We start from the raw sequence: 60,948 nt of genomic DNA on the forward strand, positions 1-60,948 counted from the left end.
TGCCCCATCACTGGGCCCATCTAGCAGGCACACTAGAGATTTCCACCAGCCAAGCTGGATACATCTGGTTTAGCGCTCTGCTAACTTGAATGGGGATAAAAAATTATGTGACCCCTCAAGACCTTTGAAATGTTATCAGATCAAACTGACCAAAATGAGTCACTTTGCAGGAGTTGTGATGCTTGAAAAATTGTCTCTTTCTCCATGTAAGTGTGTGGGGAAAATCTTTTGGGGCCCAATGGCATCACATGAGGGACGCAGAGGTTGTAATTCCACTGTTTGGCTACCACGAAAATTGGCTTCAAAGCCCGGGACACTTCCATAAACTAATTGCAGCACCATGTTTCTGTAGAAGCCCAGAACGGAAAACCCAACAGTGGGCTTTCTGCATTTTTATGTTACTTGAAGGCCATCGTAGGTTCTCTACAAGTTTGGAAAGTGAAGGTTATTCAGTTGAATGCAATCTGCAACCTCACTGCTAGATGGCACTAAATCCAACGTACTGCTCCTTTAAGACATACGTAAGATGTAAATGTGAATGCTGAACCTGTCTACATTTCCTTGGTATGGAAAATATCTCCACTTTTGTGTGTGAGTGTGTGTGTGTGTTTGTTTAGATTCCCCCAGTAACTTAAGACTTGCTGTGTGAGTGTCCAGCAGGTGATGCTTCCGTCCGACATGCTAAACATACTAAACATACGCGGGTCCATTCGATGTTTCGGTCAACTTAGTTTTCTTTAGTAGCAAAGTTTCTTGCGCTCACAGTTTGCATCGCCTTCGTCAACATACTTGAACATTAACAAAGACGTGTTGTCCCAGTTGTCAAGAATGAAAAAGCAGCTAAAACACACAAATTTATTGTTTTTAAAGGAACCTTAGTTTGTGTCAACACCTAGTTGTCGCTTAAAAATCCCCCAAGCTTCTTGTTTAACATGTGGACACACCAGAGATTTGAGAGAAAATAGAGTCTGTGTTTCATATGTGAGCTGAACTCAGAGCCCTGATCACACAGCTGTAAATGATTTCACTCTTGTGGTGTTGAGTAGCCTCAAAACGCTGATGTTGTGATAAAGGGAACATCCTCTCCTGTCTCTCTTTACTGATATAGAAGTGCCTGCATCCTTTCTCCGTTTCTTCTGGTAGAGCCACACTTACTATGACTGATACCGTTTATAGTTTACTGTGCATGGCCACAGAGATCACTTGTCCTCTCTGTGACCTGCCCGCATTTCACAAGCTGTCTGTCATTGTTGCAAGCTTTGCAGTTACAATAAAGCAAATGCTACAGTGTACATTTGTGGTTCATTTGGAGAATCATTGCCTAGGAGACTAAAGCTTTTACGAGAATCTCTATTTATTGACTCTGGTGTTTTACAACTTTGACCTCTCAGATTAGGATTGATTTTCAAAATAAAAGTCCAACGACTGACAATTCTTTCCACTGTGTATGCAATGATGCGTCTCTACAAGCTATAATATATCGTTTTTAGCCATTTTGGGGACATGTCAAAATTTGACGTTTTTGCCATACTATAGTATGCGATTTTTGGAATTTTTTTCAACATGCTAAAATATGACGTTTTTAGCCCTTTTTGGGAATTGTTTCCACTTTGTATACAATGATGAGTCTCTACAAGCTATAATATGTCGGTTTTTTAGCCATTTTTGGGACATGTAAAAATTTGACGTTTTTGCCATACTATAGTATGCGATTTTTGGCCATTTTTTCAACATGCTAAACGATGAAGGTTTTTTTTGTCCTTTTTTGTCAACTGTTTCCACTTTGAACACGATGAGTCTCTACAAGCTATAATATGTCGTTTTTAGCCATTTTTGGGACATGTCAAAATTTGACATTTGTGCGATTTTTGGCCATTTTTCAACATGCTAAAATATGACGTTTTGGGCCTTTTTGGCAATTGTTTCTACTTTGTATACAATGATGAGTCTTTACAAGTTATAATATGTTGTTTTTAGCCATTTTGGGGACATGTCAAAATTTGTCGTTTTTGCCATATTATAGTATGCGATTTTTGGCCATTTTTTCAACTTGCTAAAATATGACATTTTTGGCCTTTTTTGGCAATTGTTTCCACTTTGTAACCAATGATGCGTCTCCACAAGCTATAATATGTCATTTTTAGCCATTTTTGGGACATGTCAAAATGTAACGTTTTTGCAGTACTATAGTATGCGAATTTTGGCCATTTTTTTAACATGCTAAAATATGACATATTTGGCCTTTTTTGGCAATTGTTTCCACTTTGTATACTATAGCGCTTCTCTACAAGCTATAATATGTCGTTTTTAGCCATTTTTGGGACATGTCAACATTTGACATTTTTGCCACACTGTAGTATGCGATTTTTGGCCATTTTTTCAACATGCTAAAATATGACGTTTTTGGCCTTTTTTGGCAATTGTTTCCACTTTGTACACAATGATGCGTCTCTACAAGCTATAATATGTCATTTTTAGCCATTTTTGGGACATGTCAACATTTGACATTTTTGCCATACTATAGTATGTGATTTTTGGCCATTTTTTCAACTTGCTAAACAATGATGTTTTTGGCTTTTTTTGCAATTGTGTCTACTTTGTATACAATGATGAGTCTCTACAAGCTATAATATGTCGTTTTTAGCCATTTTTGGGACATGTCAAAATTTGAAATTTTTGCCATACTATAGTATGCGATTTTTGGCCATTTTTTCAACATGCTAAACCATGATGTTTTGGGGCTTTTCTGGGAATTGTTTCCACTTTGTATACAATGATGAGTCTCTACAAGTTATAATATGTCGTTTTTAGCCATTTTGGGGACATGTCAAAATTTGACATTTTTGCCATACTATAGTATGCGATTTTTGGCCATTTTTTCAATACGCTAAAATCTGACGTTTTTGGCCTTTTGCGGCATTTGTTTCCACTTTGTATAATATGACGCATCTCAACAAGCTATAATGTATTCTTTTTAAGGATTTTTAGGACATGTCAAAATTTGACATTTTTGCCATACTATAGTATAGGATTTTTGCCCATTTTTTCAACATGCTAAAATATGGCGTTTTCGGCCTTTTCTGGCAATTATTTTTGCTTTGTAAACAATGATACCTCTCTTCAAGCTATAATAATTCATTTTTAGCCATTTTTGGGCCATGTCAAAATTTGACATTTTTGTATGCGATTTTTGGCCATTTTTTCAACATGCTAAACAATTATGTTTTTGGCTTTTTTTGGCAATTATTTCCACTTTGTACACAATGATGAGTCTCTACAAGCTATAAAATGACTTTTTAGTCATTTTTGGGACATGTCAAAATTTGACATTTTTGCCATATGCGATTTTTGGCCATTTTTTCAACATGCTAAAATATTACATTTTTGGCCTTTTTTGGCAATTCTTTCCACTTTGAACACAATGATGCGTCTCTGCAAGTTATAATATGTCATTTTTAGCCATTTTTCGGACATGCAAAAATTTGACATTTTTGCCATACTATAGTATGCGATTTTTGGCCATTTTTGCAACAGGCTAAATTATGACATTTCTGGCCCTTTTTTAGCCTTTTTCCACTTTGTATCCTACTATCACACCATTTTTTAATCGGTTTTGACTACAAACTATATTATGAGTATTTTTGACGTTTTTTGATGATTTCAGAGGACATGCTATAGTATGATGTTTTTCCATGATTTAGACGACATACTATACTATGACATTTTTTCATGAGTTCGGACAACATACTATATTATGATGTTTTCCATGATTTTGGACGACATACTTCATCATGACTTTTATTCATGATTTTGGATAGCATACAATACCATGATGTTTTTTTCATGATTTCACAACATTCCATACTATGTTGGTTTATCATCATCATGTTGGACGACATAGTATAGTATAGCATGTCAAAAAACCCTATAAAAGTCACAATATAGTACATTGAAAAGTTATAAATAGCATGTCTAAAAAATAGCCTTGGTCTCGTATTTAGTATCTTGTGTAAAATCTGAAAAAAGTGATAATGCAGCATGAATTTCAGTTTAGCTTGTCGAGAAAAACTGCAAAAATCAATAAGTATATCATGTTGACAAAAGAAATAGTATAGCATGTCATATGTCAAATGTTGTATAATATGTCCAAAAAAGTCACAGTATAGCATGCCAATAAAATGGGGAAAAAAATCATAATACAGTAAGTTGGAAAAATACTGGAAAACATCATATGAGAATGTTGAAAAAATTAATATTATAGCATTTCAGATAAAACTCAATGGTAAAGCATGTCAAAAGATAAAAAAAAAAGATAAGTCAAAGTATAGCTTGTAAAAAAAAAATGTCATTTTATAATGTGTCGAAAATTGAATGGGAGAAATCCTAAAGGTTTTTCCAAACCCACTCAGCTGCAAGTAGGAGACATGCTCAGGGTGTTGCAGCAACCCCCACCCCAAGGACCAGAATAGTATTCAGCATAATCAATGACGCAATTCAAAGATTTTTCATTAGAATTACTTCTTGCTTTAGAAATGTTTCCTATTTCCATGTTGTTATTACACAAATGCCAGAAAAAAAATACCCACTGCTTCTTTTTCCTCGCTTTTATTAAACGAGTTACAATATACTTTTACATGTCAAGAGAAAAACCTCATTAAGGATAAAAGCACAGGTGAGACAATTATACAAATGTACACGCACAATGTTTGAGAAAACTACATGCTAATGTTAAACACTACCAAATAACTTATCACCTAGAAGGCTTCAAACAATCAATTTTACATTTAAAGTCAAAATCCAAATCAGAAGCAACAAAAATGGGAATGCCTTTGTTGTGTATGTGCAAGCTGGTAGAACTTAAACACATGATAGCAGGTGACTAGAATACCACACACACAACGCTACACAGCACTGCTCATGCCTGGCGATGGTGGTGAACTACTAACAGCTCTCGTCTCTCACAGCTGGAGTCCTGCTCATTCACAACAGAATCCATCTGACGACAGCACAATCTAGGCATAACAGCGTTTCCGTATGTAATACTGCAGTCAGAGTTCAAGTGTTACCGATCAAAGCAGTCAACATCCTCATAAAAGCTTCGGATACAGCTACTGTTAATGTCACATCAAGTTTTAAAGGAAAAGCATGCAGCTCTGTCTTTACAGAAAGAAAACCATCCACTGGGAGTACACAGGATATATTTACAATGGGGGAAACCACGGCAACAGGCTGTTGAGGATTCACAATGACGCTAACACCAGAGGAGGCTGGGCTGCAGTCAAAGCTGGGAGGTTTAAACAGCACTTTCTATCCATCATCCCTGCAGCTTCAACAGACTGCACAGACAGCCGCCAAACTGCACGGTCCTCAAACAGCCGCTCTGAGCGCAGCCCCGGCCCCTCCGGCGGTAACTGACGCGGGGTTAGCTACCTACTGTTTTACTGACTTTGCTGAAACAAAACACAGGTGAAGCAGAGCGTGGATGGATGCTTGTATGAGCGGCGGGACAGTGCGTGTATGTTTCAGTCAAAGTCTCTGTTGACCAGGACCAGCGGAGCCACCAGCGTCCACACGTAGAGGGCGATGCAGATCCAGCTGGAGGAGATCTTCACCCACACCGACGGCCACTTGCTGGTCATGGCCTCATAGTTGGCGTCAGGGCTGAAGGGAGAACAGAGATAATTATACTCTGCTGCCATCAGTCTGAGTTCCAAAAAATGTTAAATATTCCAGAAGTGTTTTCAAAAAAACAGAGAGAAAACAACTAAAGTTGTAGTAAAGCACAGCGTTAAACTGAATGAGATTTTGTTCAATCCTGTCAGTTCGTGAAGCCATTACTCTGAACTCAACTTTTATACTTTTGTATCACAATGAAATCTATTGTGTTCTGACGAAAAAGTGCCTCGTTTAAGGGAATACTTCACCCATGAAATGATCTTTTGTATATCAATTACTCAACCCGTGTTATACGTTGAATTCATGAAGAAAACGTGCGTGTCTCACAGGATTTAATTCTAGCATGGATTAGGAATGACAGTCGATCATCGCAAAAATGAAAACCGAGAAAAATCTCCATGAATTAAATTTTGAAAAACAAAAAAATTATGTCAAAACATTTGTTTACAAACTCTCACACAAACCATTCAGTATAATATAAGTCTAACTTATCCAGTCGGATGCCAGGACACATGCATTTTCCCTAAATCGTTACTATTTCAAACTGAGCTGAAAATTAAAGCCAGACTCCGGCTTCCGTGTTCAGTGAGGTAAAATTACTGTTTTTGTCAATGGAGTCTGGCTTGAGGAGAGCGTATACACTTTTTTTCAGCTCAGTTTTAAATAGTAATATTTTAATGAAAATGCATGTGTTCGGGAAGTACTGAGCATAGGGCTGCATAAATGAGACTTGGATAACGCTGCACAACTTGTGTGAGAGATCGTACACAAATGTTTTGACATTTTGTTTTGTTATTGTGAAACGCAGATCCCTATAACTTAAGATTCATCAAAACATTTCTTCATTTTTGGATTCTTTGTTTACTGTGGAAGCATGCGGAAAAAAACAATGTTTCCTTCAGGAAATCATTGAAACAGAGTGAGAAGCTGAGGGTTTAAGTAAAGGCAGCAAATCTATTCATCTGCTAACTTTTACACATATTTATGAGTGTTCAGTAAAAGTGCTTTTTTAAAGGTGAATATATCTTCTTCCTCTGCACCATAGAACTGTTGTCCAAAAATATTAAACAAACTCAATTATCCACACGGTTGCACTGGGTCACAGTGTGGCAGGACTGTGAGGCTTACCTGTACCAGTTGGTGAGCGTCATCATGATGTAGAGCGACGCCAGGAACAGCATGAAGTGGAAGAAAGAGTAGGAGTAGGTGACGCCGTCCCTCTCATTGTCCACAGCCCTGTTGACTCCGCCCTCCTCGAAGCCGTCAGTCTGAGGCCCGTCTTCGATCAGAGCCGACTCGTCACTGGTCAGAGTCAGCTTGTTCACCTGGGCGTTGGATGAGTTACGAATACTGCAGACGAACAGAGGAGAGAACACAGTGCGTTCAAACGTCTGCGCAGAGAAAAAGACAACCTGCAGGAAATAAAACTAATGTGTGAGTTTCTTCACAAGCTGAATGATAATCAAAAGGTCTTCCTCACCTGGAGTAGAGGACACACATAAGGAAAAGGATCAATCCCACAATGCCCTGGGCATCCCACCACTGAACCACATGGTCCTGACCTGCAGGGCTGGTGCTGTTCAGCCCGATAATACCCAGAAGGCTCGGGTTACATTTCCTGTCTGTTAGACACAAGAAAACATTTTCATGTTTAAGGATTGACAGATTACTGTAGGCTGCATGATCTGTGTCCACAACAACATTTATTTACAGTCTCTAGTAGATTAAAGGCAGCGCAGGAAGTTCAAATATTGCTCTATAAATAATAAAGATGCTGTCCTACCGGGCTCATTGGTCATGGCAGACCAGGTCAGGTACATGGTGTACAGGGTAACCAGGGAGGACTGCAGCAGGCCAGACCTGGGCTGGGACTCCTTCACAAACAGAACCGCGGACATTAGCAGGAAAATCGATCAGTGACCAACTCTAACGACCAAAAGCACTCAGCTCGGATGTGTCCCAGCATTACGGAGGAAATGGTCCCTAACTGCTGACGGCAGTCTGTATATCAGCACATTTGATATAATAATAGTCTTTCTCTAAAGCTTCTTTATCCCTCACACCTCTAAGTGATCTATTCGACATGCTGTTATCAACAGATGTGTTTGATTTCGGTCATGTTTGCCACTGCAATGCTGCACAACATCTTTTACAGCAGTCCAAAAGATTTAAGTGTCTTGGATTTGCGTTAAAGGTTCATTTCTACAATTTTCAGCCCGCACCCTATTTCCCATGTGTTTTTTTTGTCTGACTGATGGGGACAAAAATGTTTTAAAGTGGTCAAATACTGAGTAAGGGGGCTGCACATGAAAACAGTGAAACAGGCTGCAATGTAACTACTCAGAGCAACTGGCACAATCAATTTACGTCCACTTAAATGCCCCTGACTAGCTTAGATTGTTATTTTAACTGTCTGGCAACATTATGGAAAGGGTTCCTATAGAGATGGGCCTTTTGTTTGAGTTAAAATCCTTTTTATTTAACCAGAAGCAGCCCCAAAATCTCTGTCATAAAACCCACCAGACTCCAGTTAAACAAACAAATTTCATCATCATAAAACACACCTTATTCAAAGTCGACTGAAACAAAATAACACCTTGGTTTGTCTTTCCACTGTTCCCTTAATCTCCAACTCTCATTTATTTAAAATACACCCTTAATTTACCCGGTTTGATGTGAAAATATGCCGCTTCTATACACGCTAGAATTAGTTTATTTAAATGGAGTCTGTTGGGTTTGGCGATAGCAATTTTGAGTGAGTGTCGAAGAGAAAGAGAAGATTTTGCTCTTCAACAAAAATGCGCCTCTCTCTGTAGAGATCCTTCCCATAATGTTGCCAGACGCTGAAAACAATAATCTAGACTGTCAGTGGCAAAAACAAGCACTTTTACTTTATGTTATTTGATGATGCACATGACTGCAGCTCTGCTGCTCAATGCTGGACAAATTTCAAAAATGGTCATTCCCATTGATCACATAGTCATAATTAACATAGGAAAAAAGGGTCTATGTTAAGTATGTTAAGTTGACCATTTAAGCACAGTCCATATGCATCAAATGGAAATCCTCTTATAAAGCATTAGCACTATAATTTAATTGCTATTTACGACATCTATTTCACATCTGTCCTTCCTGGAAGAGGGATCTCTCCTCAGTCACTCTTCCTGAGGTTTCTACCATTTTTTCCCCATGTTACAGGACTTTTTTGGGGAGTTTTTCCTTAAACGATGTGAGGGTTTAAGGGCAGAGGGATGTCGTATGCTGTAAAGCCCTCTGAGGAAAACTGTGTTTTGTGCTAATGGTATTTATAAATAAAACTGAAATTGAAAACTGAGAAACGTGGTGAGAGAACTGATGCGAACCTGGATCTGAGGCAGGATGGACAGGACAGAGGCCGCCACACAGAGGAGCATGTTAATGCTGATGAAGACCTTGTTTTCAGTGCAGCCGTCAGAGTGGGTGTAGTAGATGTAGAACATGACCAGAGACACCAGAGACAACAAGTAGTTCACCGTGGTGACCGACAACAGAGCTGTGAACGCAAAACACAAATTCATCACATATATGCCTGGCAAAATGACACAACAGGTTTATAGACAGACTTTTCATTGAGATTTCAAAGGTAGCAAACGCCTGAAAGAGATATTATGATCCAATCTTTTACGTTTTTGCATGAATATATTCTTATTAGTTTAAATGGAAAGTCTTGGAGGTGTTCTCTTCCTGACAACAATAAATAAACTTCTTAGATAAATGCTGACCAAACAGACTCATTTTTGCATGATGTCATACTTTAAGACCTTTCTTGTCTCCATGAAAGATGTCACCACAAACTATTAATGAGTAGTTTATATCCATCAGTCATATAGAGCAGCCAAAACAACTGCAAATAACGCTTTTTTAAGGTTGTAATTGATAAAGTTCTTTATGCACATGTTAGCTTCATAATAAGACTGTCACCATACCTGCATACCAGCAGCGGGAGTTTCCCTCCTCCATCTTCTCCACCCAGGACTCATTCCAGGAGTGGGCAAAGTCAATGAGTAACACCAGCTGGATGAGGATGAAGCAGAAGGCTCCGGCCATGCCGACATAGAACCACACTGTGAGACACACAGAGCGAGAGTACGTTACTACGCCGGCACAGTATCTGCAGGTTCTTATACAGCCAGAATCTGAAACATTTCATTGCCTTCTTACCACTTTACACTGATTAAAAAAACAACATGACGACAAATTGATCTATACCTGTTCTGTGGCAACTAAGTTGGCCAGCGAAAGCTTACTCTGGGCTGCCAGGACAGGATTACGAAACGAGTGGCTATTTGCACCCGGTTGAAAATAGTCGCACTGTAGCTACTGGGCTATTTACACACAACAGTGTTATTAAGGATCCCGCTGCACGCTGTGATCGGCTAATACTTGTCGCATCAACACGTCCACACTTCAAGGTCGGAGGCAGTTAGAGTTAGGGCAAAGAGGGTCAGTACTAGCCACTCTCGCATATTCTCTGAGATTAAAGTGGGAAATTTGCAAAGGAAAAAAAATCACAAATGTAACGCCAGAGAATGAGGTGACGCAGTATAAAGAGAGACACAGTCTCAAAAATAATAAGACACTTGGGTAAGTGGATTAAGGACAGAATATTCCACACAACAGACAACAGTCTGAGTCCTGTGTGAGTCTATAGCCCCTTTGAAACTGACTGTTTAAAGCGGAAATATCGCGCCGTTAGCGACACCTGGTGTGTCAGGGCCTTAACGCTGTTCTCAGGATAAAAGCCATTAAAACCCCTCAATTAAGCATCTGATTTTATTGATTGATCTGAGTTCATTTCAAATGAAATGACATAAAACTCCCTTTGTTCAATTTTCGGTGATGCATGGTTTTGAACAGCATGCCAACAATATGAACATACCATACGTTGTTTTCTTTAAAATGTTCATGAGGGGCATTATAAATCAGTTATGATGCCATACTGTACGACGGTTAAACCCTGTGAGACCTGGTGTCCATTGTCTTTATGTCTTTTATTTAAGAGGAGAAAAATGAATGGACAAGAATACTTACCAACAGTGAAAGGACCCTCTGCGATGAAGAACGATCCGATAGTGATGGCCACAGCTGCAGCAAACTTAAAGAACCAAAACCTGCGAGTAAAATTCTGATATCAGTCGCTGGCAAAAACTGCAGGATTTAATTCTAGCATGGATTAGGAATGACAGTCGATCATCGCAAAAATGGATTGCTACCACTTTTGATAATGGATTGATCAAATGGGCTATGTCACAGGTGATAAATCCAGTAAAGTTTATGTCCTAGCAGACAGACGAGGTGGTGTTGGGACGGACGGGTGCTGACTCACCCGTTGTGCAGCGCAGCTCGGGGGTCCTGGCTGCTCTTGACTTTGATCATGAGCAGAGAGAAGAGCAGGAAGAACATGGCCATGCCGAAGCAAACGCGGTACACAGCCTTGTAGCCCACCAGCACATCGCAGTTCACGTGGCCCTCCACGCCGGGAATAGACGAACCCGTCCCTCCTTCGCAGAAACCTGGAATCTACGGCAGAAAACAGAGCAGAAGCTGTGAAGCAGAATCACAGACTTTCAGATCAGAAAGCTGGCATGCAGCACAGGGTGTCCTCCGCCCACTAACAGAGCTGCTGCGCTCTCCTTTCCAAATTTAATGATCTCTTTTGGGAAGTCTTCTCAAGGCCTTCAAGATCAAACAGAAGGACCAAGGAAATGAGCTCAACTCTTTGTCTTGTTAAAACTCAAAGTGAGAGTCTGTCTTAAAGCTGAGTTTGGATTGCTTTAAGAAACATTACATTTAACTTTTTAAAAAAAAATACCGATGTACAAATTTCAAATGTATAAGCACCACCTCACTCATCAGTGCCACCCGTACTATCAAATAAAACATCGACTAGAACAGCCATTCTCACATCACAGACCGTTTTATCATTCTAGTTTTTGGATTTGGGAGAGTTGTTCATTTTTACTAATATTTAAGGGCCATCTTCGAACCATAGACATAACATTTGAGTTTTGAAAGTGGACATAGTTCCCCTTCAAGTCAAAGAACCTCAGACAAAAGAGAAAATGTACACGCAGGAAAAGCTGAGCCCTATATCAGGAACTTGAGCACAACAGAGAGGATGTGGATGAATGGCTTTTGAAGTTATGCCAAAGGAGCTCTAAAATAAACCATGTTAACCTTCGTTATGGTGAACCGTTAAGACAGATGTGCACCATTTATGTGTGTGTGTGACACAGTATTGCAAATTTTGTACATACACTGAAATGTTCATATTTTCTATCATGTAAGGTTCTGGCTTCTTCAACAAAGTTACACGAACACAGATTCATTCAACTGAACACCTTTTTTAATTTTAGAAATGTTGGTCTTATATTTTCTCATGATTTTTGTTCAATTAATATCAGTTTAGGAGAGGTCTCCAATGTTTTTCAAGAGAATGAAGGGAGCCTTTCAGGGGAAATATAAGTTTCTCCGGTCTAATGGACAGTAAATTGTCTTTCAACAATCTATTGTGAGTAGAGAGTGAAAAAGCTTCCATTTAATAAGTATAAGTCGCCTCGTCAACAAGGTGATGAAGGTGAAGACACGTTGCACGCCTCAGGACAAATCTGGCTGTAGAGAAACTCTAAACAAGGGCACAGTGTTGTATGAAGTGTTTTAAGTACTCATTTTTTTGTTGTTTTTATTATGGGAATGCCTTTATTTCAACAGACTGCATATGTTATTATTTTCTTGTTTGTTTGTTTTATAGTTTTAATGTATTCTGTGAAGCACTTGGTGAATTTTATTTCTGTGAATGGCGACATCTCAAATAAATTATTATTATTATTATGTGTCATAAAAAAGAATATGTACTGACTGCACCATTTGCTGCTACCACCTCACCACAAACGCTCCTTCACAATAAAAGTCTTCTAACCACCACATTTTGCAGTAAAAAAAAAAAGGGGTAGGTTTCAAGTGCTGATGATTTTTGATCTAATAGCATAATGTGTTTAATAGTGAGAAACTCTGCCTGCGTACCTTCTTGAGCTGCCCCTCCATGCCGGGCATCAGCATGATGCAGGCGATGCCCACTCCCAGCAGCAGGAAGAAGGCGTAGATGAGGCGAGTCACCGTGGAGTTATTTCCACTGGGGCAGCATCGACACAGCAGGCAGGGGGCGCTGCCGCACAGGCACGGGATCTGCACGTAAACCAGAACAGTTAATCATAAATGACAGACCGACAGATAGATGGATAGATAGATAAATAGATAGACGGATAGACTGATAGGCAGAGAGACAGGTGGGCTGGCAGGCAGCCAGACAGTCGGACAGACAGATAGCTCTAACATTAGGCATCATTAAGGAAAGTAAACCGCCTCCTTCCTGCAGTCAGAGCCCGTGTATGTGCCCCTCTCTTCGGCTAAATGTGTAGCTGTTTGCCTCCACATGTCGCAACGAGCCCACCGTGCTGCTGACTGCAGCTGATACCTGACCTGTTTACACGCTGCGGTGTCGCAACAGCTAACAGCTAACGTTACACCCCGGCTGCTTTGTTGACATCTTCCACAGCCGCGTGTTTACAATCTTCACACACAAAAAAACCACCAAAAGACGTCAAAAATGCTGTAACGTAACATTAATACTTATCACAGTTAGCAAAAACAGGACGTTTAGCCGAGCGGAAGCGTCGAGGCTAGGCTTGTTTATGGGTTGTTGTTTTTTTAGGTTAGCTAGTTTCCAAACAAAGGCAGACGTAATGTAGCCCTACAATTAGCTTCCGAGACTACAGGAGACAGTAACTCGTCCACATTACTAACTAAAACTTTTATATCAGTGTCATAAATGAGCAGTTAGTGATCTCTAATTAGCTTTATTGTGTTTATTTATGTCCGCCTGCGTCACAGTTAATCACCCTGACGGCCTCCTGCCGTTTGTATTATTGCGCAGTCATTACAGGCTCCAAGTCGAATAATGACACAGCGATAATAAAACATCCACTGCTTTCAGTGTCAGCCACAAAACATGCGTGTCACTCACCCAGCTCGCCATGGAGCACAGTCCCAGCACGGCTCCCATGATGGCTGATGTTTGCTGTTTTCTGGTCGGTCGTTAGATGGCTGGAGCTGCTTTGCTTTCCCAGAAGATGGATGATGCGCTGCCCCGCTTCTTCTTCTTCTCACACAATGTTCGGCAGTGTGGGTGCGCATACGCGTTTTACTGCCCTCTACAGGACGACTGCAGCACTACCCCCTCAGTCTTTATGCACATACACAAAATTAAATATATATTTGGGGACTGTTTCTTTTTTTAATGGGAGGGGGAGGCGAAAAATAGAGAGGCACGTCAAAAGAAGCACTGGGGAGGGACTTTTTTTAAAAAAAAAATCTTGGTTTAGAAGAAGGGCATAACGTTTTAAATGGCTGTATTTTGTATTTATTCAACATTTGCAAATTCAAGTGCTCATTTCCAACACATCAACTGAACTGAGTACGTTTTAAAATCTGACACTGTGGTCACAGACTTTGTGCTTCTGGGTGTTCTGACAAAGATGCTTTATTTTACTATAAGTAACATCATTGTAAGCACATTGTTGACAGCAACTCCAATGCACTACATCAAACAGGATACAAAAGCCAGTTAAAAGAAGAGAATAATGAAAGTCCTTTGTAAATAATCCAGACAGGAGATTATATACAGTCATAAAGTGAACAAAGACCCGGACAAAAACTAACTGTACAGCTATATCTTCAGTCCAGTCAGTAACCCTGTGATGTCGCTCCTGTATATCCACAGGAAAATATATTGCTTCCAACACAACGTATCAACAGAAGCAGGACTAAAATAGAAAGAACAAACAATACGTCAAACCGAATAATGCTTTTAGGTGTGGAGCGCACTGTTCCTCTCATTAAACAACAGTCTTGTGTCTCCCATCTCTTTCATCAGTGTGTTCTCGGACTGGCCGTCCACAGTGAAATGGCAAAACTATAAGAAAATAACTACCTCTCTTTCTTCTTCGGTTGGAAAACAGCAGTTTTTGGTCAGTATTAGGATTGAATACAAAGTATTTGACAGACAGCAACATATCAAACCTCCATTCTTTATCTTCCTGACTGCATTTCATCATATTTAAACCAACAAAACAACAGTTTGTTGTGTTTCTATTGTCAGGCAACTCTCCTGAGTGCAGAACAATAATTGGATCAACAGTCATAGATGCCTGATAACAAAGGACATTCATCAGGATTGGTTAGCTCTGTTCTTCTCTATTGTTGTTCATCCTCTGCGGCCCTGAAGGAGCTTAAAGTCTGAGAAAATGACATCATAGTGATGTCATCAGGGTCATTTCAGCATGTGATTTGAGACCAAACAGGAGGTGGGAATTTTTGAAAGACTTTGGTGTTTAACAAGTGGGGAGGGTCTAATATAAGTGATGAAGTGGGAGGAGGCGTTCATAATGATTTCCTCAGTGTTATTTAATCCATTCAGATCAAGCGTCCATTCCAATGGACAGAACTTTTCTAGGACGTCTAGCCCTATCACTACTGTAAATCAGCTCCACCAAATGCAGAGATTTATTTGATGGTGATGTCTGCGAGCCAATCACAGTGCTCCGCATCATCTAAAGTGGACTGCAGCGGAGCCACGCCCCCTCTTTTGACAAGCGTTGCCGACCGTGGGGAAAGGAGGCAGCGCAAGGCACGTTTCAGTCTTTTGGTGATACAGTCAACCCTTTGAAACCTGACCAAATTAGCTTCCTTCCTTTAAAAAAACTTCACAGGACGGCAAGCAACTTAATAAGAAATGGCCCAAAAATTAGCAAGAATTTAATATTATGTAACAAGAAAAGTACTGGAAAATAGGGGGGAAAAGAAAAATGTAATAAAAAAACATTAAAAAAAAAACATAAAAGCGCCAAAAAATATTATTTTCTTCCTTTTTTTCTGTAACATAAATTTAAATATATAATATTCTTGCACTTCTTGCCAAGTTGCCCAATATGTTTTTCTGTTTTGAAAGAAATCAAACCAATTTTCCCAGGTGAAAAGCATCTAGATGCAGCACAACAAAACTGATGATGGTACAGGCGTTAAAGGGTTAAAATACATAATTTTGTCTTTAAAAAGCCTTTGAAATAAACATCAGCTCCTGGAATGCTAATACATGTCAAAAAAAGATTTACAGCTTTGATTCAGGATCTTTTTAAAAAAACACCCATCCATTGGAAAGGGCGGTGGTTCTGAATGTCAATGAAAAATGTTCTCATTTAAATTCTAATGAAACAAACAGCTTTTAATGCTTTTACTGCAACTTATTGATTATGTTCACAGAATATTCATCTACGGAGGTTTCCCACATACTATTTTCAGGAGATACACCAGAAATCATTTATATTTTGAGTAACAGTGAAAAAATGAAAAAAAAAAAAAAAATATATATATTATATATATATATAATATATAATGATATATATATATATATATAATATATATATATATATATAAACTCACTTTGAACCAATAGTGAGACACTTCATTAGTTATATGAGTTATATGGTGTCTTTGTTGTTGGGCAAGATGTAAACCTACAGCTCCTACATTATGAAAAATCTGAAGATATGGGTGATTTAATAAGGAGAAGAATACAGGGATTAATCTAACATGATGAGATTACAGCATAGATTATCTTCTTCTGGTCCAAGAAAAATCAAGTGTCTGAAAATCCTCCTGTAAAGCCTTTTTTTTTTCCTCAAGAAGTAATACGGGGCCGTAGCCAGCATTCCAGAAAAACTGAGGACATTAATCCAAATCCATCAAATGATAGCTCCCACCCCACCACCTGAACACCCCCCCAAAAATCACAAATTATTATTACTCAGATTTTTCAACAATTCAGCTATTTATCGTCCATTCTATTTCTAAAATTAAATGCCTAAATGTTGTTTTAAAGCCTTTTCACCCTGTTGTTTTGAAAGCAGTGAAAGCAGTCAAATTTAGATATGTTACGAGTGTATATATTTGTTCCAGCCTATAAGGCATCCATCATGTGAGCGGGTGGATTTAGAAACGCGGTAGATTCCGATCAGATAATAAGATATGAAATCAGATGTTAGCATATACACAGGTATTAAGCACAAACCTTCTTGACAGATATAAAAAAAAGAAAGCAGGAGATTAAATACAGTAAAATTACAATACCATCTATTTACATGAATGATCGTTTTCAGTCACTATTGTCTACTCGCAGTCTTTGATCACAGTGAAATCGACAGTTTCACTTTGCTATTTGCTTAAATGACATTCTTTCAGGTTTTTCAGGTACAAATTTTGGATACATGAATTGAACTTGGTCACTGGGCGGGTGGAGACTCCATCCCCCAACACAGGCCATAAAATGAAAACCTGGACATACCTGGGTGATGGCCCAGCCGTCCTGCTGCCCTGCCGCTCTGTATACAACTATGGGCAGAACCTGGAGGCTGCAGCCGACTCACTGATGCGCCAGGCTGACAGATCAATCTCCCTCCCAGAGCTTAGGCTACGCGTACAGGAAGCTCGTCCGTCGCCTCGGGGCCCAGACTGGTGTAGGTGACGGAGGGCTCCAGGACTCCGGCGCTGAGCGGAGGCTGGTCGGTGATCGGCTGACCGCCCGCGTTTCTGAACTGCTTATAGACTCGCGGGTCCTGGGCCACATAGGTAGATGAGGTGGAGTAAAGGACCAAGCCCAAGATGATGATGAAGAACGACAACAGATAAAGGCCCGAGAACTGCAACACAGAGACAGACAGACAGACTTAAAGGGACAGTTCAACCAAAAATCAAAAATACATTTTTTTTTAATTACCTTTAGCGCTGTTTATCAGTCTAGATTGTTTTGGTGTGAGTTGCCGTGTTGGAGATATCGGCTGTAGAGATGTCTGATTTCTCTCCAATATAATGGAACTAGATGGCACTCGGGTTGTGGTGCCAAAATAATTATTTTTAAAAACTCAACAGTGATGTCTCTTTCCACAGATTTTGATCCAGTTACTCAAGAGAATCCACAAACCTTGTTGTTAGCAGTTTCACGCAGGAACTATTTTCTTTCTACCAAATTAAACCTGGCAACCAAATCACTGCACAGGGGGAAGCACGCATCTGCTGCTAGCTCAACTAGCACCACTGAGCTTGATTTCTTTCAAACATATAGGAAAAGGGTAATAAGGAGAAAACAAAAAACAAAAACAAACAAGAAAAAAAAACAAAAGTAGTGGAAATTAACTAAGAATTAGAGAAAAAAAATAAAGAAAAAAAAGTTAAAACAGCAACCACTACCTAACAAACAAGGAAACAACCTAAAAAACTGCTTAAAGATAATTAAAATAATTCTGTAAAATATTTCAAACATTAAATTCTAATAATTAGATTATTCCCTATATTAAAAAAGTCCAAAACTATTATTTACTTGCAATTTGCTCTGCTTTTACTATGTGAAGCACTTACTTTGTTTTACAGTTTGTTTGTTTGTTTGTATGAAAAGTGCTATATAAATAGTCTGACTGATTGATTGATTGATTGATTGATTGATTGATCTTCCTTGTCCAAACCGCCTACATTACCCACAATGCAACCCTACATGTCTGGATATCTCTTGACCTGCGTATCCCTGCATGCATACTTCCATGCAGTGTGATACTACCTTGTAGTGAAAGAGGAAGAGGCCACAGAAGAAGCTGTACAGGTCAGCAGTGAGCAGGGAGAGATTGACTGAGGTGGCGCTCGTTCTCTTCATCACCACAGGCATGAAGCTGTACAGGCCGAACATGAAGGCACTGAAACCGATGTACAAAAGACCTGCAGACACACACACGAGCAAATGCTTTTACATTAAAGTAACACTGCTTTTTAAAACATCTAAATTAACTGTGAAAGCAACTGTGAGGACCTTTTACTTTGTGTTGATTTTGCTGGTTCCTGTGAACAAAAGTGGCTGTGTTTCTCAGAATGCATTTCCCATGAGCACCAAAGCCTCATGTCGTAAAGATGTGGATCTAGCTAGCTTTTGCATTTGTTTAGGAAGTGAGTGAACTCAAGACAGAACGTATTATTAATACTCTTTTTCTGTTTTGGACACAGCTTTTTGCAGGAGGCAACTGGTGGTATTGTATGTTTCTGCAAAGCAAGGATAGATTACATTTGCACATTATTTTATAAAATACACTGAAACTTTACACTACAACAATGCTGTGGTTAACGTGGTTAGTTTTAGGCACAAAAACCACCTAGTTATGGTTAGCGAAAGATTAAGTTTTGGTTTATAATGTCCACTTTTCATCCCACTATCCCTTCAGGAAACACAGCAGTGTCTCAGGTAAAGAATAATTGCTTTTTATGGCACTATCCCCACTAGAAAGAGAAAGAAGAGTCACTAAAAACACTCATGTTTGGGGATAAAAAAGTCTCTAAAACTACATCCATGGGTTGCTGATAAATACTTACATTTAGGGGCTAAAAAGCCACTAGAAAACGAGACACAGATTAAAACAGCCATGTTTAGGGGCTAAAAAGCAACTGTAAAAACAGACATGAGGTTAAAAAAAACACTAATGTTTGGGTGTCGAAACACTGCTAGAAAAAAAACAGCCACATGTCCCTAAAAACACCCACGATTGATGCCTAAAAAGCTGCAGTAAAAAGAGACATGAGTTACTAAAAAACACTCATGTTTAGAGGTCAAAAAGCAGCTAGAAAAACAGCCTTGGGTTTTAAACAACACCCATATTTGGTGCTTTAAAGCTGCTAGAAAAGACATGGGTCGCTAAATCCCTCCCATGTTTGGGGGGGTAAAAAGCAGAGAAATGAGACACTCGTTCCTTAAAAAACACCCACATTTGGTGCTTAAAAAGCTATATGAAAAGAGACATGGGTCGCTAAAAACTTGTTTGGGGGCTAAAAAGACACTGTAATAACAGCCGCATTTGATGCCTAAAAAGATGCTGTAAAAAGAGATAAGTCACTAATGAACACCCAGATTGGGGGCGCTAAAAAGCTGCTGTAAAGAAAAACATGAGTTGCTAAAAAAACATCCACATTTGGAGCTCAAAAAGCTGCCAGAAAAACAGTCACAGGTCCCTAAAAACACCCACATTTGGTGCCAAAAAAGCCACCTGAAAAAGAGATAAGGGTCACTAAAACAAAAAAGATATTTGTGGGCTAAAAAGCCATTGAAAAAAGTAACAGGTGACTTAAAATACCTACATTTGGTGCCTAAACACCTGCTGGAATTACAGACGAGCTGCTGAAAAACACACATTTAAAAGCTAAAAAGTTGCTGGAAACAGCTATGATTTGCTAAAAAAAAACACTGTAGAAACAAGTTAACATGACAGATAAGAAACATGCACATGTAACATACTCATGGTTTTCAGAAACGTACATTGTCTTTTGGTGACTGGGTTGTAATATTACTAGTGTGTGTGAATCCAAGTTGTTTCTGTGTGTGTGTGTGTGTGTGTGTGTGTGTTCTCACCTATTTGCCAGTCCCAGGGCACCTTCAGCAGCTCCTTATGTTCCATGATGGCCCTGAAACAGAGTACAAACACAGATTAAAAGACTCCTGTTCCACATTCTCTGCAAACGCACAATAAGAACCACACGGCATCACCTGGGATAGTTGTCCCACTGAGCAGAACACAGCCATTTGCATTCAACATATTTCTATAGTTCTAGAAAAGTGTTGGTTCAAAGCTTCTCGCTTATTTGTACAGATTGTTTCTCTGTGAAATCCCTCTGAAGAATGCAAGACACGTTCAGAAAATGTTCCAGTAACTTTCTGATTGAAGTAATAGGCAAGGAATTAGTAAAAAGTATAAGAAAATGACCCGAAAAGTAGTAAAAAGAAAAGAAAATTACTTGATAAAAAATAGACCAAAACACAGCAAACAAAAATGTTATAAAAAAAAAAAGAAACAAAAAACAAACAATCAAGGCAAACAAGACTTGGAAAAAAAGTTCTTAAAGATTACAATAATTCTGTAACATAATTTTAAATATGTAATTGCGATAATGAAAAATATGTTTGTTTGTTTTTTATTTATTTATTTTTTAAAATTTTAAATCTACTAATTTCTTGCAATTTGTGGAACATTTTTACCAAAGGGCTCTTTGCCTTTTTCTCTATGTTTCTGAGAGAAATCGCACCAATTCGCTCCAGGCCACAGCTTTAAATTGCGGTGAAAGGTGTTTGACTGCCCAGCCTCACGTGAGGTATGTCACCTCCAATCAAACAAACTCACAGCTGGATGCCGCTGAAAAAGGATCCGAAGAGTCCCATCATGCCGAGGAACTCCACGCGGCTCAGGTTCTTCACGATGAACTCCTCGCAGACGTTGGAGATCCCGTATAATGTTGCTCCTCCCAGAACCAAAAGATCCCCAAACAGCTTCTGCTCTCCTGACAGATGTGAGAGAACGAAGAGGGACGACTGCTTTGAGCAAATGAGCGAGAGATTTACTGCAAGTTTAACATACGTACGTACCTGCACCCTGAGCCTGAACACGTGTCCAACGTACTCACCGAGGCCCTGCTGTCGACCGAGCAGGATGTCCGCTCCCACCATGCAGCCGACGCCCAGCAGACACAGCCCCGCCCCGACAAAATGCACCGCCTTGTACCTCACCAAAAGAAAGAACCAGGACAGCAGCAGGACCACGGGGATGACAAAACAGTCCAACAGCTGAGGGGACGGACAAAGACAAACACATACAGACAATATGAGTTCTTCAGTCAGACGTTTCCTTCTCTTCCTCCTCAGAAAATCACCACGACTCCGATTCGAACCACAGACTCTCAGCCGTAGCATCCCCAACATAAGCCCATTTCACACTTGCACCGCACACCTGAAATGACATTACCCAGAGGAGCTGAATGTGAGAACGCAAATGTCCGAATCAGTAAGATCGGACATTAAATGGACTTAACCCTGCCAGCTCACTCGCACAAAGTCGGTGTAATGTCCGATTGAGCCCATGTGTGAATAGAGCAGGTCATTGAGATGGTGCACTGACGTTTCTAGGACGTTTCAAGGTCACCATGAAACTGTAAAAAAACAATTATCCAAGGGAGGAAGGGTCAGTTACACGACAATGGCAAACTTAGGAACTTTTGGGAACTCGTCGGAAAAATTTGAGGTACGGCGAGAGATTCCGCTGTTAAATCACCAAATTATGAACTGCCGCCATTCGCTAAAACTAAACAGAGTATTTCCAGTAAGTGAGAACGCGTCTGACACATCGGTGTCCTGTTGTGTCCTACATGTGTTAAAGAGAAATGCCGAACAGTGTCTGGACCTGATTCTCCAAACATTGTCCAAAATTTAACAAGCCATAAAACAGGAGAGTGCCTTAAAACTAGTGATAGTACAAAAAAGGACGATGGTCTTTGGTGAAGGGCATGAACAAATCTAGAAAAAAAACAGATAGGAACTAAGGCACTCATCTTTAGAAAATGAGTTAAAATGCCTTTAGTGCACAGGCAGGTTCTAAAGGTAGAACATGATTAAAAAGTACTACTCCTTCGACGTGTTTCGGCGTCCAGCTTTCCTCAGGAAGTAATTGTCCAATTTGAGAAAATGGCTCTTGAGGACTGCACAGAAGGAGATTTAAAGCCAAACTGGATCCTGATCATAGAGATTTGTCTGATTTTTTAAGTGTGTAGATTAAGGGTTTTAGGCAGCGTCTTTGTGGTCGGGCCCAAACATCCAGCCTGGAAGAAAAGTGTCCACAAACATGTGAATCTCATATCTGCCAGCAGCTAAAGAGCCATCTGGCTGCTTTGGGAGAAACGTCACTAAACTGTGGCTTGTGTTGACTCCTGTTAAGCAGGTATTAAAAAAAGTCTCAGAGGGTGGAACAAGTCTGCTAAAAGACACTTTAAGCCTCATATGTGCAGCAAGGAGAGCGCTGCGCACAGTGAGAGGTGATGAAGATCTGACATCATCATTTGGACTGTCTCGAACAGTGAAGAGTGAGTTCATTTGGCATTTTATTTTAAGAAATGTGAAATTCTAGTGGGTGATGGTGTTTAGAAGTTGCTCAGTGGGCTTTTAAAAGTCACTCATCTGAGTGAGTGAGCCACTGTGTGCATAATGACTCCAGTATTTTGTGATAATGTAATGGGTACAGTAATAGACACACAAAAGTGTGTGTGTGTGTTTGTGTTGTTGCTTGTGTGCATTGTTGTGTTGTTGCGTGCGTGTCGGTGTGCAGCAGTATCATCTTCCTGTGTTTCTGAGCCAGACAGTCACGTTAAAAGCCACTCCAGGGGCTCTGTGCCCGTCTGTCCTGCAGGGATGCTGCCAGATCAACTCTATGGTCCTGGCTATTTTCAGTGCCATTGATTTCTTGTTATTTTGATCCAGGAATGTAAGCCGATTCCTTCATTTCTAACAGATAAGTGCCTCACTGCCTACATACAGCCTGAATGTCAAACATTGAATTTGCAATAAGGATTAATCACATTGCTTACAGGAAATGTATTAGATGCTGGGAAAAAAAATACATCTAATGTGTGGTAACATGAGCCAGATAAAGGTTCATTTTAGTCATTTAGTAGTCTGCCTCATCAGGGTCAAGAGACTCACAAAAGACAATTACACACAATAATACTAGTGATACAGTACTCATGTCGTTCAAACTCTACCCCCAAAAGTTTGTAAGGCAGACATCATCAGGTTTGTCAGACTTGATAAAGCTTCTCGAGTACCACAGAAGACTTTCCGCGACAGGCTTAGTCGTACTAACCGCACACAAACCCACCTGCACACTGGAGAGCGTAGTGTACTGGTAAGCTTTAAGCACCAGGTAGTTGGCCTCGATGTCTATCAAACCCAGAATCATGTATTTCCACCAGCGCTGCTTCAGAATGGCGAGCAGGTTCCCTTCCCCTGGGAAGACAGAGAAAGAAAAACAGGGCACATAATGAAGATACTAAAGCCAATCAGTGTAGTAAATATATTCGACATCGACACAACAGAATGGCCACACAATACAGCTGATTGCAGTTTGTCTTTACAGCATGTAAAGTCTTTCACCGCTTCCAAATCTGGGCCTCGAATCAACTGCATCTGCAGTCATCTCATCCACAGCTGCCACATCAACAATAAAACAAAGACCGCGAATCACCGCAGCGCTTTCGTGAAGAGGACCCAGTCCATTACAGAGGAAGACTGTAACGAATCCCCCACAAGCGTGTTTGTGCTGCCTGTTTCCTGATTGTCAGGCTGAAGATAAATAGTAATATTTTTAGCTTTTTTGTACTATGTGTGTTATTATTTTAGGATGGTGGTGGCTGTAACTGCAATATTTTGGCTTCACTTTTGTGCAGTAGGGGAAAGTGGACACGTGTTGTCCATCTTTATATACAGTCTATGGATCTGATCTGCATTGTAATGATAAGTTATATTCTGTATTATGCAGTTTACATACATGAGTATAATCTTACAAAACACACACAAGTGCATCAGTGTTACTAATGTCATGAATATCGTTCCCACGGTGCAACCTTTTGCACTCGTCACATACATACTCCCTAGTTTTCTGTAATGCGCAGTACAATGAAATATTGCCTTTGAAGGCCTCACGATTCAGTGACCTGACAAGACATGTCCCACAAATTGCAAGGAATCAGCAGATTTAGAATTTTTTTTTTAAGCTATGGAAAAATATTCATAATACAATAATTATAATTTTCATAATTATTTATAATTATGTTACAGAATTATTATTAGTAGTAGTAGTAGTGGTAAGCCCTTTTTCAGATAATTTCCTTATTTTTGTTTTGTATGTTTCCTTTCCTTTATTTCTGCTAGTTTTGGGGTAACTGTCCTTTTTCTTTTTTTTTTTTTTTCCTTTTTTTACTGATTTTGTGCTTATTTTTCAGGTCATTTTCTCTGATGTTGCTGATTTCCTTCTTCCGTCATTTTTGACAGAAATCGAGCTGATTTGCTCGGGTTTAAAAGGGTTACATGCTTTAATTGCTGCTATGTGATTTTGCAACTTAAAAGTTGTGAAAAGAAAATGCTGCATAGCAGAAGACCAGGTGACATCCTCCAAGTGGCTTTTATAATGAATATTGTACAAATGAGAGCTAGAGTGATATGTAATGTGTTCTTGTTTTCTGCTTTGCATTACTCAGTTTGAACCAGACTGGATATTCTATGTGTGTAATTGAAGCAGCTAAAAATACAAACTAAACTGTGCAGAACTTGGTTGAACTGGTCATTAAAATATCATATTCTGACCTGTAATTGTAACTCTCATTGTACCAGTGTACCAGTTATTTTGGGTACATGCATAAAGCACATGAAAAACAGGATGGTGTATACAACATTAGTGTTTCAGCTGGTGGCACATGAACATTCCTCTTACTGCACGCTTATACTTTCTGCTGTCATTGTGTACATGTGCATACACACACATTGACCATTTTACTCATGGAATTCACATTACATTTTGTTAAGTGCAATTTAAAAATAAATGAAATAAAGAAAGCCTTTGGCGACCAAGAAGGATCTATTAAACAACTCTTTTTAAACCACATTTTAAAGAAAAGACTAATAAATCCACCCTGTTCCTTATTAATGGTGAATTTGCCTCATAAATCAGCTTTTAATAAAAATCAGTATTGATATTGGTGATAGTAGCACAGGTTTTTTAGATCAAAACCACATGTTGTGGTGTTGCCTATTCTTTCAGTATACACAATCTCGTAACCTATCGGGTATCGGTCTGAGGACGATAAGCCTTTAGAGGCCACGGCCAATATTTCAAGACATCCAGTGAATAACTGTGCAATGTGTTTCACTTTGTCTTATGCTCTTCACACAGACTGTGTACCCGCAGCTAAAATGTGATTAGTCAAAGCTACTTGGACTACAAATGAAAGTCAAAACACTTCTGATAACAAAATCTTGTCCAATTGCCTACAAATTCTCCATCTGTATGCAGAAATCTGTTTGTAGAGAGTACAGCAAACTTATTCCATTTACATTACACACACACACACACACACACACACACACACACACACACACACACACGAGCTCTGTACCTTGCCTGACTGCCAGTGTGGTGGTGTAGACCAGAAACAGAAGGATGTAGTTGAGAAAGCTCTGGAACACCGGCGTGTTAGCGTGGAAGTCATCAGCCAAGTACTTGCTGGTCAGACTGATGGCACAGATCAACAGGGACAGGACCTGACCCAGGGCCAGGGTCACCAACAGGTCCCTGCAGGGGGACAGGAGTCATGGACGAAAGGTCAGCATTACATTGAGGACATCATGATCATAAGGCATTACGATAGTGGGAGTATTAGCCCCAGTGTTACTTCAGCGGTCACATATATTTCTGTCTGTCAAGTAACCATGAAATGATACTTAAACCTGTAACGTGGCCACTTGGGGGCAGTGGAAACATGTTGTGAACACAACATTAAAGGAACGCTTTACCCACAAAAAGATTATTTGTCTATCAATTACTCAACCCGTCTTATGTTGAATTTGGGATTGTTTTTTGACATTGTTTTTCTGGCGTGCCTCCACAGTGAACGAAGAATCCAAAAACTGAGAAAATTCTTGATGGATTACAGTAAATGGGGTCCACATTTAACAACAGCAAAACTATTTCAAAACATCTGTTTACAAACTCTCACACAACTCAGGCAGTATAATCCATGTCTCATTGATGCAGTCATATGCTCAATACTTCCTGAACACACACATTTTGGCAGAAACCTTAATATTTAAAACACTTTAAACACGACAATTTTAGGGACATTATCATGAAAAACTAAAATAATTCACTTTTATCTGAAAGTACATTATGTCTATTATGAGGCACAGTTCATTGTTTGGTACCAAAATAGTATTTTATATTTTATTAATTTAATTTCATAATAAAATTTTTTTAACTGATTTTTGACTGAAAAATTAATTCCTGTAATGCATTCTGAGAAAAAATTCAGGATTTTTCCCTCAATTTAGCATAATAAATATTCAAGTAAATCTATTAAAATTAATAAAACCTTGTTTGTTTAAAACTCTACAATTTAACAGATTATAATCCGAAATAATGGTTTCAAACAATATATCAAAAATTATTTGATATTTTATTTGTGTCCGAGAGGTCAGCCCAATATGGTGGCAGTATCTATCATTTGTAGTCTTTGTGGTGCAGGTTTTGTGTTTGCATTCTGGTCACTTTCCTGACGTGTGGCCTCCTTTGCTTGTTTGGAGCCTGCTTTCTTCAGTCTGCCTACTTTTAATAAAGACATATTACAATAACATTGCTCTGTGTCTGTGGCTGCAATATGAGCATCACAGTGTGCACACACACACACACTGTGACATAGACCTGATATGCTGGTCTTAAATTTGCAGCCAGGTTCCACACTCACAACAGAGGCCAGGGATAGAAGTACAAGCAGATGGCAGGAAAGGGTTGGGACAAAGTGTCTGTCTGTGTGTGTGTGTGTGTGTGTGTGTGTGTGTGTGTGTGTGTGTCCGTGACGAACACAGAGGGAGTTTGCAAGTTAACAGTGAGGAGAGTGAAGCATGTAGATAGAAATGCATGAGACAGGAGCAGGACAGCAGCCATTGTGCAGCAGCACCTCAGTACAGGCTGACAGACCTCAGCATGGCAGCCAGCAGGCACCGAACCAGCACACCGTGTCCAGGCTGTGCTCCAGTACCACGGGGTGCAGGAATGCCCCCAAGTCAAACGCTTCAACACACACACACACTCACACACACACACACACACACACACACACAATGTGATGTTCATGCAAAGGGCAGATGCTGCACGGGTGTTATGTTGACATCTGTTGCACAACATGCTTTCTGCAGCAGCAGCAGCGGCGGCAGCAGCAGACTGGATCTGATGTTACAGGTTGTGTATGAAACAAAAGGTGTCCGCAGTGATGAGCTGCCGCTGTGACTGAGCGTGGAGTGAATGCACAAGGCTGCTCGCCGTCATCTTACCTGGTTAAGACCCTCCTGATCCGCTGGTAAAGGCTCGGCGCCGGGGTGCCTGTACCTCTGGGAGCGCTCTCCACAGTGGAGACGACAGACATCATCCTTCCACAGACTGAGCGGAGATCAGCGCATTCCGCTCCGAGGAGGACCGGAGGAGGAGGAGGAGGAGGAGGAGGGGACGGGGAGCAGGCTCACCTCAGCGGCGGAGGAGCCTCCCGGTGTCCGTGTTGCAGGCGGCAGAGCGGGTCAGAGGGAGCACGCAGTGGCGTGTATAATCGGTGGCACTAACCTGCTGCAGGGATGTCCTCCCCTGAAGAGAAACTACCAGAGTCACATCCAGCTCCTGCATTTAACATGGAGAAGATGATCTCACCACAAGGCGGCGTCCTTTCACCCAGACACCCTCATGGGATGAGGACGTAATACATCAGGATGTATGAGCATGTCTTAGGGACTGTACTTTATTTATCAGCAGGGTTCGTACACATTTTTACTAATACATGACTTTGAGGCAATTTTAAAGACCGCACACACATGAACAAGCATTAATACACATTACTGGTTCTTTTTCATTACTATATAATAGCCTTTTTACATATAACTTAACTATTTTTTTTAATTTTGGCTTAGGGGAGGGGCATACACATTTAAATGGCTGTATTTGGTATTTATTTTACTGCTGATTTTTAAAGAAAACATACTATGGCAGGCTTTGGCTAACCTTGGCTTTTTTTTTTTTTTAACTCTATTTTCTTTAACAATTTTTGTGATTTTTAAAGACAAAATAAAGACAGTTTCTGGCTGTGATAAATTGTGTGATTTTTTAAATGTATTTAATTATTTTTTAAAGAAAACATGTTTCAAACCCAGGATTGGGTTTCTGGGGGTATTTAAAATAGCCTAAATACAAAACATCACTATTTAAAGTTTAATGTCCCTCAAGTCAAATCAAAAAATACAATTCCTTCCGCAGTGCTTAAAGGGATACTTTGCCTATTTCCAACCAGCTTTGTATGAAAACAATCTGCATGCTTGTAGTTTTCTCTGAGCATGTAGCACCAGTTTCAAAAGTATTTGTGTCTTTCTACTGCAGAGACGGCCCTGTTTTCTTAAAAGATGATCTTTTCAGCAGTGAAATAATTGGTTTAAAAACCTTTTTTTTGAAGCATCTCCCCCATTTTGCACCACCCCTCCCCTCTCACAGGCCAAAATGACAAACAGTCCCTTACTCAAAGCCAGTGTAGTCTTGTGAAGTTTGTCTTTGCATGCCTGCAACTACAGGATTAATAAGTCCAAAAATAACTACCTTCAAATTATCTTACCGCGTGTGATTTAAAATTGGAATCATTTCATGGTCGGTAAAACAGGGCCATAGTCGCAATTTTAAAATTACATGAGGCCAAATTCCTCCCATGCTGTCCCTGCTCCGTGTCCCCTGTGTCCATCAACAGCAACGTCAAAAATCCAGAGCTGTCCAGTGTGTCTACTGGACAGAGCACTGGTCCTACTCATCATTCATGTCCTACTTGAAGTTAACTCTTACAGGCATTTAGCTAGCCTACTATTTAAACTGTAGAATTATTATTTGTAGATACTTTTTAACCCTTTAACAGCCACACTGAGAAATACCTTAGCAAAAATGATACATTATAGATCGTAGACTATGTTCACAAAATTCATCAGTATATTAAGGAAAAAACATTTTCCTAGCATAATGCAAGAAGTGCAAAAGTCAATGTAATATAATAGAAATCTAAAAATGAAATTAAGCTCATACAATAAACATATAAAAATAAGTAAGAGGAAATAAATAGATGCAAATGAAAATAAATCTAGTAAAAAAAAAATCTGTATAGTATTTACGGTTTTAAAAAAAGGCCAATGTTAAAAAAATAAAAAAATGGAGAAAAAAAATAAAGAAAATAAAGAAATAAAACGACATACATAGTAGGAAAAAAAATCTGTTTGAAATGTGCAATAGAAAATAGTCAGTTTAATGTAATAAAATAGAATTACAGTAAAAATAAAAATATTACAGTGGTTCATATCAAAACATTTGTATAAAATTAAATCGGGTTTTGCCAAGTCTTAAGTGAAGCAATTTGATTGCAAAAAATGTTTAGCATGTGGTAACAATGCCTGTTAAGGGGTTAAGGGGTAAGTATTTACAAATTAGCTTTAGCTAACTTGTTAATAAATTTCTTTTTACGCACTGTCACTTGCAACATTTTGTGTTAAAGCTACAACTGACTCAATGTAAAAAATGAATCATTTTTATTTTCTAATCAAGTTACAATTTGATGTTTTTATATTAGCTGAGCAGCACACTTTATCTCATGTATTATCAGTGTGAACAGACTTAAAACAAAGAATGAGTGGAGTATAAAGATTTGGGACATGGCTAAAGGACTTCCCCACAATGTTTGCATCAAACGTCATGGTAAGCTGGTGAGTAGTCGTCAGGTATGTTTCTCTGGGCGTAACGACACAGACATCCCATCTCAGAAGGACAGAAGGATTTCTATAGTCAAAGGATCCAATGCTTTACGAGAACGAAACAAAAATATAAAAGCAAGTGAAGTGTTCTGAAAATTCACATAATCTTGTAGCCTATGGCAAAAATATTCAGGATTGCCACCACGTGGAATAGTAGCTGTTTTTTGGGGGGGGGGGGGTTTTTTTGTCAAGAGTATACTAATACTTTGTTTTTGAAATCTGGAAACACTCAGTCAACTGCCAACTGTTTTAAACTGTAAAAGATCACTCTCAGAATTGTGATCCATCACTATGAGCGAGTTCATGGAGGTGCGCCTTATTTTGTGTTGGAGCTACTGCTGTTTGTTAATATAGAAAAGTAACATTGTGGGGATTTATGAGGGGAATGAATATGATTATAGTAAATTAAGAAAGGGCTTAGAGGACAGAAAAGCAAGAAATTTTAATGCATTCTTGCATCAGACACTGTGTACATAAATATAGAGTATGGAGGTCAGTGTGTAGCTGCAGAAGACAATGTCATGTGAAGGGTTAACACGTTGTAGCTTACCGTTATGTTGTCACAAGTTTGCCACGCCTGCCGGTCTGCAATGCCTGTTACTCAAAGAAAAACAGATTTTGTGTCTGCAGTGCATTCTGGTTTATTGAGTTTCTTTTTAATGCCTGTATGAATGCTGAAATCTGCAGCAGATACCTCAGTTCTTGAAATCTTTATCAACTCATAAGGTAAATTTCATTGATTCTCATCCTCTAGAACATGTTTCTTTTTTATCTCACTCATTAGTGTATGTTGTGCAAATTTAAAATGCAGTTCATTTTATAGTTCCTAAATGATTCAGATTCTTTTTCACAGCAAACATTTTGACTTGTGGTAGAAACCAACTTGTTTTTTTAATTTCATCCATTCGACAAGTAAAGATGTCTGCTGTAAAAAAAAAAAAAGGGTTATTTTCCCCCGTGTAGGGGCCCGGCCCTCAGTAAGGGAACCACTGTTCTGTCATGAGGACAGTTAGAGGATAACACAAGGTCTTTTTTTCATGAATATGATTTTTTTTTAAACATATCTGCCACTAGATGCCGCTAAATCCTTCAAACTGGACTTTTAAGACGGTTTTGTCACAGGGTAGTCCCTTAAAGAGAGGTGAGATGGACTTTCTGAGAGAGCCGTCAGTAGACACAGATAGACAGACAGTGCATTTCTTTATTTCAGAGCTCGGTCGGTCCAACGGGAGCCTTGAACAAACTTCTGTATGTGTCTGAAGCAACACTAAACATGAAAACATGACTGCAAGCTGGAGGCCACAGGGACAAACACAGAGCCACATGAATTTCTCATATTTACACATTATTAGTCACTCTGTCCCTAAGCTCAACTTCCGCTGGCCGGCTCACGTGTCGCTGGGAGTTGAGTTTCTCCCTGAAAAGCAGCTGTATTTCCCAGGGTGCCTCACGAGGACAGGCACAAAGCCCCATTTCTTCTTTGTTATCTGCTGAGTGAAGGCGAGTCATTTTTCGGCAGAAAACAGCAGCTGGAGACTGAATGACTAACAGTGAGCCGGAGGGTTTGGGAGGACAGAACGGGGTTGTCTGTGCAGACAGTCTCCTCATGTCAGCGTATGTGTGCTATTTTCTCTCGGCGTGGAGAGCACGTTCCAGAAGTCCTGGAATGTGAGTTTATTATAAGACAGGAGCTGGTGGCAGGAAGTGAGCTGGCTGGCTCTGTCTCCTGGTTTTCTCGTCTTTGAGCTGTCTTAGTCTGTTAGAGAACCTGGAGATGGACAGAGTTAGGGAGAGGAGTAGTGAGGGACATGGCGAAGCATGGAGGGGTCACCACCTGTCCAAACTCTCCTCTGACTGTGTGAACCCTGCACTTCTTCCTGTCTGAAGAGCCCGACGCCGGCCTACGCGTCACTGGCCGAGCCGCTGCTGACAGGCGCCGTACTGCTGCAGGACACCCAACAGGTCCTCGTAGGAGACGTTTTTGTGGGAGGGCAGGGAGCTGGGGACACAGAGCGGGACACACACTTCAACACAGGAAATGTCAAGCTGTACACAAGTGAATACATTCAGACAGAAAAACAACAGCGCTGGAAGTTCAACAGCGCCATCTGCTGTTCACATTCAGGCAATAAGAGCCCTAACTAATGATTCTCACTGCCTCCATCATTGAAATATTCCAATGAGACATGAGACAGACCCACAGACAGACAGGAGCTTACATGAATTCAGTGAGTCTGATGTGCCAGGGGAGGAAACCCAGTGTGCTGTTCACCGGACCAAACTTTACCACCAGCTCCGGGTCTGGGATGTTCTTAGACTCTGAAACAGGCACAGAGACAGGCAGCATGTCATCAGCACAACCTCATTCATCTGTATGATTTCTTTAGAGGAATACTTCAACTCCCCGACGACCGTTTGCACATCAGTTAATCACCCAGGGTTAAATTTGTCAACTTTGTTTTTCTCACATGCCTCCTCAGTGAAAGAAGAATCCAAAAACTGAGAAAATTGTTGACGAATTCAAGTCATGAGGGGGCCACGTAAAACGAGACTAAAGTATGTCAGAACACGTGCTCACAAACTCTCATACAAGCAGAGTCCAAGTCTCATTTATCCAGTCGTATGCTCAGTACCACCCGACAGGGAACTGTATGGAAAGTGAAACAAATCATTGCCGTCCTCAAAGCGAGACTCCATTGACGAGGTAATTTTACCTCACTGTACACAGGAGCTGCTGGTCTACCAATGACTTGTTTGTGTGACTTTAGTGTTTTGCAGGGTTAATTTGGATACAACCAAAGTCACACAATAACACAAACTCAGCGGTGGACCAGCAGCTCCTGCGCTCAGCCATGTAAAACGAGCGGAGATAAAGGCTGTCTTTTTGGGAAGCACTGAGCATACAGCTGGATTAATTAAAACTTGGATTATATTGCACAAATTGTGAGTTTGTTTATTTTGACATCGTCTTGTGGTTGTTAAACGCAGATCCTTATGACTGCAGTTCTTCTGCTTCTTCTACTGCAAGATGTGCTCTCTTTTAGTATTTATTTCTATAGTTTATTGCTCCTACCTGCCTGCCTGCACTATTGTATCTTGCATGTTGTACATTTTTAATGCTGCACTGCTTTGTGTGTTTGTATGTATCTTTAGTGTGTCTGAGCAAAGACAAATTTCCATTGAGGTGGACAATAAAGTCGGTCTGTCTATGAATGATCTCTGTTTTTGGATTCTTTGTTAATCACAGTCATGCCAGAAAAAAACAATGTTTGCTTCCAGATTTCAACGCAGAACGCGGTAGGTAACTGATATACAAATGGTTATTTGAGGAGTGAAGTATTCTTTTAATACTATGCATTCAAACACAGCCAAAAGTACACGTGAAACCTGCATATAAATAGAGCTAATCATGAGATGATGATGAGGGTTAAGAGCAGTGGCTGTTATTCATTAATATGTATAAAAAGATGAACTACAGCAGGATTTCCTCTGAGCCTGTTTTGGGCTTACACTTGCATATATTCGTGAATCGGGATGATTATTAATGTTAAGTGCTTCCCTGTGATGTGTCATCAGCACAGTACACATCCACAAAGAGCTGAATTTGTGTTTTTAATGGACTGCATAGACTGTGGCGACAAACTGAAAATCTAAATGATTTGCCTTGAGCGTTTCTTTTTGTCAGACTCTGAGGGCACAAAATTCATATGCATAATCCTAATATCAGACCTAACTGTTGGGTGTGATCAGCGGTCTGTTGCACACGTTTGTCGTTGACCCGAGAGGGGACGTCACAGTCTGAGGGCGCGTTAATGCCATCATATACAACCATAAGGCGTAGGCCTCCTCCTCTCTAATGAGATATAAAACTTTCTGCTTACAGGTGAGAATCATTCCTGATATGATGCTGCAAATAAATTCTTCAATATTTTTCGAACATTTCTAACATCAATCTGACAAATGATAAAACCGTGATATATGGGACACGTCATGTGGAGGCAGAGGTGATTCCTCCCTTCAGTCACTTAGTTTTGCTTTCTGCCAGTTCAGCTTCGATCAGTTTATGGTGTGTGTGTGTGTATAAAAGACTCTGTATCACTCTTTCATTACAACTGCACACAGAGGCCCTTTACAGTGAAGAAATATTCTCAGCTTGTAAAACAGAATCCTGCAGATCCGATCATTGCACACAGTGCAGCCTGACACACAGGTTTACCAATCAAAGAGGGAAATTTCTGGCACTTGTGCTCGATTTTCTTGGCAATTGGTGAATGTGAGATTAAATAAAGTCCTCTGCATGCTGCAAATAAAACATGGACCATCAGTCACTTCTTTTTTTAATCAACCCCGCTGTGAACAGACTGGTGTGTCACTCAGTCTATTTGTATGTAAAAATTCCAAATGTATTTTTATGCTCTAGGTCTGTGTGTGTTTCCGTTTTACACGTGTAACCACAGTGCAGTGACTGTGTGTTGGATCCTGAATGCTGCAAGAATGCAGGTGTCCTACACTCAAATACTGCTCTGAAACGCCTCCTGTGTAGACCCAAATGGAGCTGCTGATGCTGCTCTGCTCACGCGCTGCTCACGCTACTCCTCCAGTGTAGAAACGGTGTGAAAATGAAGAATAATGTCACAGCTGTGAAGCTTTGTGCAGCTTTGTGCTCTCTGCTGAGCTGTTGACAACATTTTCACTGACATATGATTGTGAGGATGTAGTTTGATTAGTGTGTAGGTTGCTGCAGTAAGACCTGCATCATATCAAGACTGTAACAGAAAATGTAAAGTTGAGACATATTTGACACGCTGCATCACAAACACAAGACACAATCACTGTGAGAGACACATGGCCGCCTGGTAAATGAAAGGAATGTCATTAACATCAGGGTCTTTTCTGCACACAGTCATAAAGTGGTACCTCTGAGCAGTATGTCCAGCATGGAGACGCTGATGTCTTTGGAGCTCCTCTCTTTGTTCTCCACAGAGCGACAGAGCTGCTGCGCTGCCTGGACGATGCTCTGCTTCCCGTCCTCTGGAGACAACACCTTCACCGTGGGCCTGCAGGACACCACTGACAAACACACACAAACACACACCAAACGCGATTACCTTCCACTGCCCGTGATCGAGTATTTGAGCATGATGAAACATTTCTGGTCCCGCATCTTTAAAGCGAGACTGTCACTGATCCTGCACTTCAGTCCCTGTTGCTGGGACGCAGCCGATGTTGAGGAAGCTACTTTTAAAGCTTTGCAAACTATCAGTAACTTCATACTGGAAATGAACTTCAGAGCTACCTGAGGGAGAAATCTTGTTTGGTTAACTAAAGCTGCTGAGAAAAAGTAGCTCAAGTCAAGTCAATTTTATTAATAAAGCCCATTATCACAAAACACAGTTTGCCTCAGAGGGCTTTACAGCATACGACATCCCTCTGCCCTTAAACACTCACATCGACTAACGAACCTCCCCCAAAAAATCCTGTGAAGAGCAGCAGAGGATGATGAGAGATCCCTCGTCCAGGATGGACAAACGTGCAATAGATGTCGTAAAAAACAGCTGAGTTTAAACTATTACGAAATTAAACACTCCAATTCTAACTTTTTATTGCCAACTTTTGGGCCAGCACCTTTCTTCAGGGTGTAGATATGGCAATATTATTTTCACAAACTGCAGGAATGTCAGCTTTGGTTTTATAAACAATGTCCATCAATCAGATAGTAGGGAGGCTGCACCGAACAGCATTAATCAGTCAGCTAACCTTTAAAATAGCATCCAACAATATTTAAATATCAATACTTTAACTAACTGTGCTCAAAGAAGGTTTGATTATGGTCAAGAGGCAATAGTTCATTTAAAAAACAACAACAAAAAAAACATTCCTTTTCTTTTGCTGCCATGAATTGTTTGTATTTTCGTAGTGAACTACACAAAAAAGTAATTTAATCATTTGAATCACTATTCAGATATGAACGACGTTACACTATGAGTGTAATTACATGTAATTCAGCACCCTGCAAGGATGGTTAAAGCCCTGTGGTAGCTGTTTATTAGTGTAATAAACCTTCTCATGTGATTTGGGATAAATATGGCCCGAGTCTTAACTGAATTGTATAACAAGTCAAGTGTATTAAAGGATTTAAAGACCCGTGAGGAGGCACTGATATGCCTGATACTTAAAAAAGTGAAGGATCATGGATTCAGTTAAATATACACCTAGAAGTTAAAGCAATCTTGACCAAAAAATGTATTTCTCAAACTCTGGCAACTATATTAAAAATGCGTATATCAAAATATCCCGTGTTGGCCGAGCAGGATTTGTAAAAGAGATGAACTGCTCAGGTTATATTAGCAGACTGTTCCACTTAATGTGAGAACAGAGAATGCTAGCTCGCTCTCACTGCTGTGCGACAGGGTGGGATCTTCTTAAATACTTCCTCCACAGAATACACAAAATGAATTACTTCAGAAATCTTATCTATTTTGTTGTCTAGATCGACCAAACAAGGCGGCCCAATATCTCCTAAACGATTCTTTATCGCACTAAAGCCGTCAGCAACACCCACAGGGCCGGCAAGAGGAATCTGAGGAGTGATGAGTGAAGAGGTGGAACACAGGTTTGGGGTTTGAGTGTGAACAGTAGCCTATTCGTGTGGGTTTCTGTGGGCTAGCGGGCAGTGTCAGTTTCTGTCTTTTGTCTCCTGGAAGAATACTCCTGTAAAACCTGTCTATGACTACGACAGAATGGCAGAGGACAGGGGACATGCTGAAAAAAGAGGAAGTGAACATAACCTTCATGTTTTCCATCGTGTTCATCTCATTCTGCAGTCTTCTCCTTACGCTCGCAGAAGAAAGTCAGTCACTTTACTGCACTTGCACTTTGCTCTGCAAATGTTGTGGCAGTTTTATATGTCTGTGTGCGATGAAAAGAACCCAGTGGCAGCTTGTGCAACAGCACACATCCCTTTAGCTTAGTGTGCTCTGGCAACTTCAAGAACTAATGAGGCAATAAAGGCTTTTGAAACAGAGTCTAGCCTTGGAGTGAAGTGGGACTCAGCTCTCTATAAAAGCAGCCATTCTGCCAGTTACCAAACAAGATAACCATATTCTTACATTTGATGTTTTAGTGTACAGTGAGCAAGACAATCATGAGAGAAAAGGAGGTGAAGCTTTGAATGCTCTTTGAAATGTGCCGAAGTTAAAAATCACACACGCTTGAACTTTTTGAGACTGGGTGCTGAATGCTTAAAAGAGGATATCAGTGCCACAGATGATTCCTCATCACGATTACGAATGGAGCATTTATGTTCACGGATCCTTGTAAAACACAGCTTGAGTAAGCTGCAGTACATGGACACTGAACTGGTTGAATAAGGAGATTTCATTTGCATGTTTCTTACAAAATCTTTTTTTTTTTCATTTAGTATAAGTATTATTTTATTTTATGTTTTTAATTATATATTTTTATTATTTTATTTTATTCTATCTTTTATTTTCATTTTATTTTTTATTTTAAATATATTTTTTATTCAGTTTTTCTTCTTTTTTTTTTTAATTGTAGCTTAATTATTATTTTTTAAATTATATTCTTATTTTTGTATCATCATTATTATATCAATAATAATAATAATAAAAATAATAAGTAACATCAACCCCACCTCTTGAGCCACCTTACTATGGCAGCATCTGAAGTTTATATTTAATTTTTATTTCATGATCAAGCTAATTCATTTGTTTTCAATGTGCTGTGAGAAAAAAATCTCTCTGAAAAAACACACTGAGTTCAAAAACTAGTCCTGTGCATCAGACTTTAAAATAGGTGCGGCACGACAGCCCAAACTTAACTTTGTCGTCTTGTTCAGCTGCCTAACAGAATTTCACAGTCATCTACATGCTGCTTTGACAGTTAATGGGGTGACTGAAGTGGGCACAGAGTCAAAGCTGGGAGGCTTTGTGAAAACTAAGAATGCGCTTCTTTCTTCCTAACATGATTTTCCAAATACAGCTCTGCCATGACAAGCAAAAAAAAAAACTATCCAGAACAGACAAGGAATTGTTATTTAGGAGAGAAGTAAAGTAAAGTCAAAAACCACTGCAGTGCTCGGACAACAGCATCACGGCCGCTGCCTTAATCGTGGCTCATGTCTCAGTTGTGTTAATGCAGAGAACAACTGAATGAATCAAAACATGCAAAACATTAAAAACTCCTTTGCTGCTCTACATTCTCTAGATTCACGTGACGTCAGATTCAACTGAATTAGCTCAATCGAAACTGAGGCCTCGTGTGAGTGAGAGAATAAATGACCTACGTGCACATTTACACAACCACATTGTGTTAGTCACTCACTGACTTGGTTCCTCCATAACTGGGTGAGTGAAAACTATTCTTCTTAGTTTTTATTTGTGTTTTTTTTTATAAGAAAAAAAAATGCTGGTGCTCCTATTTTTGGGATGAATCATGGTGAACATATTTTGAGTATTTTAAAAACACACAGTATTCTCGAAAGCCAAAAACAAAACGCTTTATATTAAATTGGAGTATGTTTGGAGTACAGTTGGATGTAAGCGTTAGCAGATAGTTAAAGTGATGCTGGGGCGCCTTTAGACGTGAGGATTCATTAAATGTGAGCGAGCATAAAACAAACAAACTACCTGCTTCTGTTGACCATAAAACGTTTGAGTCGCTGCTTACAGCTATATTCTTTCGTTTGTTGCAGAGTTATGTTAAATACATAATACTATACTACTATGTTACTATGTTACTATGTTACTATACTATGTTAATACTAGCGGCTGTTACTTACTCTGTCCTCTGCAGTCTTTTGTTGTGCACATGCGATTAGACACCTGCTTATGTGTAAACATGGCAGAAAAAGTGGCGTTCTCAGCACGAAACCTCGGTTTCCTTAATCCCACACCCAGATTAGGGAAACCAGCTTTCTCCTTTACAGGATGTTTGAGAAATCAGTTTACTGGTAAAAGCCGACTGTAACCCTATTATGCTGAAGTGCATGTAAACACACTGTCTGAAACGCTAAAGCATCAGTGCTAAATCCTTACCGTGGTGCTGGTGTTTGTCGCTGCCATTGCTGAGGAACTCCACGTTGTATTTGGGTCCATCCACGCCCAGCAAGTCCTGCTGCTGCCTAACTATCTCCTCTAACAGACGGGAGTTGTTCTTCCGAAAAATACCTGAGGTGAAGTGTAGAAGACAATGACTATATTATTCAATCCAGAATTTAAAAGAAAAAAATCATTTGTTTATTTTACTAAGATGCTGGAGGTGAAAGCAGCACAGGATGCAAGAGGAGGGCGAAACATCGCAGCTGTGCAGCTGTGGTTAAATCTTTTTCTTTCACTGTAAGAGTCATCACTCTATGTAACAGCTCCAACAAAAAATACGGCTAGACAAAGCCATACATGCTACTAAGACTTCCATCACCAGCAGCTAAGCTTTTCTGTTTTGTTTTTTACACAAATATCATCATATACCACAGATAAATATCAGGAAAACTGATCCACGATATTGGATTTTTTTTGCCAATATCCAATGTTTAACAACTTATTTGGCTGATAACCAATACAGAATATATCCACTTTTTTTCCCCACCTAATTTTAGCGATCATCAAGTCTCCTCTGTGGTGGAATTAACATCATATCATGCATAGTCTCATACTGTGATGGCCCACCAGCAGATGGAGACCAAATATACAACACGCAAAGAGACATAAGAAAAATACATCAACTTAGGACTTAGCATGTTGACCGATTACGATATTTTATTTTAAAGCCAACGGATGACGTGCCTTTTTGTTTGCAGAGGTCCACAGATGTGGAATGAGACTGTAAAAACGTAATTATCGGCATCTGTTTTCTTAAAAAGAGCTTTGCAGTTACAACAAAAATATATTTGAACACCCGCAACAGCTGAGGACTTCTTCCATTTACATCGCACTGCTAATTGTACATGATATATGTCTCTGTTTATATCACCTTATCTATGTAACTAATGTTTAGACTGACTGACTGACGATTTCGTTTTTAATATTAGGGTAGTTAAGTTTTAAGTTATTGGTAAGTCTTGGGAGTTTTTTAGGTTGTAAATGTAACTATGTAGTACATGCACTCTCTTTTTCTTAAATCTAGAAAACATATTTTAAATACTGTTTGCTTTGTGTCTGGGCCTCTATTCTCAAACTTTAGATAACTTTTCCTTCTTCACATCTTCTATATGTCTCATGAATTTGACTTGTATCTTTTGACTGTTTTCAGTGTGAATACACAGTGAATAAAGTAATAACGCAGGAGTTTTCATGACCAACTTGCAGCTCTGTTGGAGCCCCGCTGATGGATATCACAGCCTGTGTTCTAAACTGGGATCATGTCGAGACATCATGACCTCACATCTAAACTATGAATAACTAATCTGAACTACGGCTTAAGTCACACTGAGCCCCAGATAATAATTTAGACCCAAATAATAAGTATCAAATTTTAAACAGACTAGGCCTAAAAACACGGTTTCATTTCTGTTTCCTAGACACCACAACAAAATGATCACAGTCTCTGCTCAAGCTTTCAACTGAGACGCATAATGTGGAACAAACTACTACAACCCTCTGCAGTCACATGTCGTTACTGAAATAAGACTGGAGGAGAGAGGATCACTTCTGACTTCTGGAAATTACGGTCAGATGACATTATGAAAGTCAATCAAAGGTATTAAATCAAGCCAATCAAACACAAAAGGTGCCTGAAAACAATAAGATAAGAAAACAATTGTGCAGTCTATGTAGTCATCTCGACAGGACTGTAGATCTAACAGTACATCTGAGCCACCTCGATTTAAGTGGACTGATGCACACTGTTTGCATATGTGGACATTTGAGGGCTGTCAGCACCAGCTGTTGCATGCTGTGCAAACATGCTTTTATTCCAGTGGTGGAGGATGTATTCAGATCTTTTACTTACGTTAAAGTACTAAAACAACACTGTGAAAATGCTCTTACAAATCAAAGTCCTGCATTGAAAATGTTACTTAAGTAAATGTAAGTTTTATCAGGAAGGTGTACTTAAAATATTAAAAGAAAGAGTAAACAATGCAGACAGACCTTTAAAAAGGGGGAAATAAAGCACACACAAGCCTTCAAGAATATAAAAAAATTAAAAACACCAAAAAATTTGAAACCCTCAAAATTATAAAGAAAAAAAATGAGAAAAAACACGCCATAAAACTCAATATTAGAAAAAAAAAGAACACAAAAAAGTGTTAATAAAAATCTGTAAACCCTCCCCCAAAACGTCAAAATTATTCTAAAAGCACCGCAAAAATTTAAAAACCTTTTGGAGAAAAAAACACTTCAATTTTGTACGTAACTATAGCTGTATGATAAATGTTGTGACACGTAAAAAAAATATATCAAAAAGTGCATAACTTATAATACAGTACTTAGTTAAACTCTACCGCTGTTTTATTCCTTAAAACGTTGAGCAGTGAGTTAGATATCATTTTGCTGAAAGGTAAACTGAAAAGTGTGCGTTTATTCGGGCAGTGGAGACACTGAAGGGAGGCGGAGAGTGAAGATAAAGTGTAAAATGTTTACCGTGATTATCATAGACGCTGACATACGATATACCGACAGCCATACACCACACCACCAGGTTCGCTATGTCCGTGTAGCTCGGCTCTTCCTCCGCCACCAACAGGCCGATGTGGACCGGCAGCTTCTCCAGTGACCTGCCGTCAGACAGCCACCGTGACCGGCGACTAGCAGTGCGGTTTCCCGTGACCGGGTTAGCGTTAGCATCGGGGTTCTGATTCAGTTTCTTCTGGTGGTCCGGGAACCGGCCAGGGCCACCGGCAGCAGCAGAGCGGCCATCGCCCGCTCCCACAGCCGACCCTTCCAGCCCCGAAGCCGGACACGGAGCCAAGACACGAGCGCTCTGTTGATGTGGACCAGAATAAGCAGGAGCCGCCATAACAAGCCGTAAAGCAGCGCCATTTGTGTCCTTATTCCTCGGGGGTAGAGTCTTACAGGATGGTGGTCGGAATCTGCAGCACAGGCGCTTTCCTCCTCGGTATTATCTGCCTGCTAAACCCGTTTCATCGCTGCCTGCGGCTCAGTCTGCCTGCCGCCATCTTCCTCCTTCGTTGGCAACCCCTGAACTCTGAACCCTGAGCGTGATACACGGAGACCGCTGATTGGACGAGATAAGAGTGACGCGGCACTTTATCCGCCTTAACCCTTTAATCGCCTCACCTCGAAAAGAGCGGCGAAAAAAAGGAAAATCTTTGCATTTTTATTCTACTGAGGCAACAATCAGGAGGGAGGAATCAGGGCCAAGTGGAAGAAAAGTCAAAGTCTGAGATTTCGACAGTAAAGTCAGAATATTACGATGTTAAAGTAACGATTTCAAGAAAAAAAAAGTTGTAAATTTACTAGAAAAAGTCACAATATTATAAGATTAAACTCGTTAATTTGTGAGGGAAAAGTCGCAATATTACGAAATTAATTAATTCAACGAAATTAATTTTATGAGCGATTAAGTCAAAGATTAAAACCAGAGAGTCGGGTAATACGGTTTAAAAAAACGACAAAGTATGAATAAATAATTATAGGTAAGTTATGGAGGACCTGATGAATGGTCAAAATTATGGGACAAAATGTTGAAAATATTAGATAAAAAGATTATATAGATAGATAGATAGAGATAGATAGATAGATAGATAGATAGATAGATAGATAGATGGATGGATGGATAGGGGATTTTTCTATATTTACTATATTCCCCACCATACTCCAGTCTTAATCTCTGACTGTTCTTGTCATAAAATTACGAGTTTCATCTAATAATATAACTTTTTTTTTTTTTTACAGGTTACGAGTCTAATTTCGTAATATTACGACTTCATTCTAATAAATTTCCAACTTTTTCTCGAAATTGTGACCTTATTCTCCTGATATTATGACTTTATTCTCGAAATCTAAGCATTTTACTTTCTTTAACATGCCCCTAGTCCTAATGTGTAAATAATAACAAAATTCAATGTTTTGTTGTTGTTTCTTCTTAACAGACACATAGGTTTTTTAAATATAGGTCTCTACTATACAGTAGAGATGTCCCCTCATCGTAGGCCTATTTGTAATTTAGAAAAAAAAAAAAACAAACCATTTAGGCCTACTGTTATAATGCTTGAAATATGTTGCCAACTTTTGTTATTTTTATAATTATCATTTTATTATTATTATTTACCGTGGAATTAAAAGTATTACCAATACTAGTATTATTTGCATTGTCATGTGCCCCATGTGACAGACATCCTCATATACAATATTCATGCTGAGATTCATAGAAGGCCTCTTAAAATATAGATTGACAGAGTTGGATGGCTGTCATGTATTCCCCACAAGAGGGCAGTGAAGCCTTTCTGCTGGCCTCCTCCTCAACTGTAGTGAAGTCATGGGCACACACACACTATGAGGACATAGTAAAAGCTGATGTATATTGAGTCAAAGTGGGCACATTTACCTCTCGCCTTATATATTTTTTTCACCTTAATGTGGTGATTTGCAAGCAGATGTTAGTAGATAGATCTGATGCTGTCCTTCACAATGCTTTTTTTAAAAGATAGGTACTAATGTTAAAATACCTGGAGGCCAGCTGCGTCTTGCATCATCATCTTTGTTAATGATGACATAAAAGACGACATCTACCATGAAAATCTGACTTCACAAAAAAAGCAAATGTTCCAAATAAGAACCACAAGAAATATATGTAGATATTTACTGATCTCATCTTTATTATGTCTTTAGAAGGTAATGCACTTGCTGCTGACATTTGTTGCTTCCCAACAGCAAATGTCTTTATCCCTGAGTGTTAATGCATTCAAAGTCAAAGTCAAATCATTTCAGAACAAAGAAGCAGAGTTTTTATTATGAGACAATAGCCTGTAAGACAGTCACTGTCTGTGGTGGAGATGCAGGAATAGGTTCGATGGTGTCGTCTCTGGTTTTGTTCTGCTGCACACCTTCCAGTGTTGGAGATGCGTTGGGACCCACAATTTTAACAACATACAAATGAATGTAATTTGTGTCTCCAACTTGAACCTGTGAAAAGCAAAAGAAAACTGGAAGATGTGAAAAATATATTCATCCAGTTTCTGAACAGTTAAGATTTTCTACCATCAGGGATGTGTTGAACTGCTCCCTGTCATGATTTTGACATGACACAATACATTATATTGTGTGTTAAACAAAAACACACACCTGTAGCAGTCATTATTTACCTTGATTAGGAAGTGTTCTGCTCCAAGGATACCCCGAAGTTGCCTGTATTTCATTGCTTTGTATTCCGTATTGTCTCCGCGTGTTTGTCTCTGCACTTCTTCTTTCACCTGAGTATGAATGGAATTAAATATGATGTAAATCCAGACTGAAATGCAAACCAGAGAGTTGTGTGTGGAGGTTGCAAAAAAATGAAGCGAGAGTGAAACTCACCTTGTCACAAAGTTCCTGAGTTCTCTCATTGGCGTCCTCTGTCTCACCCCATCCAAACTTGTCTGCCTTTGTATTTTTCGTATTTTGCTGACAAATCTCAGCCATTGTCTCACAGTCCGCTGATGTTAACAAAGAAGTCAGCTGTCTGCTCTTACATGTCTTAAAAGTTTAAACAGTTTATCACATACACATTTATTTATACAGAGTAACCACGCCTGGATAAACCTGAAAAGTGGCTCAGTGGCATGTTGGGTGGAGCGACACGTGTAACTACATCCCTCATATGATTAGTCAGTTTTTTCTCGCTCTTATGATTCCTTTGCAAATTCTGGCTGAGAATTTTCAAAAAATGGATCACTCAAATCTGATCGGATTTTAATTGTGGCGAGCAGATCTAAAATTCAAACAATCATATTGTTTTGTTGCCAAATGATGCTCCATTGGTGTGGTAACCTGCTAAACTGATACGTCCACAGTGGGGCTGAGAATGAGTGATTTGCGCCATCCTGGACAGCCATTAGAAATTTTGGGAAGGGGGACAAAGTTTTCTACAGTGGCCCCTCATCCACACCCATTGCTGAGGTTCCCACATTTCACAGTTTCTGGCTGTGATTAACAGTATCACTTTGGATTATAGATTTATTTTTTTGACAATATTTTTTGGGGCGTTTTTGCCTGGAGTTGAAGGACAGCACAAGTGTGACTGGGGGAGAGTGAGAGGGGATGACATGCAGCGAAGGGCGGAGGCCGGAGTCAAACCCACAGCCACTGCAGCAAGGACACAGCCTCTATACGTGGGGCACCCGCTCTATCCACTGAGCCACCAGGCACCTCTGGATTATTTTTTTAAACATTCATTTGAAACTGAGGTGTGAGGAAGGATAGTTCACCCAGATATGAAAATTCAATCATTATCTGCTCATCCTCATGACGACAGAAAATCAGGTGATGTTTCATAGTTCATAAAAAAGGCCAGAGGTTCACAGACAAAAGGTGTTGTACTCATCTCCCCAAAAAAGTGAAGGAAATGATGACCAGGATTCAAATGTTAAAAGAAAAAAAATAATAAAAGACAAAATGTCCACATAATGTTTGTCCAAAGTAAGCCAAGTATCCTGAAGCCCCAACATGCCAGATTGTTTTGAAAAACATCACTGGTGCCATGTTTTTAGCTTTATTGTAGCCTGTAGCTCCTATTGTTGGAGCCGTGTGCACCTATGCACGTTGCTGGACACCAACTAGAGCTTGTGATATTTGCAAGCCAATTTATATGCTCCCAAGAGGCCTCCCACACACACAGTAGTTTAAAATCTGATAAAGGGACTCGTTAGCTGATAGCAGCTAGCAGCTCACTCAAAGAAGAAGAGCAGGTGAAAATGTCCACAAACTGATTAAACAATGAGGTTGAGGAGCTTTTTACCCTCCTTGGAAATGTGGATTACTGTCCTTCATGGATGCTTGTTTCTTGGAGGTTAACTGGTAACAAAGGCCGGTAATATCTGGTTGGGTGTGGTGATCCTGATGTGCCAGTTCTACAAATATTCTGCCAACTTGGTTCAGTTTTGGGTGCAGCAGCAGCAGCACCTGAGGCAGACACACCTGTTCCCTCATACCTGGAGAGACTCTGGACCATAATATACAAATGATACATGAGCAGAATATAATAAACTCACTGTTGAGTAGCCACAAATAAAGAACCTTATCATACAGTGAGATGTAAGGCAGAGAAAATACGTGATTTATTTACTTAAAATGATATTATTAATTACATGCCGTAATGCAGTATTTTAATCAGACTGTATTTTCAGCTCATCATGCATTAGTCCTGACAGAGATATTATAGGAATAATATTATATATGGTTTAAAATAAATAACTGTGAACTATGTTCAGATTGTTTATGATTCAGTAGGCATGCTTTTGGCATTTTTAAACTGTGTTAATGAAGAATATTATTGATTAGATTATTCAGTGACTGGGGTAGAGGCCCTGGCTGCACCATTCCAGCACATGGAAATCATTTCGTACATCATTTTGTTCATATTTTACCAAATTCAGCCTGACATACTGGTTAAAAGTTCTGCAGGCGAATAACAGTTGAACAGCACAGCATGAGTCTGTAAAGACTAGTCCACCTGCAGGTCAGTGGTTGAAGAGTTTAATAATAGTGAGTTTTACCCCTCACATATTACACAGTTCTATGTAAAATACTATCTCAGAGTGGATCGCCTGACTTTCAGAACATATAATATAAATCAGGCGGAAACAACTTCAGAAGAGAAGGTGTAATCTGAAGATCATAAACCAATCAAGACTCTTTAATGATGTTGACAGCAGCTATTTAAGCTTACAGCAATAATTACATTTGTTTGCTTTAATCTCTGCTCTGGAAATGGACTTTGTCCAACCCGTTTTCTTCACACTGTGTGCCAGCTGAAACCGACCTGCAGGCACATCAGACTCCACAGATATAGTGGGTGGCTTCAAAAACTCACATTTCCCGATACAAAGTTCACTTTAGAAAAAAAAACAGTCATTTTAACATCAAAAGTGCTGAAGCAATCACATCATTTGTTAAAGATAACCTTTTTAATTTGTGTAACTATTTCCTAAAGCCAAGATGACATCTACTGTAAAAATCAGACTTCACAAAAGAAAAGCAAATGTTGCAAATAAGAACCACAAGAAACATGTAGATTTTTAATGATCTCATCTTTATTATGCCTTTAGAAGGTAATGAATTCAATTTGCTGCTTCCCAACAGCAAATGTCTTTCTCTCTGAGTCTTAATGCATTCAAAGTCAAAGTCAAATCATTTCAGAATGAACAAGCAGAGCATTTTATTATGAGATATTAGCCTATGAGGCTTTCACTGCTGTGGCTGGAGGTTTAGGAAAAGGTTCGAGGGCGTCGTCTTTGGTTCTGTTCTGCTGCATACCTCTCAGTGTTGGCGACGCGTTGGGAGCCACAATTTGAATGACATACAGATGAATGTAGCTAGTGCCGCCAACTTGAACCTACGAAAAAACAAAAGAAAACTGGAAGATCTGAAACATAAATTCATCTGGATCTTGTGTTACTGAACAGTGAAGATTTTCTACCATCAGGGATGTGTTGAGCTGCTCCCTGTCATGACTTTGACACGACACACTACATTTGATTTGTGTGTTAAACAAAAACACTCACCCGTGGCAGTCAAAGATTGTTTTCAAATATCAAAATATTATTTACCTTGATGAGGAAGTGTTCTGCTCCAAGGATACCCTGAAGTTGCCTGTATTTCACTGCTTTGTATTCCGCATTGTCTCCGCGTGTTTGTCTTTGCACTTCTTCTTTCACCTGAGTATGAATGGAATTAAATATGATGTAAATCCAGACTGAAATGCAAACCAGAGAGTTGTGCGTGGAGGTTGCAAAAAATGAAGCGAGAGTGAAACTCACCTTGTCACAAAGTTCCTGAGTTCCCTTATTGGCGTCCTCTGTCTCACCCCATCCAAACATGTCTGCTGGTGGCTTCGTTTTTTGCTGACAAATCCCAGCCATTGTCTCACGGTTGGTTGAAGGTAACCAAGAAGTCAGCTGTCTGCTCTTACATGTCTCAAAAGTTTAAACAGTTTATCACATACACATTTATTTATACAGAGTAACCACGCCTGGATAAACCTGAAAAGTGGCTCAGTGGCATGTTGGGTGGAGCGACACGTGTAACTACATCCCTCATATGATTAGTCAGTTTTTTTCTCGCTCTTATGAATTCTTTCAAATTCTGGCTGAGAATTTTCAAAAAATGGATCACTCAAATCTGATCGGATTTTAATTGTGGCGAGCAGATCTAAAATTCAAACAATCATATTGTTTTGCTGCCAAATTATGCTCCATTGGTGTGGTGACCTGCTAAACTGAGGCGTCCACAGTGGGGCTGAGAATGAGTGATTTGCGCCATCCTGGACAGCCATTAGAAATTTTGGGAAGGGGGACAAAGTTTTCTACAGTGGCCCCTCATCCACACCCATTGCTGAGGTTCCCACATTTCACAGTTCTGGCTGTGATTAACAGTATCACTTTGGATTATAGATTTATTTTTTTGACAATATTTTTTGGGGCGTTTTTGCCTGGAATTGAAGGACAGCACAAGTGTGACTGGGGGAGAGTGAGAGGGGATGACATGCAGCGAAGGGCGAAGGCCGAAGTCAAACCCACAGCCACTGCAGCAAGGACACAGCCTCTATACGTGGGGGCACCCGCTCTATCCACTGAGCCACCAGGCACCTCTGGATTATTTTTTTAAACATTCATTTGAAACTGAGGTGTGAGGAAGGATAGTTCACCCAGATATGAAAATTCAATCATTATCTGCTCATCCTCATGACGACAGAAAATCAGGTGATGTTTCATAGTTCATAAAAAAGGCCAGAGGTTCACAGAAAAAAGGTGTTGTACTCATCTCCCCAAAAAGTGAAGGAAATGATGACCAGGATTCAAATGTTTAAAAGAAAAAAAATAATAAAAGACAAAATGTCCACATAATGTTTGTCCAAAGTAAGCCAAGTATCCTGAAGCCCCAACATGCCAGATTGTTTTGAAAAACATCACTGGTGCCATGTTTTTAGCTTTATTGTAGCCTGTAGCTCCTATTGTTGGAGCCGTGTGCACCTATGCACGTTGCTGGACACCAACTAGAGCTTGTGATATTTGCAAGCCAATTTATATGCTCCCAAGAGGCCTCCCACACACACAGTAGTTTAAAATCTGATAAAGGGACTCGTTAGCTGATAGCAGCTAGCAGCTCACTCAAAGAAGAAGAGCAGGTGAAAATGTCCACAAACTGATTAAACAATGAGGTTTGAGGAGCTTTTTACCCTCCTTGGAAATGTGGATTACTGTCCTTCATGGATGCTTGTTTCTTGGAGGTTAACTGGTAACAAAGGCCGGTAATATCTGGTTGGGTGTGGTGATCCTGATGTGCCAGTTCTACAAATATTCTGCCAACTTGGTTCAGTTTTGGGTGCAGCAGCAGCACCTGAGGCAGACACACCTGTTCCCTCATACCTGGAGAGACTCTGGACCATAATATACAAATGATACATGAGCAGAATATAATAAACTCACTGTTGAGTAGCCACAAATAAAGAACCTTATCATACAGTGAGATGTAAGGCAGAGAAAATACGTGATTTATTTACTTAAAATGATATTATTAATTACATGCCGTAATGCAGTATTTTAATCAGACTGTATTTTCAGCTCATCATGCATTAGTCCTGACAGAGATATTATAGGGATAATATTATATATGGTTTAAAATAAATAACTGTGAACTATGTTCAGATTGTTTATGATTCAGTAGGCATGCTTTTGGCATTTTTAAAACTGTGTTAATGAAGAATATTATTGATTAGATTATTCAGTGACTGGGGTAGAGGCCCTGGCTGCACCATTCCAGCACATGGAAATCATTTCGTACATCATTTTGTTCATATTTTACCAAATTCAGCCTGACATACTGGTTAAAAGTTCTGCAGGCGTAATAACAGTTGAACAGCACAGCATGAGTCTGTAAAGACTAGTCCACCTGCAGGTCAGTGGTTGAAGAGTTTAATAATAGTGAGTTTTACCCCTCACATATTACACAGTTCTATGTAAAATACTATCTCAGAGTGGATCGCCTGACTTTCAGAACATATAATATAAATCAGGCGGAAACAACTTCAGAAGAGAAGGTGTAATCTGACGATCATAAACCAATCAAGACTCTTTAATGATGTTGACAGCAGCTATTTAAGCTTACAGCAATAATTACATTTGTTTGCCTTAATCTCTGCTCTGGAAATGGACTTTGTCCAACCCCGTTTTCTTCACACTGTGTGCCAGCTGAAACCGACCTGCAGGCACATCAGACTCCACAGATATAGTGGGTGGTTTCAAAAATCACATTTCCCGATATAAACTTCACTTTAGAAAAAAAAAACAGTCATTTTAACATCAAAAGTGCTGAAGCAATCAAATCATTTGTTAAAAATAACCTTTTTTAATTTGTGTAACTATTTCCTAAAGCCAAGATGACATCTACTGTAAAAATCAGACTTCACAAAAGAAAAGCAAATGTTGCAAATAAGAACCACAAGAAACATGTAGATTTTTAATGATCTCGAGTTTATTATGTCTTTACAAGGTAATGAATTCAATTTGCTGCTTCCCAACACCAAATGTCTTTTATCTCTGAGTCTTAATGCATTCAAAGTCAAAGTCAAATCATTTCAGAATGAACAAGCAGAGCATTTTATTATGAGATATTTGAGCCTATGAGACTTTCACTGCTGTGGCTGGAGGTTTAGGAAAAGGTTCGAGGGCGTCGTCTTTGGTTCTGTTCTGCTGCATACCTCTCAGTGTTGGCGACGCGTTGGGAGGCAGAATTTTAATGACATGCAGATGAATGTCAAACACACACCTGTGGCAGTCAAAGTTTTTTTTCAAATATCACAATATTATTTACCTTTAGAGGATGTTTTCTGCTCCAGCAATACCCTAAGTCACCTGTATTTCACTGCTTTGTATTGTGGAAAGTATGGCCTGTTTGTTCCATCACTTGGCTCTTCACCTGAGTATGAATGTAATTAAATATGATGTAAATCCAGACTGAAATGCAAACCAGAGAGTTGTGTGTGGAGGTTGCAAAAAATAAAGCGAGAGTGAAACTCACCTTGTTACAAAGATCCTGCGTTCCCTTATTAGCGTCTTTTGTCTCACCCTATCCAACCATTCCAGCCATCGTCTCACGGTCTGTTGAAGTTAACCAAGAAGTCAACTGTCTGCTCTTACACGTCTCAAACGTTTCAGCACTTCATCACATGCTCATTTATTTATACAGAGTAACCACCCCTGGATAAACCTGAAAGGTGGCTCCACTCTATGTTGGGTGGAGCTACACATGTAACCACAACCCTCATATGATTAGTCAGTGTTTTTCTCCCTCTTATTAATTCCCCTACAAATTCTAGAGAAATAAAAAAAAATGGATCTCTCAAATCTGATCAGATTTTCATTGTGCCGTGCAGATCTAAAATTCAAAAGAATCGTTTTGTTTTGCTGCCAAATGATGCTCCATTCGTGTGGTGACCTGTGGCGGTTTTGTGCTGTCTGGGAGTGCTTGTTACTGTGTGTCTGTGTGCTTGGTGTGTCTTCTCCTTGTTCTGCTTTGTTCCAGGGGCTAGGCGGGGCTCCCAGGTGCTGGAGCTCACGGCTCACTACCTCACCTGCTCCTCATCAGTGATCAACCCTCTGCAGCATATATACCGCGGCTTCTCTCCTTTTCGGTGCCAGATTGTCTTTCCACCTTACCCGTGGTATATCAGCCAACTCTCATGAGTACTTTTTCCTGTGTTTCTAGAGACCGCTACTACTTTGAGATTTTTTGCACTTGTCGTATTTCTATGCTTGTTTCAGTACCTGCCACCTCAGAGCTCCAGTGCCTCGCCACCCAGCCCCCACCGCCTTTGTGTTTGGAACCTCGTCGCTCACCTGCACGGATCTGCACCGCCCCACCATTCCCTCCAGCTTCTGCACGCTCGCATGACACCAGCGAGAGCACGTACTATTTGCACGCTAGTTTGCAAGCTACCCGGAAGCCTCCTATACACACAGTACTTTTAAATCCGACAAAGACACTTGTGCTTGTGCTAACTCCAGAAGTCTCTCTCTGTGTGTGGGGGACAGCTGGCAGGAAAGGACCACGTTTGGCACAGGTGTGATAATTTGACAGCATGTTATACATAGCTGATGCCAAACTTAAAGAAGAAGAAAATGTCAACAAATTGATAAAACAATGAGGTACAGGAGCTCCTTACGCTCCGAGCAGTGGAGGAGATCACCTGCCATATAACAGAGACGGTAAATACTTGTGATCACAATGTTATACTATTGTAATTGTTTAGAAAGCACTTGCAACAATGACACATTGACACAATGACACATGCTGTTGTGTTATATGTCATGCCCATCACGCCTCTTTTGCTTCTGTGATGCCAGCATGCTGTCTCAAATCACACTCTGGAGCTGCATAAAGCCAGTGCTGTTCGTGAAAAAATGCAAAGGCAGCATAAAGAAGGAGCTTCAAAACAGTCCTACAGCATGATCTCTGTGTATAAAGGGCTGTGCTTATAGATACATTCAGAGTGGTGCAGTACGCTCTTCTTGAAACTGAAATCCTAATATAGAAGTACGATTATACGTGGTTTAAAATACATAACTGTGAACAAGTATTCAGATTGTAAATGATTCAGTAGGCATACTTCTGGCATTTTTATACTGTATTAATGAAGAATAATACTGATTTAATCATTCAGTGAATGGGGCTGCACCATTGCAGCACATGCAAATAATTTTGTGCAGAATTTTCCTAAATTCAGCCTAACATATTTGGTGAATAGTTCTGCAAGTTAACTGATAATAAAGGCCGGTAATATCTGGCTGGGTGTGGTGATCCTGATGTGGCTGTTCTTTAAATATTCTGCCAACTTGGTTCAGTTTTGGGTGCAGCAGCAGCACCTGAGGCAGACACACCTGTTCCCTCATACCTGGAGAGACTCTGGATTATATGAGACATGGGAAAATATAATGAACTCACATTAAAAAAAACCCACATTCTTATATACAATGAGGTGTAAACACAGCAGAGCAAAACCATGATTTATTTACTTTACTTTAAATGTTTTTAAGTCATATTATAAATTACACACCATACTGCGGTCTTTAAACAGTACTGTATTTTCAGCTCATCATGAATTAGTCCCGACAGAAATATTATAGGAATTATATTATACATGGTTTAAAATAAATAAGTGTGAACTGTTTAATACCATTAATCAACTTGTAAAATTTCCACCACAAAATGCAAATGTTTCCTCATCAGCTGATTGTGACAATATCCTTACTTTCTTTATAGATTAGATTCACCTCATAAGATCAATTATCATTCCTCCAACCTCTGTACTTGACCTGTCATGCCCCTACTTGGATGTGTTTGAGAGCTTCAGGCCAATATCTCTACAGGATCTCAGAAAAACAGTGTCAATTATGAATCCCTCCTCGAGTCCCCATGATATTATCCCCACAAAACTGCTAAAGGAAACAACAGACTCAACTGGCCCTGCACTGCTGAACATCATCAACAGCTCTCTGTCCTCTAGAGTTGCACCTAATCTTTTTAAAACTGCCTGTGTTCAACCACTGCTAAAGGGTCCTGGTTTAGACCCCACAGACCTGAAAAATTTCCGCCCAATCTCCAAACTCAGCTTTATATCTAAAGTATTGGAAAAGGTAGCGCTTGACCAACTTTCACAATCACTCAACAACAACATTTTCAAGAAGTTCCAATCCGGCTCCACAGCACTGAAACTGCCCTCATCAGAGTTACCAATGACTTATTGATGGCTGCGGACTCCGGTGCATGTTCTGTTCAAAAGCTTGACCTAAGTGCAGCGTTCGACACTGTTGACCACTATCCTCACTGACAGGCTAAAACGGTGGGTGGGTATCACTGGAACTGCTCTGGACCGGGTTGCATCATACATTACCAGCAGGACATTTTTGGTTTCCGTGAGAGAATTTTCATGAAGAACTGCTCAGCCCAAACATGGAATACCACAAGGATCGGTTTTAGGACCTGTTCTGTTTACCCTGTACATGTTACCTCTGGGACAGGTAATACACCATCACATCTCCTTCCACAGTTACACAGATGATACACACTGTATTTGTTCTTTAACCCCTCTGACACCAGCAAATTAGTTGGATGTCCCAAAACCTAAAATTTAACCCTGACAAAACAGAAATTCTAATAATTGGCCCTGAACACATTGCAAAACAAATTCAGCCACTCCTCAGCCCACTCACTCCGAACATAACTTCAGTTACCAAAAACCTGGGCGTCATCATGGAGAATAACCTGAACCTGGAGCAACATGTAAAAAAAAAAGTAATCCAATCTGTTTTAACCACCCAAGGAATATACCCAAAATTATACCACTTCTATCATTAAGCAACACAGAAAAAAAAATGCGCTTAAATGATCCTGCCTTCTTTTAAATACGGTCAATCTAACATCCAAAGTACTGAAGCAATCAAATCATTTGTTAAAAATCCTTACATTTTATTGTCTTTATCGCTTCTGTGGAAATGGACTTTGTCCAACCCATTTTCTTCACTCTGTGTGCCAGCTGAAAGCAGCCTGCAGGCACATCAGACTCCACAGATATGAAGTCAAATCAACTTTATTTATAAAGCCCATTATCACAAATAATCCCCTGTAACAGAGGCAAACCTCAGTAAGAGCGACTGAGGAGGGATCCCTCTTGCAGAACGGACAGATGTGCAGTACATGTTGTAAATAACAATTAAATTATAGTAACGACATAAAAGAAAGAGAACGAGAGAGAAAAAAGAGAGAGGAAGAGAGAGGGAGAGAGAGAGAGATAGCAGGTAGTTTAAAAAACTCACATTTTTCTATACCGAGTTCACTTTTTCAAATACAGTCACTCTAACATCCAAAGAACTGAAGCAATCAAATCATTTGTTAAAAATCTCTGAATCAACTCTGTTATCAGAACGCTGACAGCATAATTAACATTTAATAACTCATTACACAACAACCTTAAAAACAGCAACAACAGACTCCTCCAGGTCACTGTAGTAACTGTAAGTAAATATTTTGGGGTTTGCGTAATAAGGAGTCACTGCATGACAAGCTTCAAAATCACTAAATGTGTTCAGATTTGTGTATTTTTTTTTAAATATCTGTGAACTAGTGTTCAGATTGTTTATGATTCAGTAGGTGAAACAGGCCTGCAGGCACATCAGACTCTACAGATCAAAAATCACATTTCCCGATACCAAGTTCACTTTAGAAAAAAAAACAGTCATTCTAACATCAAAAGTGCTCAAGCAATCAAATCATTTGTTAAAGATAACCTTTTTTAATGATGTAACTATTTCCTCCAGCTAAGATGGCATCTACTGCAAAAACCAGACTTCACAAAAGAAAAGTAAATGTTGTAAATAAGAACCACAACAAATATTGATTTGTAATGATCTCATCTTTATTATGTCTTTAGGAAGTCAATTTGCTGCTTCCAGACAACAAATGTCTTTATCTCTGTATGTTAATACATTCAAAGTCAAATCATCTCATAATACAGAAACAGAGCATTTTTAATATTAGACAGCAGCCTGTAAGTATTTCACTGCTGAAACAGGTTTTAGGATCAGTTTGTAAAAGGTTCCAGGGGGTCGTCTTTGGTTTTGTTCTGCTGGACACCTTCCAGCGTTGGAGTTGCGTTGGGATACACTATTCTAATGACATACAGATGAATGTAGTTCACATCTCCAACATGAACCTGCAACAAAAAAAGAGGAAAATTGGTCATCCCAAAAATATATGTTGTGTTGCTGAATAGTGAAGCATCGAGGGTGTGTTTAACTGTTTACTGTCCTGTCATGATTTTGAAATGAAACAATTAATTTAACATGCCTATCACACAAAGACCCACATCTGAGGCAGCCAAAGTTACTTTACATTTACCTTGATGAGATAGTGGCTCGCTCCAACGATACCCAGAAGTTGCCTGTATTGCACTGATTTGTATTGTGCAAAGTCTTGGCCTGTTTTTTTTACCACTTGGCTCTTCACCTGTGTATGAAGGCAATTAAATCTGTTAATCCACACTGAAATGCAAAGCAGAGAATTGTGTGTGGAGGTTGTGAAGAATGAATGGAGACTGAAGCTCACGTGGTCACAAATGTCCTGAGTTCCCTCATCAGCATTCATTGTCTCACTCCATTTTCCAAAATCGTCAGCCATTATCTCACAGTCCGTTTAAGTTATCCAAGAAGTCAACTGTCTGCTTTAACACGCCTCAAAACTTTCAACTTCTTGTCACGTACGCCTGTATTTAACCACCTCTGACAAAAAACTAGCAGGAGGTTCTGCTGCATGTTGGGTGGAGCTGAATGTGTAATAACCATCATGTGATTGTGCTCAGCTTATCTCTCTCTTATGAATGAAGTTTCAAAAAGATAATGTTTTAAATCCTATAATGCAGAGTTTCATTGTGTTGCTCAGATCTAGGATTCTAAGAATCATATTGTTATGATGGCAAATGATAACTGAGATGACATTATGTCACTGTTTAAAGCTAATTACAAGCATGCAGTGCACTAAGGTTCCTCTGATTAACTATGTAAAGAGCCTGACCTCTTTCCCCAGAATGGCGGAGATGACGGTACATACAGCAGTTGAATCCTCTGCGTCGGCAGAATTTTGAAAATCAGCTTACTATACACGAAAGTGACCCATACATACAGACTGTCCTCTCACTTAGTTTTAAAAAAAATGTATTTCAAGTTTTTTTTTTTTTAAATGTTATCTTGACTTATTGTTTAATTCTTATTTTATTTTAAATATCTATATCCCCCTTTTTTCTTTCAGTCAGTCATTTTTCTTATTACTACCTTATATGTGTAATGTGTCCTGTTGGTTATTATTTCTCAACTTAGGATGAGAGGGGTGAGGATGGGGGGGTTTGGTTTCACTGTTGTAATAACTTGTAACAACTCTTAAAATACTGATGAAATATGCTGGGAAAAAAAGGAGGCTCCATCACATGTTGGGTGGAGCTGATTGTGTAACAACCCTCAAATGACTGTAATGAGCTTTATTTTTTCTCTCTCTCTTATGAATTCCTTTCCAATTCCTTGCTGAGAATTTTCAAAAGAAATGAATGTTTCAAATCTTCAGATGTTTATTGTGTCATCCAGATCTAAGATTCAAAGGATCATACTGTTGTGATGACAAATGAAGACTGAGATGACATAAATAATTATATAGTGTAGGCTATACGTTACAGTAAAGCTACGCTTGCCTTGACATATCTGAATATGGCACTGACACTTGTGACAGATGTTTCTAGTCTCCTTGCAATCACACTTACATGTTTTGGTCATGTGCCAGTCTGAGGGAGTACTGGAAGTCTTATTTAGAATAAATTCAGTAGTTGTAGAACAAGTAATAGAACCTTTCCCACAGATTGCTATATTTAGTCAACATGAAGTTGGCAAAAATACATCCAAAAGGCAAGCACATGTAATCTTATTTACCTCTTTGATAGCTCGACGGGGAATACTTATATTATGGAAGAAACTAGTGCCCCATCACCTACTTCATTGCTGCATGATACAATGTCTTTTTGGAGTTGGAAAAAATCAAATTCTCTATAAGGGGTTCCAACGACAAATTTTACAGAAACCGGCATCCTCTCATCCACTCTGTAAAGAGCCTGACCTCAGCTTACTGAGCTCACTACAGTGACCCAGCGAGAGTCTGTGCTCTCTCTACAAATAAGTTTTAATGGTTCTGATTGGGATATGTTTAAGCAGTCCACTGGCGACTTAGATGAACTCACTGATGTCATATGCTCTTACGCTACTTTTTGTAGAGACATGATTGTTCCCGGTAAAAGAGTTCAAGTTTACCCTAACAATAGGCCGTGGGTCACTAAATCATTGATCAAAAGCTGGGTTGCATCAGATCTCCTTTTAGCCACCAAGGAGCTTGAAACAGGAATCCTGAGAGCAAAACAGGAATACAGATCTGAACTGGAGAATAAGATGGTTACTAATAACCTTGGGTCAGCCTGGTCTAGCATGAAAGTCATTGCCGGCCTCCGAAACACGAGAAATAGCACAAACAGCACTTTAGTTCAGATACTGAGCCAGCTAACGCTCTAAATTGCTTTTATAACCGTTTCAACTGAACTATTTTGTGCATAATTTTGTTCATATTTTACTGACATACTGGTTAAAAGTTCTGCAGGTGTAATAACAGTTGAACAGCACAGCATGAGTCTGTAAAGACTAGTCCACCTGCAGGTCAGTGGTTGAAGAGTTTAATAATAGTGAGTTTTAACCCTCACATATTACACAGTTCTATGTAAAATACTATCTCAGAGTGGATCGCCTGACTTTCAAAACATATAATATAAATCAGGAGGAAACAACTTCAGAAGAGAAGGTGTAATCTGAAGATCATAAACCAATCAAGACTCTGAAATTATGCCAACAGCAGCTATTTAGCTGGCACAATGTCTAACAGCAATAGTTACATTTTTTATTGCCTTCATCGCCTCTGTAGAAATGGACTTTGTCCAACCCGTTTTCTTCACTCTGTGTGCCAGCTGAAACCAACCTGCAGGCACATCAGACTCCACAGATATGAAGTCAAATCAACTTTATTTATAAAGCCCATTATCACAAATAAACCCCTGTAACAGAGGCAAACCTCAGGAAGAGCGACTGAGGAAGGATCCCTCTTGCAGAACGGACAGATGTGCAGTACATGTTGTAAATAACAATTAAATTACAGTAATGACATAAAAGAAAGAGAACGAGAGAGAAAAAAAAGAGAGAGGAAGAGAGAGGGAGAGAGAGACATAGCAGGTAGTTTAAAAAACTCACATTTTTCAAATACAGTCACTCTAACATCCAAAGTACTGAAGCAATCAAATCATTTGTAATATGACATGCATCTGTTTCTATTATTGCTGTGCCCCCCCCCCCCCCCCCCCCCCCCCCCCCCCTCTCTCCCCCACCCTCTCTCCCCCCTCTCTTTCTCTTTCCTTTTTTGCCATGATTGTATTTCATTTGCTATTTACGACACTTCTATTGCTCGTCTGTCCGTCCTGGAAGAGGGATCCCTCACTATCCTCTACCGCTCTTCCTGAGGTTTCTTCTCTCTTTTTTTTTTCCCCGTTACAGGGGTTCTTTTTGGGGAGTTTTTTCCTTGGGTGATGTGAGGGTCTAAGGGCAGAGGGATGTCGTACACTGTAAAGCCCTCTGAGGCAAACCATGTTTTGTGATAATGGGCTCTATAAATAAAACTGACTTGACTTGACTTGACTTGATTTGTTAAAGGTAAAATAATCCTTTATTGATTCCCAAAGGGGAAATTCAAGTGTCGCAGCAGTACAAGGGTAAGTACAACAGTAAAACTGTACAAAAAAACAAATCGAATTAAAAAAAAGGGGTTCATACAATTTTTTTTTAAAAAGTGGAGGAGTAAAGAGTCATTTCAGGACAACTGAGACATTCAGTGTAGTAGATGGAAGTTAAAGCGACAGTGATGTAACAAGGTGACACAGTGTGAATGGTTGCAGCAGTTGTGTAGACAGTACAGTGTAGCAGTTCAAATTTTTATCATGAAATAGTGCGCAGTAGTAGACTGAGGTATACTATGGTACAAGGCGCAATAAGTAGCATATTAAGAAGATGGATAGATGTAGTACGAGAAAAATGTCAAAATAAATATTAAAGTGCAGAAACACCATGTAATGTTATTAAAAGCAGTGTGGAAAGTAAGCATCACAGTCTGTTTTGACAGTCTGGATTGTGGACTGGGGGGATATCAGTGCAGTGACAGCATGTGGCCTCCGCTGCTGTTATACACAGGCCCGCCGATAGGGGGGGACAAACGGGTCTGCTGTCCCGGGCCCAGGGAGAGGGGGGCCCACAACTGGGCCCTCATTAAATTGTGGAATTAAAAAAATTGTCAGAATAGTGGAAAACTATTATTTCAATCACATTACAGTTTTTTATTTGTATTCTCCTAGTTGTCCTTGAGAAATAGTGATCATGAAACCCCCACCCCAAACACAAAAATGGTTTGGCCCAGATCAAACTTTGATGTTGTTATTAATTTGAAGTTGAGAAGGCGCGCGGGTCTACAATCAAAATGTCTGGTAAGCACAAGTCCGGTGCCCAGAAAAGGAAAGAAAAGGGAAAAAGAGAAGAGGAAAACAAAGGGCTGAGAAAGGCTCTAAACAAATATTTTAAAAAATGTGCCGACAGTGAAGCTGGGACGAGTGGAATAGAGCAAGGTAAGTAGTGCAGCCAACCTTATAAAGCAGCCTAACTGACCAGCTCTAATGTTAACGGCCATTAGCCTAGCTTGTACAAAAGCCTGACAAAACACGTTATCTTTGACAGAAACAGAGAGGAGGGAGAGCGAGCAGCAGTCAGGAGTCAGGCTACGGGTGACGGAGAAGAGAGAGGGGGGTTGTGTCACGGTGGAGCGGAGGGGCAGAATGAGGCTACCGGTGACAGAGAAGAGACAGAGGGGCTGTGTGACTCTGGACCGAGTCGGGGCAGCAGAGTGAGGCTACCGGTGACAGAGAAGAGAGAGGGGGGCTGTGTCACTCTG

General features: G+C 39.7%; 7 protein-coding genes and 1 long non-coding RNA gene across 8 annotated transcripts in view; 1 reads left to right on the forward strand and 7 right to left on the reverse strand.

The window, feature by feature from the left end:
* Positions 1-1,292, forward strand: part of hsf2 (heat shock transcription factor 2) — a 13,608-nt gene extending 12,316 nt beyond the window's left edge. The window contains exon 12 of the mRNA XM_042503839.1: positions 1-1,292. This exon is cut by the window's left edge and continues 3,457 nt beyond it. The gene's annotated coding sequence lies outside the window, so the exon portion shown is untranslated.
* Positions 1,293-4,589: 3,297 nt separating this feature from the next.
* serinc1 (serine incorporator 1) lies at positions 4,590-13,866 on the reverse strand. Its single transcript, XM_042503840.1, has 10 exons — positions 13,739-13,866; positions 12,739-12,900; positions 11,042-11,235; positions 10,747-10,826; positions 9,642-9,779; positions 9,039-9,208; positions 7,460-7,550; positions 7,157-7,298; positions 6,805-7,026; positions 4,590-5,661 (listed from the first exon to the last, which is right to left on the reverse strand). The coding sequence occupies exons 1-10, from the start codon at positions 13,775-13,777 to the stop codon at positions 5,523-5,525; spliced, it is 1,377 nt and encodes a 458-aa protein (XP_042359774.1). The 5' UTR covers positions 13,778-13,866; the 3' UTR covers positions 4,590-5,522.
* A 2,845-nt stretch (positions 13,867-16,711) lies between these two features.
* On the reverse strand, positions 16,712-28,050 carry slc35f1 (solute carrier family 35 member F1). Its single transcript, XM_042503841.1, has 8 exons — positions 27,719-28,050; positions 25,789-25,964; positions 23,496-23,623; positions 21,256-21,415; positions 20,976-21,132; positions 20,210-20,262; positions 18,380-18,534; positions 16,712-17,468 (listed from the first exon to the last, which is right to left on the reverse strand). Exons 1-8 carry the CDS (start codon positions 27,811-27,813, stop codon positions 17,235-17,237), a joined length of 1,158 nt encoding a protein of 385 aa, XP_042359775.1. The 5' UTR covers positions 27,814-28,050; the 3' UTR covers positions 16,712-17,234.
* Positions 28,051-31,389: 3,339 nt separating this feature from the next.
* nus1 (NUS1 dehydrodolichyl diphosphate synthase subunit) lies at positions 31,390-42,379 on the reverse strand. Its single transcript, XM_042502911.1, is given in 6 exon segments — positions 31,390-32,207; positions 32,428-32,527; positions 35,126-35,278; positions 39,265-39,396; positions 41,809-42,049; positions 42,052-42,379. Coding segments are annotated over 6 exon segments (873 nt in total). The 5' UTR covers positions 42,208-42,379; the 3' UTR covers positions 31,390-32,116.
* Positions 42,380-43,982: 1,603 nt separating this feature from the next.
* On the reverse strand, positions 43,983-44,883 carry LOC121955110 (cystatin-A-like). Its single transcript, XM_042502913.1, has 3 exons — positions 44,704-44,883; positions 44,493-44,600; positions 43,983-44,313 (listed from the first exon to the last, which is right to left on the reverse strand). Exons 1-3 carry the CDS (start codon positions 44,806-44,808, stop codon positions 44,140-44,142), a joined length of 387 nt encoding a protein of 128 aa, XP_042358847.1. The 5' UTR covers positions 44,809-44,883; the 3' UTR covers positions 43,983-44,139.
* A 2,512-nt stretch (positions 44,884-47,395) lies between these two features.
* Positions 47,396-48,308, reverse strand: LOC121955983 (cystatin-A5-like). The gene is made up of 3 exons (XM_042504081.1): positions 48,144-48,308; positions 47,934-48,041; positions 47,396-47,719 (listed from the first exon to the last, which is right to left on the reverse strand). The coding sequence occupies exons 1-3, from the start codon at positions 48,243-48,245 to the stop codon at positions 47,561-47,563; spliced, it is 369 nt and encodes a 122-aa protein (XP_042360015.1). The 5' UTR covers positions 48,246-48,308; the 3' UTR covers positions 47,396-47,560.
* Positions 48,309-50,838: 2,530 nt separating this feature from the next.
* On the reverse strand, positions 50,839-51,541 carry LOC121956013. Its single transcript, XR_006106650.1, has 2 exons — positions 51,403-51,541; positions 50,839-51,300 (listed from the first exon to the last, which is right to left on the reverse strand). It is a non-coding gene; the product is annotated as an uncharacterized LOC121956013 (long non-coding RNA).
* Positions 51,542-55,773: 4,232 nt separating this feature from the next.
* On the reverse strand, positions 55,774-56,631 carry LOC121955914 (cystatin-A1-like). The gene is made up of 3 exons (XM_042504000.1): positions 56,485-56,631; positions 56,278-56,385; positions 55,774-56,092 (listed from the first exon to the last, which is right to left on the reverse strand). The coding sequence occupies exons 1-3, from the start codon at positions 56,554-56,556 to the stop codon at positions 55,961-55,963; spliced, it is 312 nt and encodes a 103-aa protein (XP_042359934.1). The 5' UTR covers positions 56,557-56,631; the 3' UTR covers positions 55,774-55,960.
* Between the last annotated feature and the right edge of the window lie 4,317 nt (positions 56,632-60,948).

Source organism: Plectropomus leopardus, chromosome 16 (genome assembly GCF_008729295.1).
Source record: "Plectropomus leopardus isolate mb chromosome 16, YSFRI_Pleo_2.0, whole genome shotgun sequence".
Lineage (NCBI taxonomy): Eukaryota > Metazoa > Chordata > Actinopteri > Perciformes > Serranidae > Plectropomus > Plectropomus leopardus.

What these genes read in the sequence shown, in the direction of transcription:
- serinc1 (XM_042503840.1), bottom strand. Translation starts at nt 13,777, where the DNA reads ATGGGAGCCGTGCTGGGACTGTGCTCCATGGCGAGCTGG. An exon ending in TGTGCTCCATGGCGAGCTGG is followed by an intron (nt 12,901 to 13,738) that starts GTGAGTGACACG and finishes GTTTACGTGCAG; the next exon opens with ATCCCGTGCCTGTGCGGCAG. An exon ending in TGCCATGACCAATGAGCCCG is followed by an intron (nt 7,299 to 7,459) that starts GTAGGACAGCAT and finishes TGTGTCTAACAG; the next exon opens with ACAGGAAATGTAACCCGAGC.
- slc35f1 (XM_042503841.1), bottom strand. Translation starts at nt 27,813, where the DNA reads ATGATGTCTGTCGTCTCCACTGTGGAGAGCGCTCCCAGAGGTACAGGC. An exon ending in TTTTTCAGCGGCATCCAGCT is followed by an intron (nt 20,263 to 20,975) that starts GTGAGTTTGTTT and finishes ACTCTGTTTCAG; the next exon opens with GGCCATCATGGAACATAAGG. An exon ending in TCTTCCTCTTTCACTACAAG is followed by an intron (nt 17,469 to 18,379) that starts GTAGTATCACAC and finishes TCTGTGTTGCAG; the next exon opens with TTCTCGGGCCTTTATCTGTT.
- LOC121955110 (XM_042502913.1), bottom strand. Translation starts at nt 44,808, where the DNA reads ATGGCTGAGATTTGTCAGCAAAATACGAAAAATACAAAGGCAGACAAG. An exon ending in CTCAGGAACTTTGTGACAAG is followed by an intron (nt 44,601 to 44,703) that starts GTGAGTTTCACT and finishes ATTCATACTCAG; the next exon opens with GTGAAAGAAGAAGTGCAGAG. An exon ending in CAGAACACTTCCTAATCAAG is followed by an intron (nt 44,314 to 44,492) that starts GTAAATAATGAC and finishes TGCTTTTCACAG; the next exon opens with GTTCAAGTTGGAGACACAAA.
- LOC121955983 (XM_042504081.1), bottom strand. Translation starts at nt 48,245, where the DNA reads ATGGCTGGGATTTGTCAGCAAAAAACGAAGCCACCAGCAGACATGTTT. An exon ending in CTCAGGAACTTTGTGACAAG is followed by an intron (nt 48,042 to 48,143) that starts GTGAGTTTCACT and finishes ATTCATACTCAG; the next exon opens with GTGAAAGAAGAAGTGCAAAG. An exon ending in CAGAACACTTCCTCATCAAG is followed by an intron (nt 47,720 to 47,933) that starts GTAAATAATATT and finishes GTTTTTTCGTAG; the next exon opens with GTTCAAGTTGGCGGCACTAG.
- LOC121955914 (XM_042504000.1), bottom strand. Translation starts at nt 56,556, where the DNA reads ATGGCTGACGATTTTGGAAAATGGAGTGAGACAATGAATGCTGATGAG. An exon ending in CTCAGGACATTTGTGACCAC is followed by an intron (nt 56,386 to 56,484) that starts GTGAGCTTCAGT and finishes CTTCATACACAG; the next exon opens with GTGAAGAGCCAAGTGGTAAA. An exon ending in CGAGCCACTATCTCATCAAG is followed by an intron (nt 56,093 to 56,277) that starts GTAAATGTAAAG and finishes TTTTTGTTGCAG; the next exon opens with GTTCATGTTGGAGATGTGAA.